Consider the following 72,089-nt stretch of genomic DNA (forward strand, 5'->3'; position numbering starts at 1 on the left):
TGTTATTCACCCATTTTCCATTCATCTTAATATCTTCTTCTGTTTCATCAATTAATTTAATCAAATACTTGCTACAAATGTTGAATGAAATTGGTAACATTACACAACCTTGTCTCACCCCTCTCTTGTTCTCTATTAGATATTCATTTCATTCTCCCATTATAATCACCTTCTGATTCTAGTATAATTGTTTTATTACTCAGAATCTGTGTCCATCAATCCCTACACATGTTAATATGTTGAGCAATTTGTAGTGATAGACTCTGTCAAATGCTTTTTGAAAGTCAATAAAACACAAATGTATTGTTTTCCCCATTTCAGCTGATCTTTCTAATATGAGCTTCAAGTTCATAATGGTGTTTATCATGTCCTTCACACATTTGAATCAACAATTTTTGTAAGAGCATGTAGTTCTTCTGATTTCTGTTGTTAGTGTTCAGTATCACTCCAGTACTTCCCATTATCTCAATTCTCTTTGAAAATATGTCTAATTTAGATTCAGTTTTAATTCTTCTAAAACTTTTTTTGTTCCATGGACCATATCATGATTCAGTGATTGCCTTGTAGACAACTCCTCAATCAAAGATCACACAGGACACTTCCCTTCTTATTCATGTTCATATAATACCTGTGTGACAAACGGTGCCAGTTTCTTACCTGGGAAACATTAATATTTAATGCACATTTAGCTCTTTTAATGTGATTTAGCATCCAGAAACAAGCTAGAGAGCTAACGCCATGTGCCTGGTAAGTGCTCCACAGAACACTGTTTGGGGATTGCTAAAGTATTCAATTCCTTTGCCTCTCAGCCTGTGCCATGTAAATGCTAGATCACAATTTTCTCATCACATGTTGACATTATCAGAAGCCATCTCCCAAGGTTGAACAGCCATACAATGACCAAATAAGAGACCAATTGAAGTAAAAAGGACTACTTGCATGAGTAGACACTTACCAATATGAGTAAGAGCTCATGTGGGCAAATTGTGATTATTAATTATTTATTATTAATTATTATTATTATTATTATGTGATGTAACATAGGGTGAACTAAGCAGAAGATCAGAACTAGGCTATTCTAATTCTTGTTAAGATGCAATACTATCTGAAATATTCACCATATAAGTTGTATTTCAGTATGGATAAAACATGCAAATTCATCACTAATCTTACAGGAACTCCAGGAATATATTACACTACAGAACCAAACAGGATAGCTTTCTTAAACAAAGAACTGGGAAGTAGAAAAGGCAAAGTAAGGAAAGGATAAAGAATGAAAAGCATGTATTTTGATTCTATTTCCCCCCTAGCTATAAAAGAAAATGTTAAATCAATTTTCAAGGTCTTTTACTGTTTCTCCCCAAATCGGCAAGTAAGAAAGTTGGTCTGGGATGATATTCCTTCAGCATTTGATAATTTCTGGGTGCTATACTCTGACTGAGAAAAATGAAATGTCTTTATCTCCAGGAAATGTCCCTATATTAAGTGCTTTGAAGTTCTAGCAACAATTTTTGTTTGTCTCTTATGCTGATTCACAGCTTTCTACTAGTAAAACCAAAGCAAAAAGCAATACTTAATGTTCAATGAGAATACAAAGAAATGCAAATGGCAAACTGTATAGGGTAACTGTAACAATATAATGGATATGGTTTCTGTGCCATTGATCTGTTGTAAAGAGATCTTATTGCATTTCTCGACTGCTAAGGTAAATTACAGTAATCAGTTTACTTCCTTATTTTGTCTCTTTGGATTCAAAATAAAAGGGTCTAAAATGTTCCCTTTCTCTACCTATGAAAGTACAGTTAAATTAAAGTTAGGGGAATCCTAGGAATGGATGAGCCAGAATAGATGAAATATTAGCCTTTCACCTTCACAGCTACCCCAAAACATGTGCATAAACACTCACCACGTTACCCATATATTTAACTAAACATTTATTAAGTTTGAAATACATTATTTTCCATTTTTGGTTGCCTTTGCACTTCCAGTTTCCACTTTATAATTCTCAGAAAATAAATAAATGAATATATAATGCACGGCAGCCCATGCAATTAAAGTTGAGGGTATGTATCAGTAACATACAGGTTAAAAATATATAGGAATGTTGAAATTATCTCCAATCAAGCACTATAAACCCAGGAAATTCAGAGTTTAGGTTAAACTTGAAAGAAATCTTAACATGCAAAAGGACAAAAAAATATAGTTAGGGCACCCAAACAACTGTATCTTTGTTCTGTAATAACATCATACAATAGCCACATGATTGATTATTCCATTTTAATTCATATTTTATCACAGATTAAAGTAAACTAGTTTTTAAAGTCACATTAGCCCTGTCTCCACCCCCGCCTTAGTACAAAGCAGAAATAAAAAAAAAGGAATATAAAGTCGTTGGGGAAGAAATGATTATTATGAGAAGAAATACTGCAGAAAGTGAGCCAGAGAAACATGAAGAGAGGAACTGTCAAAGAGACAACAGAAAGAGAATTAAAGGGTCACACTTAGAAAAAAATAGGTGAGATTTTATATCTGCAAAAAAGCCAAATGTGGTCACAAATATGCAATGGTACATGCAAGATATGTGAGGTTAAATATCTGCACAAACACTTATTTGTAAACGCAGTTACAGCTACATTAACTTGCAACTCCAATTAGCTGTTAATACATATTTTTGAGGGGCCAACTCAGGTGTCTTTTTGTGTTTTTAATTTGGCCTAAAATGGTTGAATAAGCTTCCAACGAACATTCCAGATTTTGGATAGTTATTGAAACTAAGTCTCTAAAAGTGTTAGTGTTTGTCTGTAACTTCCTATATACTAGTTAAATGCTCTTCCTACTGTAGGAGGGATAATTTCCTGTCTTTGAGCATATCCAGAGGTTATTTGTGTGCAAGAGTCAAGGCTTTAGTGAAAATGGGTGGAACTGACTGATAATGATTGAGTAAGGTGCCAGCCTAACGGAGTAAGATTGAATATGACTCCATGGATATGCCTGAATTGGCATTATTATTAATGAACACGACAGCACATATCTTGACATGAGTGAATGTAGAGTGTGGAATGGAATTTTAGCTCACATGACCCAATATGACTCTGTATGGTTGTATGTATGGCACATGAATGATTACTGGAAGTCAGTATTGGTGGGTGGGAATGGCAGTGTGTCAGTCAATATAAATGAGTATGACTGGGTAGGAGAAATTGAGTTTATAGTTCTCCAGTTGGTAGAGAATATCCTACCATCTTCTCATGACGAAATATCCATTCTCTTCAGGCAGTTACCCACTTCTTTCCTTATATAGTGGTATTTCTGACACAGTACATATGTATCACACTGATTAATGTTATCTCAGAAAATTGGGTTGGAGGAAGATGTTATATTTAATCTCAGATGGCACCTTCCATCCCCCTAAAAGCTATTTTCAGTAAAATGAAAAAAATATGACTAGCTGTAATAGGAATATGGCAACATACAAATAAATATTATATATAAATTCCTGGCTAAGAGGAGTATAAAGATTTTCTGACTGTAGTGTGTACATGTACATAGAGTATTTTAATATCATGGGAGAGGATATTAAAGTAAATCTTAAAAACATTAAGAGCAGTTTCTGTTGGCATTTTCTTTATGGATACTCAGAATCTTTTCCCTAAAGTACCCATCTCAAAACAAGAAGTGGGCTTTTGTTGTCTCTGAACAAAGGCCCCTCTTAATGGGTGCTAACTGTTGTTCACTAAGGCCTTGTCTACACTGGCAAGTTTCTGATCAGTAAAGCAGCTTTCTGCGGTGTAATTCCTGAGGTGGACATACTTCCAAGCCACTTAGTGCGCAGAAACTGCACAGTTGCAGCATGTAGAGGGGCGGACTCACCCTTGCGGCAGCTCCTGCTGGTCTCTTCTGTGAATTAGCTCTTCCAGCATCCTGGAGCGCCCCCTGCAGGCCAGTGATCCGCCTGTCCTCTTCTGGCCCCCGTATCCCTCCCGGACCCCGGTGCCCTTGTATCTGGGGTGCTGCCCCCTGGCAGTACACCCCTCAGTACTAGGGTCTCCCCTCCCCAGGGAACCCCCACCCACTATCCCTACCTTGCCTCAGAATAAGGCCACTGCCACTCACCAACTAGCCCCCGCTCCCTGGGGCAGACTGCAGTATAGGCCACTCATCACAGGCAAGGTTGGGTTTGGACCTGCTGCTTTGGCCTACCCATGGGGTGCCCTCTGCAACCCCCAGTACCCCTTGGCCTCCTACTAGGCCACAGCCTGGGGCTATCCAGGCTGGAGCTCCCCAGCTCCTCAGCCTTTCCTCAGCCCTGCTCCACTCAGGTACTCTGTCTCTAGCTCACTGCAGCCAGGCCCTTCTCCCTCTGAAGGCAGAGAGAGACTGTTGAGCTCTGGCTCACAGCCTTTTTATATAGGGCCAGCTGTGGCCTGATTGGGGCGTGGCCCAGCTGTGGCTGCTTCCCCAATCAGCCCAGATTTTAGAGCTGCAGCCCTTCCACAGCCCTCCTCCAGGACAGTTTTAAACCCCTCAGGGCAGGAGCGGGTAACCACCCCACTACACAGCACTGTAAAAAACACCCCGATGAGAGGCGTACAGCTTTCTGCACTGGGGATACAGCACTGCGGTGCCAGTGTAGACATCCTGGTCGATTACAGGACTGTGATTGGTCTTTGGGAGGTGCACAATGCCTGTTCTCACCTGTCTGGTCATCAGTTTGAACTCTACTGCCCTGCCCTCAGGTGACCGAACATGAGCCCCACCCCTTAAAATCCTTGGGAATTTTGAAAGTCTCCTTCCTGTTTGCTCGGTGACGCATGCAGTGGTCTCAGCGTGTCTTTCCAGGTGACCATGCCTAATCCACGCACCAGGCGATCTCCCGCTTGGAGCAATGCCGAGCTGCTGGACCTCATCAGCATTTGGGGAGAGGAGGCTGTCCAGTCCCAGCTGTGCTCCAGCCATAGGAATTATGATACCTATGGGCAGATTTCATGATGCATGACAGAAAGGGGCCATGACCAGGACACACTGCAGTGTGTCAAAGTGAAGGAGCTGCGGAACGCCTACCACAAGGCGTGGGAGGCAAACCGCCATTCCGGTGCTGTGCCGATGAGCTGCTGGTTCTACAAAGAGTTGGATGTGATACTTAGTGGCAACCCCATCTCCACTGCAAAGGCCACTGTGGAGACTTTGTTGGCTCGCGTGCCAGTCGAGAGTGGACCAAACCAGGGGGAGGAAATCTTGGATGAGGATGTGGACAGGGAGGGGACCCAGAGGCAGAGGACGACTTGGAGGTCAAGGTGCATGAAGCCAGGAGCTCTTCTCTACCCCGGAGGAGGCTAGCCAGTCACAGCTGTCAGAGCTTGGTGAAGCACAAACAGGAGAGAAGGTCCCTGGTAAGTAGCTTTGATTTTGGGAATCGCTGAAGCGAGTTGTTGGGGGCAGGAGAGTTGAAGAAAGCAGGCTTGCGCATGCCTAGTCTGAGCAGTGGAAGTGGGTGTTGATTGACTCCCTCACTTCACGGGAATCTGCCTCCGAGATCGCCATGAAACTCTCATGGAAATACTGGGCAATCTGTTGCCGCAGGTTCTTTGTCAGAGCTGTTTTGTTTCTTGCCCCATTAAGGGTAACTTTCCTGCACCACTCTGCCATCACTGGGGTGGGGGATCATTTCTGCACACAGGCGAGCTGCATAAGGGCCAGGACGGAAGCTGCAGTCTTGGAGAAGACCCTGCCTTGATTCCCTGCTCACCTTCAGCAGCGAGATATCTTCCATAATGAACACAGCCTGTGGAAAATGTGGGGACAGTAATGATTATAAGGCCCCGCCGTAGTGCTGGCTCTCCCCAGAAACCACATGCACAGTGTACAGTAGGTGTCCGGGAACACTGATTTCCCCTGCCCCTGCGGTTACTCACCATTTTGTGGGTCTTGTGGCTCATGTGTGCTTGCTTGGGGTCAGCCAGTTAGTGACTGGTATGTGAATAGTGGCTGTGTTTTAAATCACTGAATCAGTGGTCTGTGTGTTGCAAACAATACTGCTTCTGTAAAATGTTGCATTTTAGCTTCACAGATATGACCTTTGGAGCCCAGCCTCCCTCTTTGTTATAGCTGGTTGAATGGCTGTGCAGAATTAGAAAGCAGCCATGAAAAACTAAAGAGGACTTTCTGCATGATGTCATGATGCACTCCGTGGCCGAAAAACAAGAATTGAAGGAGTGGTGAGACAGTGAGAGGAGGGACCGAAAGGAGAATGTGGGGTGTCAGAACAAAGCCATGGAGCGGCTCTTAAACATTATGGAGCGCCAAGCGGACACACTCCAGGCACTACTCGCACTGCAAACTGAGCAGCTCCGCGCCCACCCTCCCCTGCAGCCGCTGTTGCAAAACTCTTTCCCATGTGCCCCGCCCCCGATCAGCACACTCTTATCAACCTCCTGGCTCCAGTCTGTACCCGCTGCATTCCATTCCTGCCCTGTCACAGTCCAATACTGCGGCATCCCAGTACCTACTGCCCTCAACACCTGTCCCTCTGCAGTTTAGACCTGCTGAAGTACAGAACCCGCTGCACTGTACTCCAAAGGACAAGGTTGTATATGATACCTGGACATACGCAAATCTTTAACCATCCCGGGACCCCACCTCCTCCTGAGACCCTCCCTTTCCTATCCCTGATAGTGCTGATGTGTTTTTTTGTTTGTCTCTCTCCTCCTGTTGTTTTTTAATAAAAAATTGTTTTGGTTTGAAAGCCATCTTTATTTCATTAATTGAAAGCAAAAGAGCCCTGCAAAGCAACAGGCAATTTTCTTAAACCTTCACAGTGCATCATCTGCACCAATCATAATCACCTCCTAGCATTACAAGCACTGCACTCTCGAGCATAGCAACAAATATTAGTGGCTTTCAGCTTCAGATTGCTGCCTCAAGGCATCCCTGATCCTTATGGCCCTGCGCTGCGCCTCTCTAATAGCCCTCATCTCTGGCTGTTCAAATTCAGTCTCCAGGTGCTGAGCCTCAGTGGTCCAGCCCTTCTCTTCACAAATATTATAGAGCATACAGCATAGGGCTGTAAGCATAGGAATATTGTCATTGGCAAGTCCAGCATCCCATATAGGCAGCATCACTGGACCTTAAAAATGGCCCAAAACACACTCAACAGTCATTCTGCACATGCTCAGCCTGTTGTTGAACCACTTCTTACTGCTGTCAAGGTTTCCTATGTATGGTTTCATAAGCCATGGCATTAAGGGGTAGGCAGGATCACAATGGGCATTTTGACTTCCCCTATGGTGGTCTTCTGGTCCGGGAAGAAAGTCCATGCTTGCAGCTTCCTGAACCGGCTGGTGTCCAAAAGATGTGTGCTTCATGCACCTTTCCAGACCAGCCTGCGTTAGTGTCTGTGAAACGCTCATGGTGATCCACAAGCACCTAGAGAACCAAACAGAAATACCCCTTCCGATTAATGTACTCGGTGGCCAGGTGGTCTGGTGCCAGAATTGGAACATGCATGCCATCTATCACCCCCGCCCTTCAGTTAGGGAAGCCCATTTGTGCAAAGCCATCCACAATGTCATGCATGTTGCCCAGAGTCATGGTCTTTTGGCCATGCAATTAATGGCCCTGCACACTTCTGTCAACACAAGTCCAGCGGTCGACTTTCCTACTCCAAACAGGTTAGTGACCGATTGGTAGCAGTCTGGAGTAGCCAGCTTCCACAGTGCAATCGCCATGTGCTTCTCCAATGACAGGGCAGCTCTCATTTTTGTGTCCTTGTGCCGCAGGGCTGGGCGAGCTCATCACAAAGTCCCATGAATGTGGCTTTCCTCATCCAAAAATTCTGCAGCCACTGCTCATTATCCCAGATGTGCATGACGATGTGATCTCACCACTCAGTGCTTGTTTCCCGAGCCCAAAAGTGGCATTCCAGTGTGGTCAGCACCTCCATGAATGCCACAAGCAATCTCGTGTTGTAGCTACTACATGTGGCGAGATCAATGTCAAACTCCTCTTGTTTTTGTAGTTTAAGGAATAACTCCACTGCCACTCGTGATGTGTCAGTGAGAGTGAGGAGCATATTGGGGTAAACAGTGCAGGATCCATTCCTGCAGACCAAAGAGGCAGAGCGTGCAGTACACAAACCATTGAAAGATGGTCCCAAATGCGGACGGAAGCACAGGGATTGCTGGGATGCAAAGCAATGCATCATGGGGCATTGGGACAGGACCCAGGATGCCTCATGACCCCCCCTGCCTTCCCACAACTCTTAGCAGCAGCAGAAGAAGAGATGCTCTGTGGGATAGCTGCCCAGAGTGCTCCACTCTGAATACTGATGCAAGTGCTGCAAGTGTGAACACGCTATTGCGCAGGCAGCTGACAGTGTGAACACACAACAGCGGTTTCCCTTCAGTGCTCTCTGAGTGGCGATGTAACTCTGCCAGTGGAGACATACCCTAAGTACAGCTGCAGGGAATTTAGTTCTGAAAGCTCTCTGGTCATCATCAATCAAAGACAGCCGCACCCAAAACTGACTGGTCTGTGGTTGCTTCCTATCATAGGCTACCAATCTCAAAAGCAACCGCCTACAACCCAATTTGCATAAAAGCCCCTCCTGATGCTCAGCTGCATATTATAGACTCTACTGCCAGAAGTTGATGAACGATTTTATTTCTGCAAGGCAGTAAAAGTAACACAGGGAGAAGAAATTGCACTGTGTATACAAAAAGGCGAAAGATACAAATAATGCTTATGTGATTTTTCCCAGTTACAAGACTTACCCATTTACTTAATAGTAATTTTCATGAGACATTTTCACTAGTGACCTTATAAGTAGGACCCCATGTAAATCATGAATACCATCATGTGGGAAGATGACAGATTTTATGGATTGGTCATGGCAAAAATGGAAAATTTCACAGTTTGTCACGGATTAATGGAGAGGGCTAGAAAAACATAAAGTCATTTATATTGATAAAGAATGATTCTGAGATGTTTCAAGTTATCTTTTAAATTAATATAAATCATAAAAATACGTGACAGCCTGTCAATGTAATCTGAAATTACTATTTTTAAAACGACGAAAGCCACAGAAAATAAGGAGTCAAATGGTGAACATCAGGGCGGGCTCTGTCAGAGAAAGCACCAAAAACAACACTTTAGGATGGCACCACTTCAAATGAAATTCAATATGTTCAGAGTAGTGTTACATTTGTGGTGATGTGTTCAGCATGTTCATTTATATGAGCTGTGACACATAAAGCAAACACTAAGGGACAGTGTGGGGAATCTCAGTTAAGTCACTGTAAGTGTAAAGTACCTTCAGTTAACACAATGAAGTCCAATTTGAAGGCAATGGAATTACTCTGGATTTACACCAGTATAGTTAAAATCAGAATCAGGTCCCATGCCTGCTGTGATGTCATCTTAGGCTGTGCTCTTGGAGGACTGAAACAGCTAGATAAAGCCGAGTCTGGTCTATATTTGAATGGGTATGGGCACTGCTTTTTGGGTGCCTGGGCTTTTGGGTGGCCAGTTTCAGAGACTGTATAAATGAACATGTTCCTTGCAAAGGTAACACTGGCTGCTATGAACAGGTCTCTCAAGTTGGGCACCTCAGAGACTGAGGGACCCAGAAATCAGTGACTGTAAAATTGAAATTTGGCTGTATTTAGAAGGAAAAATCCAGGTATGGCAGGAAGTGATGTTGGTAAAATATGTTATAGGAAAAGCATGAGATAAACAGAGTAAGCCAGAATCTCTAAACCTTGTGAGGCAGCATGGCTCAGGGATATATCCCTCATCCTTTTCTCCACTGCATCTCTTCCAAAATGTGGCTTCATTTGGTGCCTGCTTTATTCCCATGCTCTCTAGTTTTGAAAAGTACACGGCCCATGTATTTCTTCTGGGCATGGCCTACCACTGACGTCAAATATCTCTCAACATTCTTGGCGCAACTAAAGTAAATCCAAAAATCCCAAGAAATCTGGAGTAAGCAGCAATCTCAGGCCAGTGGAGAGATTGTTAGACACACTGGACATCACAGATCCTCATAGAGCAGCACTGGAAGGGAGAAAGATCTGGGGGACAGCTCAGGGGACATCCTACTATTGAATCCTGGGGGGATTTGGGGATTTTATCAGGGGGGATTTAGAAGTGATAGAGTGAGTGAAGAAAGATATTAGGGATTACACTGATTTTACTTTGCTCAAATCACTATCCCCTCAAAAAATATACTTAGAATATGTACCTGCAGCTTACTGCCCTGCAAAGCCATTCTTGGACTCTGTGTCTGGAAAAATTAATTCCCATAAGGACACCACATTACCTAATGAACTCTGCTAAGGGCGTAATACAACATGGAAATAGCATCTCCTGCAGTGGAATTTTACAGAACAGTGAAATGACAGAAAGACACATAGCCAACTAAAGGGGCAGTTTTCACTACACCCTGAGGCTGCAGGCAATCCCCTAAAACATGTTTGCAAGAGCGCCTATGGCAGTAGGAACAATTTGCCTCTAACTAAATGTATGGAATGTATCAACTTTACATACTACATGATCATTATAAAACACAGATGGTCATGCCTTCAAACTGTAATCTAGGTCCATGTATTCTGTGGCAAACTGGACATATATTCTATAGCAAGGACATTGGATTCTGTAGCTCTACAACGTAGCAGCCTGAAAATTCTGTTCTTTTCATTTCAGTTAGAAAATACACAATATAAGTAGCACAGTGTTCTTTATGTTGATATTAAATTCAATTTCCTTCATCCCCAATTTTCAGTGTGCCAGAGATTTCAGTATTGACAACTGGTAGAAATGATCAGGGCTGAAGCTGAAAGTTTTGACATCTGGGCATGGGACACCTGTTCAGGCATGTTGGCCCCGAGTCTGTAAATTGATCTGCACAGGTGAAGGAGTAAGTTTCTGCCTGCATGGATCACTTTGCAGGACTGAGATCTTTGGAACTGCTGAATAAACACTTTAGCTGCGTGTTTCTGCTAAACTGGGTAGCAGTGGATAGATGTGTTGAAATTTAAATTCTCATCATTAGGTTTCCTAGCTTTGAGATGAGTGGATCTGTTCACAATATGCAGAGCTATGGTTTCAGGCTGTCTCAAGAAGATGTCACAGCATCAGTTTACATTTGCGATTGGTTTGGAAGGTTTTCTTTGCAACCAGGAGGGATCGAAACATCGTTTAAAATACAAGCTTAGATTCTGAAGCATAATTACACACCAAGAGATGGATTCCACAGCGAATTCCACAACAGGAGTACTGTGCAATACAAAGAGCCCTACCCAGTGTGTTTAACTTAGGCTGTGATGAAAAGAAAAAAAACTGATATTACACCCAAAGGTAGCTACAGATTGAAATCCTCACAGTAATGAACCTAGTTTTAGAGGAGAATGCAGACTGTCATCTCCCATTCAATTTCAAATTATCATGACCAAAATCTATTCACTGTGCCATTTTCAGCTCTCATTATGATTTTTCTCAGTAGAATTAGGTACTAAAATTCCAATTCTTCATATGTTTTATAAATCGTAGTAGTAGACTTGACTATTTTGACCTTTTCAATATTCCTTGGTGTGATTGGCTACCTTGCTCTGTTGATCTGTTCCACATCTCATAGTATTTTACAGAATCTCTAACCTAGCAGGAAGTAGATGGAGTGGATAGTCAATGAGGATAGAAGGTATAATGGTCAAAGTACAGACATTCTTGCAAAATATTTCACTGAATATATTAAGTATTAAACCACTGATAGAAAATCCTTATTATTAACATTATACCAAGAACAGAAAATAGAGTTAAATTTTTGCAATAAATTGGAATAATAGTAAATGGTAAAAATGAAACCCATCCATGATACAGACTTAGGGCTAAATTGTTGTGCACTGTCCTATATTAGCTTAGACATTTGCCTTTCAGTAAATACTCTGAATAGGATAAGATTATTAACCACATTCTTTTAACCTTTACCCAACACTTGAACTGAACCTAATAAAAATGTGCCAGGTTAAAAAAAATATTATTTTTCATTTCTATGTACTTCTCTATTTCTGGATTCCATCTGGGATTGGAGGATGCCTTGAAATGCTATGATAATGTTTGATTGTCTATTCTTGTGCTGATCCTGAAGCAGTAAATGCCACCGTTTTCATAAACAATCCTTTTCTTGTAAAAAGCTTTTAAAAATTCCAGTCCGGTTTTGCAGATCTCAATAGTCTGAATAATGTGAATAAGCATCTGAAATTCTTGAGGTCTACTTGCTAACACAAAACTGCATGCTTGAAAAAGCAAGTAAATAAAGCATTTTGGTACACATATTTTAGACAAATTAGTAACAAGAGACACCATGGGTCTCATACTCCACTTTTTTAAACCTGTTTCATGGCATAGTGACTTCCTCAGCAGTGTGGATTCAGTCACACTAACATAAAGTTAGTTCAACAGAGTGGAGAACCAGGCCTTTGTGCCTCTTTTAAAATCTTACAGATGCCTTTTACATGGCTGCATTTTTTTGGGCTATGGTAGTGTGATCTGACTACAGTCCAAATGTGTTTTTTGACGAAGTAGTGTGATCTGACTGCAGTCCAAATGTATACATCATATCCCATATCATTAGGGCCCCATCTGTGATAGCAATACACAACTGAAACTGAGATATTTGTGCTCCAAATAGTTTGGGTGAGGCCCCCCAGTATTTAAGTTGGGTCTTTACCTTTAAATAAGGAATTGCCTTCCATTGCTCCTGATTATAAAGTATTATAAAATAGGGTTTTTAGAATTAAAAGTCAAATTTTGATCTGTATCTATTTGAATGTCAGGGATATTTTAAAAAGCATTTGCAATTAGTGTACATTTATTAGAAACATTGAATTTTCCTAAAATTAGGCCTATCAGTCTGCATATTAAATATACTTACATTTTAGAGATGAAGTCTGACCCTATTGAAGTCAATGGAAGTTTTGCCATTCCTTTCAATGGGGTCATGATTTCATCTTTGATACCTAAATATAGATCCAGTTGCCTAACTTCAGGCATGTTATGGGGTATTTTAAAAATACACCTCTACCCTGATATAAAGTGACCCGATCTAACACAAATTCAGATATAATGCGGTAAAGCAGTGCTCCGGGGAGTGGGGCGGGGCTGCACACTCCAGCGGATCAAAGTAAGTTCGATATAACGCGGTTTCACCTATAAAACGGTAAGATTTTTTGGCTCCCGAGGACAGCGTTATATCGAGGTAGAGGTGTAGCTTTTTAATTGTATTTCTTTTTCAGTGGGCCAAATTCATTTAAGTATCTCAGTATCCAAGAACATATATGGGTCCAGTGTAATTTACAGCAAGCATTTGGAAACTTGAAACTAAAATCTTTTGCTTCCTCTTGCATGCTCACCATACACAAGGGTGTTTGCTTGTATTTTCCATGGGTGATGATGTGTTGTCACTGAAACAGTTTTGTTTTTTTTTTACTTTAAACAAAAACCAAGACAAAAGAAACACACATCTAAAGAACTGCATACATTTTGTGAACAGCTATAACAGAGGGATTGAATGACAAAGATGATCAGTTGTGTGATCTGGATCCACCAATAGGTGACAATTTAAAGTTTGGGCCAGAGTTTCCAAACACAAATTTAGGAATGCATTCGTTTTCTGGACGGATGCATATGCACATGCTTAAAGTTAAGCATGTGCTTAAGTCCCATTGAAGTCATGTGCTTAATTGTTTTACTGACTAATAGGGATTGATTAAAATGTGTTTGTGCTTTTCTGAATTGGGCCTAAAATACACTAAAATTATATGTATATATCTAATTATACACATATGGGGAAAAAACACCTCATTTTCAGCCTACCAGCCTTGACAGCATCTCTGAATGCAGCACCTTTGGTATTTCACTTTCATGCTTTTAATAGATGCTAGCTATATGTGAATAAGCATAACTTTATAATTAAGTAAATTGTGATGCATGCAATCTATATAATAGACCTCAATTTCCAGGTCGCATGCCCTTTTAATTCCCTGCATGACATTCCAGCCTAAAAGGCACTAATAGAGAGATTCCAGTGTTGAAAAGAAAAGCAAGGGAAATCAGCATCTAAAACTTGGTAAGACTAGGTAGTAAAAGGTCTTTGTTCTGAAGATTGTTCTCCCACAGAGAAACAGAGTTCTCTTAGCCTTTGCAGTTGATTCTCATGCTGCCAAAATATCATAATCAAAGCTCTTTGCCACCTTGTGTTGAATCCACTGTATCTGAAATCTTTTTTATTTAGTGAGAAACACTGTTTCTACCCTAAATAATGTAATAAAAGCATTTAAAATGTCAAATGAATATTCTCCAGTTAAAAATATCTTTTTTTAAATTATTATTACAATGATACAGGGAACTGCTCAGAGGTCTGGAATGATTAAAAAGGAATGGCGAATATCTAATGGTTTTGTAAGGGGGATTTTGAGAATGCATCATACTGTCAGGCATCACTGATACTTTTATCCCCCGTTTCCTAAGCAGGGTGGTCCAAGAGTTTTGGCAGGCAGTGGAAATGTCAGTCTGTGGGGTAAATGGAAAGGTGCTATGTGAAAATAATGCACCTGAAAATTCATTGCCTGAAAGTCCAGTGCATCATCCTGTGATATACCCTGATTTTTTCTGCTATGTTGCTTAAGGAATAGATCCAATTCCTAAATCAGGCTGCGAGGTAGTAGCACAACATCACAATAAAAACAACTATAATCATAAATATAATAACAACATATGCATATTTTGCACTTCCATGGCCATCCAAGAAGTTAAAGGATTTTAAAAATATTGATTCATTGTACCTCAACACACCTATGAGGTAGATATCATTATAGCTAGACAAAATATTCTTCATGCATGGTGTTTTTGATTCAATTGATCTGTTTTTTAAGTCTGCAAAATTTCCCCAAAGTGGAAGTTAACCCCATACTAGCAACTTAATGCTTTACCTATTCTTACAAACATAGGCACTAACAATGCAGGATTCCCTACACTGCCCAACCAAAGTGCCAGATCCCAGGGTCAATTACTGAAGTGGGTTTTGTGATATATATATCCAATACAAATGGGACAGCATCACTTCTGTTTCAAAATAACTAATTCTTCTGAACGCCCTACCCTTTACAAAAGCAGAAACAGATTAACTGAAAGGAAGGCCTGGATTAACTGATATGAACTGTGTCATGCAGCAATCAGATCATGTGACAATGTCTGTGATGTCATCACATGATCCTGGAAGACACAAGACATGAGACAGCCTGCCATAGAAAGGGGGTTTGGGGAGGGAGGAGACTATCCAGTTGTTCCCATTTCACAGCACTGGACCAGGCCTCTAAAAAGGTGCATGGTGAGGAGATCTGGCTGGCCAAACACCTATGATTGAGGACTGGGGGAGGGACTCAGCTGCCATTGCTCCAGATCTGCGGCTCTCCCTTCCTCTTGTATGTCCCTATCTTTATCTCTGTCTCTCACCATGCCTCTTACACTTTGTCTGTCTCTCCCTCCTCCACACGTTTCCGTTTCCCTCTCTATTGAGATGATAGAGAATGTAGAGTCTGGAATGAATGAGGTGGGGAAAGAGAGGAAATCATTTCATGATGAGGAATACAGAATGAGGGAAAGGCTAGTGTAAAAGTCTAAGGATTGGAGAGGCTGCAGTCACAGGTTCTAAACCTGAGCTCTGCTACTTATTCATTTTATGTACAGGGAAGAAAAGAAAAGGGTTACAGGGAACATTGGACATCTGTTAGAGAAGGAGCTCCTGAATAAGGGGAGGGTGCCCTCCCAGTCCATGTAACACCCTGTCAGCCCAGTAGAGGACTGTGTCTGGGTGACAGGGGTTCTTACTGGGGATTGGGATGCGCAGCATGGCTGTACTTACAAAAGGTCTTGTGCGTGCATTATGGGATGGAAGTAGTGAGAGAACCATTTGCTGGGGTCATAAGGACCCCCTCTGCATACAGTATCTTCTGCACAGGTGGATGTGGGCTGAGTCCTCCCTCCTAGATAGACCCTAGCCCATCTAGTGACTCCAGAAAGAGAGAGGCCCTAGTCTAGCTAAAGAGAACAAGCAGCAACCTACACGAGTCCAGCAGATGTCTCTTGTGTGGGTGGTACCTATCTTGACCATTACCATAAATACGGTGTACGAGGGCATGTAGGGGTGTCCTTAGGGTCCCAGACTGCTATAATAGAGACCTGTACAGAGCAGCCCTTGCTCATGTGAATAGCCCCATTGACTTTAAGGGAAAATGAGTAAAAGATTGTAGGTTCATGCCTTTATTACCAACCTGATCTGGCTTCAGACTGACAGTGGAGGGCTCTGCTATCACTAAACCCCTACATCATCTAGTACCCTGAGCATTCTTAGAGGATAGGCTTCCATCTCTAAACTATGCAATGTATTGTTAAAGATAAATAATCATTCAGCTACGTTTATTGGTGCAGGCAAGTGCTAAAATGTCACTGTTTTATGGGGAAAAGATTATGGCTGAAAAAACAACCTTCCGTTCCAACTACACTGCCTGCAGTACTAGAATACCTAGCATATTGCCATTACTTCTAAATGGCTGAAATCAATCAGGGAAATGAAATGTAAAATATGACATTTAACTAAGTTATGCTATTTACAATAATGCAGGTGACATAATGTAGAGTAAATTAAAGATATAAGAAGACTGTTCTGTAGGAATGTTAAATTTTAGCCAGCATTAAAAGTTTTCTTTTTAAATTTCACTCAGCCTTTAATACTTGCAGAATAATGAAAGGAAGATTCATGGTATAAAATACCCTGTCACTCATTTCAGCTAATGAATAATGATACCATTTTATGAATTCAAATATTCCCATGGTAGCAACAAAGGGTACACTGAGTATGTACTCTTTGATGAATAGTATTAACACTTGTCAAAATAATTATGATGGCGGATAGAAACCACTGAAAACAATTATCATATTCTTAAATGCAGGGAATCATAGGTATTATGTGATACAAGTTCCTCTGAGTTTATGTTATCCTGAAATTTCAAACTGATGAAATGTAGCTATTTTAGGCAAGTTCATTTTAGTTACAGAGTGGGATGAAATACATTATAGAGGACTAGATTTAGAGTACAAGCCGCTTTGTCTTAACTTCAGTATATAATTAACAGATATTCTGAAGCCCACACAGCTATTGGATGTTGAGGAACAAGTCAAATAGCATTTCCACTGGGTAAACTAAATTATATAATTACATTTGCAATGAAATAAAATATTTTTTAAAAGTTTGACATTTTTTTCTCTTGGAGTGTTTACCTTTCAACAACTTGCAAAGGAGATGAATACCTGTACATTTATTGGTCTTTGGGATGTAACTTGACTATAACTTTAACATAGATCTTTTTAAACAATTAAGTGTTATGATCCAGAAAAATGTCTGTAGAATGTTTGAGCCACTATTTATATGGAAAGCATTATTCTGTGATTGTCTTATTCCTCCCACCTTTAGTATAAACCATATATTTAGTGGGTGGCATTTTAAAGAAAGAGAATTTATCTGGGTCAGATTCTGCCACTCTTCCTCACAGTGAGGAGTATCTTAATCTGAGTAATGGCCATAGATTTCATTGAGGGTATTGCTGAAGTAACGTATTGTTCCACATAAATAAGGATGATAGAATCTGGCCCATTGTGTTTTTTTAAAAAACAATCTTAATGTCTAAAACTTTTATTTCCTAAAACAAAGCTAGAAAATATACAGTTATCTTCCCTTACTCCAAGAAAATGAGTGCATGAAGAATTAAATGAAGGCTTTATATATATAGCTTACCTTCCTCTGGATGCATTTTTTAAAAAAATGATCCACTTACAGTATTTTAAATAGCCAATCCTTTCAGGCATTCTTCTAGTGATACTGTAGGTCACTTATCATTACCTAGATTTACATTGTGGAACTGATTAACCATGAAAATAATTTAAACCTAATTAGGCAACTATCAAAAATGAGCATGAGGATTATAGTAGAAGGCACTCTATGAAATAAAGGGTCAGGAAGGAGGGCAAATGGATGGCAACAGTGACCTATTTCTATCTGTTTATCTTAAACATGTATCAGATACCTATCACCTTGGTATATAATCTCCAAACAAAATTATAAAGAAACAAAGACATTTGGAACTAATGATGTTTTCTCTCCCCATGTATCTGGGTTACGGGGTGGATGAACTTCTCTGTCTTCAAATTTTGTTTTTTTAATATTGACAGGTGGTTCTTGTGGTAAAATTTTATTAAAACAGTGTTTCACACAGCAGTCTGAATGCAGTCAGACTTGTCTTATTGTGATCTGTTCTTATGAAGAGTTCTAAAGCAAGAGTCCCACTGCTGAGAACACTGACCCAGTGCCTGATAGGCTAAATTTGGATCTCTAGAGCTGCATTATCCCCATGGAACATCTTGGAGAGTTGTAGGAGACAAAATGGTCTCTGAGGCAACAGGTCCCTATTCAGTAAGGACTTTGCAGATTAGGACCAGGTTTTTGAATTCTGTTCAGGAGTAAAGGGTGGCCAGTGGCATTTACAAACCATATGCAATGTGTTCATGGTGGTATTTGGTACATCTGGCATCAACTTCATTTAGCCCCGGGTAGAGTGAGCTGCAGCTAACCTGGGCATATATGAGAAGATAGCATGGATCAACACAGCTAGGTACTTGTCCTGACCAGTTGAAGCTAGAAGATGTTATTTTTGACACTGTGGCCACCTGTGATCCAAAAATAATGATAAACTCAGCAAGACACCTAGGCTTTGCACCATTTTGGTAATCTGTGGTCAGATTTCCTTGATTGCTGGTGGAGTGAAAGTATTATGCTAGTTCCTCAAAGCATTCCTACTTCCAATATAATTTCTGTCTTTCTGGGTAGACCTTAATGGATTGGGACCTGGCTCTTCTGTAAAATCACCTAATATTTTGCACCTCTATAGCAACTTCCACCAGTGGATTTTAAAATGCTTAACAAACATTAATGAATTTAGCCTGACAATACCCCTGTGAGGTAGATAGTTATAATTATGCTAATGTTATAGACAAAGAAATTGAATCACAATGAGATTATATGAGTCACTCAAGATTACTGCAGCAGGTCTGTTTACTCCGTCCTCATCTGGTGTGTGTGCTCCCTCAGTTGGTTGCTGAGTTAATTCGTGGTTTGGTGCTTTTGGCCCTTTGGGCAATAGCAAAAATCCTCCCCTTCTGGGTAACTCAAGGGAAAAACAACAAGGAGTCTGGTGGCACTTTAAAGACTAACAGATTTATTTGGGCATAAGCTTTTGTGGGTAAAAACCTCACTTCTTCGGATGCATAGAGTGAAAATTACAGATGCAGGCATTATATACTGACACATGGAGAGCAGGGAGTTACTTAGCAAGTGGAGAACCAGTGTTGACAGGGCCAATTCAATCAGGGTGGATGTAGTCCACTCCCAATAATAGATGAGGAGGTGTCAATCCCAGGAGAGGAAAAGCTGCTTCTGTAATGAGCCAGCCACTCGCAGTCCCTATTCAAGCCCAGATTAATGGTGTTAAATTTGCAAATGAATTTTAGTTCTGCTGTTTCTCTTTGAAGTCTGTTTAAAGCACCATAGGGGCTTAAGCCAGTTCCTTTGCCTCTTGGCTGCAGGGTTTTCTGCTCACCACTTTCTACTGGAGCTGAGGCACTGAGGAGCCCAGACCTGGGCTCTTCTCTCCATAAAGAAGCTCCAGCCTCAATAATAGGCTTTCGCCTTCCCCTAGTGTTGCTTCCTACCTTGGTTTGCTTGCTTTCTTGTTCTTTTTGATTAGGAAACTCCCAGGGCAGGTCTTCACCTTCTTCCTGAAACAGGCTCCAAACAGAAAAAGTGGCTTGTTTTTTATTCCCACTTTCTGTAGTTTCATGATTTGGGAGGAAGCCAAACTCAAGTCAGAGCTGGGACTTGAAAGGGCAATGACACGTTATGTCCATGGCATATCCAAATCCCCTCTCCCCCCCCAAAGCAAACCAAACAAATAAACAAACAATATACCTCCCATACACAATTCCTGCTTTTCTGTTCTTTCGCTTTCCTCCTTACCCTGTGGCTCTTTCAGTTTCTGCAAAAAGTACACACATAAATAGCCTCTAATAGCAAAAGAGAAAACCATCTAGAGTGTATAAACTAAATTAGCAGTCCATACAGATTGTTATACATGTGTAACTCTTTAATACCTTGGAACAGATTCTACTGTGTAGGGGAACTCTCCGAAGATGGAAAGTTAATGGAAGTGGTGTAGCCACCGCCTGTATCAGCCACCTTCTCACACTCATACCTACTGTAGAAGGTTGAGGGAATGTTCTGGGTGGGCATGATGGAAGGGGGAGGGACCAAACCTAAGAAGTGCTCCATTCCACCTGTAAGGTCTCTGAGACAGCTTCTAACCTATGTCAGGAGCCTAAATAATGAACAGTGTTACAGAATGACTGTGCAAACTGAATTCCTATTAAATAACAGTACTGAAGCAACATAATGGTGCTGATAGAGGGGTATTAATTTGTTTAATAGGTAGTGTTCTCTTGACTTTAAAGTCAACTTCAAGTGAAGTGAAGTAAATTGGGAGGAAATTGGTCAAGTCTCCCAAATGTCAATTTAAAAAAAAAAAACAAAACACCCGGAAAAATCAATTATTGTCCATATTCAGACTGTTGAACTATTCAGTGCTATAATTAACGCTTGCATGTAATAAATGAAGAATGGTTTACTTGAGGCCCTCTAACTGTAACTAACAGCAATCAATCTTTTATTCAACTTTGGAGAATCACAAGCTTAATTCAGAATTTTACTGCAACAAATTCCCTGCTATCCAGCATGTGGCTAGTTCTGTAAATTACTTTAGCTTTTGTACTATCCCAGGATTCACTAAGACTCAGACACTGCAATCTAGAAAGAAAGCAAAACAAAATGCGTACTAATTAAAATGATAACTTTTCTCCCACAATTTTGCCAAGTGGCAAAACAGGATTTTTTTTTTCTTTTTTAATTTGGAAGTGATGAAAATGTAGAAAGGTTCTCTTCCTTCTTGGTATTTCTTTAAATAAGAAAAATGGATAAATGCAAATACCAAATGCTGCAACTGTTGGTATTACAGCTGGTCTATAATAGGCATGAAGATGCAAGTATATGGATCGGAGCCAAAACCCACAAGGCCCTATGTGCACATGGGTATACTTAAGGACAGCTTATTTGAGATAATTTATCACACATGTAATTTGCTGTTTCTCACCAAGGGAAAGTATCTACTAGGACCATCAAGCTGACCTCTCTAAATCCTTACCTTACATCATTGTGAGAGTAATACATTTTCCTTTCTGTGACTAATATATAGGCAGAAAAAACACAGCTATTAATTATTGTGCATAGTGTTTAATACTTTAATGATTTGGCTTACATTCGGCTTCATATGATTAACCAGTGTCCTCAGGTTATACATATCCATAATATTGCAGAGCTGACAGAACCAGCCCCTGCTTTGAATGTAGTATCTTGTCTTGTACCCTCAAATGGCACCAGCATTACTACAATACAGAGGCTAATAAACTATTTATAAAACATTGAAATCTATCAGGATGTGGAAAAAGTTGCCATTCCCCATCCTCAAAAGCACAAAACTGTGACACTTGCAATGGCAAGGATGTTTTGTAACAGAGTCTGGGTGCATGAATTCAGATAACTTGACAAATGATAGAAACCTTCATTTAGCAGTTACACTAAATATTTTGAGTGGTTTGAAATAAAAATCAGTTAACATTATTATTTTTTATTTTGCCAGCCAGATCTGGAAGAAGTTCCATGCAAATACTATAGTAATTCCAAACGACTGGAGCCAGGAAATGCCAGATAATTGGAAAGAGAATTCATTTTGGTAAGGTTTCTAGATCAAAACAAATCCCTGACTTACCTGATGATCTGTTTATCTGTCTATTTCTCGTATGTTGGCAACATATACATAATGAACATTCCTAAAAATGCAAATTTGAGCAGTTTTGCACTTAAATTTGATTGAAAAATTGGCCCCATTTTCACACTAACCTAAGACCTTTTTCAGAGTGGTGTGCAGTCCTAGCTGGGTGACAGTCTAAAACAAATCCCATCTCTTTTTCTCACTGTTCTCTCAGTCCCCCATCACATTTTGTATCAATAAGTGACTAAGCAATATGTATTCCACATCCTGCTAAATCTGTTTGTCCTAGGGTGACCAGATGTCCCGATTTTATAGGGACAGTCCTGATTTTTGGGTCTTTTTCTTATATAGGCTCCTATTACTCCCCACCCCCTCTCCCAGTTTTTCACACTTGCTGTCTGGTCACCCTAGTTTGTCCCTTCACTTCCTACGTACTTTCATGGTCACCTCTACAAAGGTGGAGTGCTCAGCACTGCGTGTTAGTTGCCAGGTAAGATTAAAGGTATCCCTGGGAGATGCCTTTGAAGTGGCAGAGAGTAAATGGTTCTAATCAGGCATAAGTTCCCCCTGTATCATAGGCTTTCATGGCTTTGGCATGTAATTTCCAAGGATCCCTTACTTCTACATGCCGTTTTTGTTTAGCAGAGAGTAATTTGTCAGCTTTTTGACAGAATAGCAACTCATGGTCACTGGCAGTCTTTGGTGGATTATGGTGTCTGATTATTAGAGAATTAGGTAGCATGCAATTTCCTGTAGAATCTGTCAAAGTCAAAATTCCCCTGAGCCAATGACTCATTGGGCTGTTACAACCAATGCACATCAGTTCCATAGCCAACAGTATACACAGGAATGATGTGGCCAGCATCACGCCTGACTGCCTTCGATTGCTGTAACCTGATGGATCAGGCACCCATTTTGCAGCTGCGTGAACTGGAGGTGGCCTTTCAGTATGAGAAACCATGCACCTATTTAAATGTGTGTGGGGGTGTTAGTCTATTGTATTGGTGATTATACTTTATTGTTACCTATGTGCTCTATCATGTTCCTGTTGTTTTCTCTGACGTGTTATAGTCTGATTTAATTCAAGAAGGGTTGCCCTCCATCTGTGTCATTTCTGGGAATGGCATTACCACACTAGTAAATCATGGTTTCAGACAGTGTAATATCTTACAGAGAGAATCTTTTCTAAAGGTGGTATTCATCCAGGAATTTTGTCATAAATGTAAACATTTCCCCTATTAGTCAGTATACATTTGGCTTTCAAAATATATGCCAATATACTGCCCTCTTTTTGTTGGGACCATGTTCCCTATACATATAGTCCTGGGTTAAAAGGTTACAAATAGAGGTGAGTGAATTTTGAAGTGTGAATTGAAGTTTCATAATTCATGTTGATTTAGTTAGTTATGAGTCTCATGATATTATTTAATTTTCCTCTTTAGATTGTTCAGTTACATAAGTAATCAGAACAGCATGAGTTTCAGTTTGTATATTCCAGTATAATAATCGTAGTGCACATATTGCACTGTTAATGATCAGATATGGAATTTCAACACCCATTTTTAGCGAATATTTGAATGTTCCAGCTAAAAATATAATTTTGCAGGAGTGCGTTATTAAGGTCTGTACACTAGCCAGGTAGATGTTTTAAACAATGTGGAAATATAAGACCTATCCTTCCCAACTTTCACCATCATCCATCTAAAAGTCCAACCTTCATATAACTTTGGATTCCTATAATGTGTCTTCTACAGTCTTCTCCATTAGTGGCAGTTCTGGATGACCTATGTTTTATAGTCTCTTAACTTTTCTAATTGGGCTGACGTAATTTTTCAACAGTGACAAACTTGTAATGCATCTCTCTCCCTCTATATATTTTGAAAATTTAGTGCCAACAAACCAGTAAAATATCTCTAGAGAAGAGCTTGGTGAACATCACACAGCAGCAACACATCAATCAGTTGCTTAATATTCTCTCTTTCTAGACTTAAGCCTGAGATGCTCAGTATTTCCAGTAAAAAAATCTAGCTTTAGATTACTCTTTTAGATATAGCTTTACATTGGTAAAGTAGTTTTGGTCTTTTACTATAATAATCCTTTTATTGGTATAGATACACCCTCTATTCTTTGTATACAGAGGGCATTTTCTTCCTTTTTTTGAAAATCAGGATTTTATTTTAATTTTTTCCCTAAAATCAAAATGGTTCCTTGCACTAGACCCTATAAGAAGAAGAAAATGTTACTCCTAGGACAGGTTTTAAAGGATAGAGTAAAACAAATAATTATGCTCTGTATCTCTATACTATATTGAACAAAAGTCCCAGAGTTGAATACTTTCAAAATGTGAAGTGTTCCAAATACGTATCAAGATCTACCATGGAAAGCTTGGACCCACCTCAGTACATAATATGTGTATGGTGATTAGAACCCCCAGCAGCTGGGCTCAAATAGTCAGCCAAACCAAACTTTGTTTCTGTCCCTTCCTTCAGGGGTCAGTTATATTGTGTTCACAAAGAAAGAAAGAAAAATGTGCCAAAGTAACACAACCAACCATTTGATAAAGGGTTCAGACAGGAACCTTCTGGCCTCGTAGCTACCAGGCAAGGCCTTCCCCTATCCTGGCAAAGGATCCACAGGGCCCACCTGCCTATGGCCTCCTGCTCTGTTTACAGCAAAGTATATTCCCTACTCTCTCCTAGTTTTTCCCCATCCTCCCATGAAGCTGGGTCCTCTTTCATATTGTCCAGCTGAGAGTATGGGCCAATCATGAGGTTTGTGTCAGCTAATTCCCAACACATGCCTATTGGGCTTCTCTCTGGAGCAGGAGCATCTGCTCTCTGCCCCCTACCCCAAGGCCATTAAAGGGGCAGATCACCTTTCTACACTGTGGTTTTGTGGTTGCAAAGCCTCCACATACACATGAACCATTATTTAAAAGGTATTTTAAATTCTTGCTCAGATATATTTTTATTTCCTGAGGCATTTGTCTAATCTAGACTTCCATCTATCATAACTGTCTCCTAGTATCACTGGAGTTTATATGACCAGATAGATTATAAATAAATACATACACAAGAAAAAATATATGTTGTTCTTGTTGAGGCAAATTTATACATGTATACATCGCTTCAAGCCTTTCCTTAGGTATGTATTTGCTATTCATTTTAACAGACACATTTTTACTAAACAGTAAAACAGTATTGTGTTATTAGCATTCTATCCACACGTACATTGTGATAAGTATGGTATAAAAACCTAGACTGATAGTTAGATGATATCTACCATTTTCTCTTGGAACTATACCAAGACTTTTCTCTTCCATTTGACAGCCCATAAGTCATGACCAGTGTTACAAACCTCTCCTGAAGTATTAATTTACTTGAGTTTTACATACCAACCAAGGAAAATCATTAGCAATAACCATTTTTATCTGTCAATATAGTTGTATAGGCATACTTATATCCTAACTTCTTCCTTTTGTGCTGATTGTGTTTAGACACTGCAGTCCAATAAGTGATTTTTTTTTTTAGTAAAAGGTGCCAATATCACAGAGTCAATCCAAATTAAATTTATTTCCAACATTTATTTTCAAAATACTGCTGAAATCCATGAAGCACTGTATCTGTGCTATTGTAATAATAGTAGTAAAAAATAAAAAAATCGTAACCCAAGCTGTGTCCCTGTCCAAAGCAATGTTAAGTTAATAGAAAATTAAAACCAAACAAACAATAACTTAAACACAATTGTGGCATTAGCAAGATGCATACTGCTCTGTCATTTACTTGATTTGCATCCCATCCCCATCCATTTGTTGTTTAGCAAGGGCTAATCCAATGTCGATCAAAGTCAATGGGAGTCTTTCCATTGTCTTAATGGAAGCTGTATTGCCCCCCTTAGAATGTAAAAAGAACAGGAGTACTTGTGGCACCTTAGAAACTAACAAATTTATTAGAGCATAAGCTTTCGTGGGCTTCAGCCCACTTCTTCGGATGCATATAGAATGGAACATATATTGAGGAGACACACACACACACACACACACACACACACACAGAGAGAGAGAGAGAGAGAGCGCTTGAACAGGTGAGAGTTGTCTTATCAACTCTGAGAGGCCAATTAAGTGAAAAAAAAAAAAAAAACTTTTGAAGTGATAATCAAGATAGCCCAGTACAGACAGTTTGATAAGAAGTGTGAGAATACTTACAAGGGGAGATAGATTCAATGTTTGTAATGGCTCAGCCATTCCCAGTCCTTATTCAATCCTAAATTGATTGTATCTAGTTTGCATATCAATTCCAGCTCAGCAGTCTCTCATTGGAGTCTGTTTTTGAAGTTTTTCTGTTGTAAGATAGCCACTTGCAAGTCTGTCATTGAATGGCCAGACAGGTTAAAGTGTTCTCCCACTGGTTTTTGAGTATTATGATTCCTGATGTCAGATTTGTGTCCATTAATTCTTTTGCATAGAGACTGTCCGGTTTGGCCAATGTACATGGCAGAGGGGCATTGCTGGCACATGATGGCATATATCACATTGGTAGATGTGCAGGTGAACGAGCCCCTGATGGTATGGCTGATGTGATTAGGTCCTATGATGATGTCACTTGAATAGATATGTGGACAGAGTTGGCACTCCTGTTCCTTTTATGGATACAGACTAACACAGCTGCTACTTTGAAACTTAGAATGTAAGTTCTTTGGGGTGGAATCTTTATTGACATATTTGCCTGTAAAACATCTAGCATGCCTACAGTGCTGAATGAATAATTAAGAAATAAAATGATTAAATACAAATAATATTTGTATACAGTAGTGCCTGTCATCTCAAAAAACCTTAAACAGCTTCAAAACTTGATAAAGGGTGGAATCACTTCACACATTCCTGACATAAGTGAAATGAGGGGGCTGTTTGATAGCACTTAGCAACATTTCACAGCTATTAGGGCAGGAAGGAGCAGGAAGACCACTGTACACAATGGAAACTACAGGCAAAATGTAGTTACTTAAATTGGAAATTTGAATAAGATATCAGGTTAAGGCCCCGTTTCTTGCAAAAAGTGCAGTGGCATCTCTCTGATCCCAAATTATTATATCCTCAGGCCAAAAGCATGGTATCCCTAAAAATGGGGTATTGATAGCTTACTGACTCAGAAGTAAGATTTCGCTGTGGAGCTATCACTGCAGAATGTAGTGTCAATGAAAGGCCACTACCACTGTAAACAACCAAATTATTTATTCTATTATGATCACTCTTATGATTCAGCAAACACTGTACTCACTGTTGAATTCTGAGCAATTTTTATAATTATATATATATATTTATATTTATATATCTACACACACACACAAAACAAAGCTTTTTATATGCTGCTAAATATTTGGAGTTGTGGGTTTGACTGTTAGATGAAATATACAATACTACATCATTATGTTATATTTTATTTTTTGATAAATTAAATTTACCTTCTTGATTCTAGCTCCCTTCCTCACACCCACTCATACTTAGGACTAGTCTCCTGTCTTGTCGCTTGTTGTTTTCTTGCTATTATTCATTCGAGAGCCTTCTGCTCCACTATTCCTGACTGAGTATTGGCGAAATCCTAGCCCCACTAAAGTCAATGGAAACATTTCAGTGGCAGTCACCCACCTTTTCTACCTAATATTTATGTTCTATATCCCTCAGAGATCATTTGTTTTTAAACTCTGTAACTGTACTACTTAGTTCTGTAAAACATAATAGGCCAGATGGAAACCTCACTGAAGTCAATAGGCATCTTTCAAATTCTTTCAGTGGGGTCTGGATCCAGCCTTATGAATGTGCAGTTAATATGAAATATAATATATAAACGTAAGTGTCCTGTGGCACCTTATAGACTAACAGATGTATTGGAGCATAAGCTTTTGTGGGTGAAGTGGGTATTCACTTTGCTGCTTTTACAGATCCAGATTAACACGGCTACCCCTCTGATACTTGATACAAACTTAAGTTTTTATTGCTGTGTTTTTACCATCAATACTGAAAATTGAAGAATATTTTATACGCTAAAGAAGCCGCTGCCAAGATATGTAAAGAATTCTGTATGCAAATAGGTTTTCTACTGAGTTTTGCACATAGGACTGAGTTATACATCAAGGCAGTACTACAGTCAACTGTTTGAAAGTGAAAATTAACTCTTGAAATTTGACTAACAAAATCTGCTGCACTTGCATAATTGGTTTCTCATTCCACACAAGCAAAGCAAGTGTTTACAAATGTGACACAGAAGGATGCAAATATTTGCTCCATAAACAATAGGTGGGCTTTTAAAGATACCGGGTTGTTAAAGCTCTTGAAGTTAGCTGATTAGGACTTGTGTGCCCATAAAAGTGGAGAGATTAAAAGCAAGGCTTGCAAATGTATTCATAATGAGAGAGGGGACCAGGGTTGTGTTTGGGACATGATTAGCTGGTAATCAGTAAAGAACAAACTGATTATTAGCTGTTCAATTCTTGTGATTCTTAGGGGATTCCACTCAGTGGCCTAATTAAACTGAGCTTGAAGTCCTCACATCTCCATTCAGTGGCAATTTCATTAAAATATTCAGTTCTTTGCATGAGATTTGCCTCCCCCCTCTTTAATCATATGTTTTGCATTTGTGTAACACCTTCCTTGATTAGTTTCTCTACAGGATTAGCTTCTGATAACTGCATGGCTTATGAAAGCAAATGTCACATATAAGACAATCCAGATATTTGAATTTATTATCAACTTTGCAATGGAAAATAATCAACATGGGCATTTTTAATTAAAAGGACTTTCCTCAGATTCAGAACTATTAACTTTTTAAGAGCTATCATACTGTGTGATGTAAAGTTTTTTAAATACAACAATTGGCAACAGGATGTTGAAGAATGCAAGAATCCATAGCCACAAAAACAAGGTCCTCTGTTAACTAAACACGTGGAGCAACAGGATTAGAACTCAGGACTGCAACATTACAACCCAGCTGAAGGCACATTTCCAGCATGTCACATAGGAGATAAGTCTATATACATGAGTAAGACTGTTACATTTCCAGCAGAGGGCCTGTGGCACACAGAATAGGTTGCAAAGAAAGTAACTTACTAGAGGACTGGTTTAGATCAACTAGAGGGATCCAAATGTCCCCCCCCCATAAATCAAGTTGCTTGACCTTTATTAATATTTAGGCTGTTTTTTTCTTAAATTATTTTTTATTTCTGCATCCCTCTGAATTTCTTAGATGTGCCTGTGTCCTGAAATTAGGTGGCAAAATAGCCTATGAAATGATGTTTTTGTGGTATATTCAAGTCATAAGAGAGGCAAGAAGTCCTGGATATCTTGCAAGAAAGCCTCTACTCTAGTTTTTGCAGACTCTAAACCTTTTTAGATCCACCTATTTTTAGGTTACAAGAGACCTGACTTTTACTTCACATACGCTGGTGACATTTCACTGATTTAAGTGCAGTTACTCCTGATTTACACTGGTATAAATGAAAGCAGAATAAGGCCCAATACATTCAAACATCTAGGGGAGCAGAAAAATTAACCTTCATATTGCACTCCAGAAGTTGCTGTGTATGGGCTAGATCCAACGCTCATTGCAGTCATGACTTTAGTAGTCCCTAGATTAGGCTCAATAATTTACACCCATTGAAGAGCCGACCCCTGGGAAGTGCCAAGCTCTCAGAACTGCAGTTGTGTTCAGTGAGAACTATGGATGCTTATCACATCTGCAAAAACAGGCCTAAATAGCAGAACAGAGCAGTTTTCCAATATTTGGTTTTAGCAATTTCCTATACAAAAATACTGAATGCATAAGCCAGATTCAGTTATCAAACAGTTCAAGGGGTTTTCACTGTGTGACTTCCACTGATGTTAATAATAGCTATTGTGACAAAGTTCCTCCTCTATCTTGGTGGGTCCTGCGCTTATTGGCAGATTTTCTTGCCTCAGAGATTCACCATGTGGGTTGGGGAACAGCCCAGAGATCTTCACCTCTGGAAGAACCCACTGTCCAGGTCAATTGGGAGGTTTGGGGGGGAACCCAGGCCTGCCTTCTACTCCAGGTTCCAGCCCAGGGCCCTGTGGTCTGCAGCTGTCCATAGTGCCTCCTGTAACAGCTGCATGACAGCTACAACTCCCTGGGCTATTTCCCCATGGCCTCCTCCAAACACCTTCCTTATTCTCACCACAGGACCTTCCTCCTGGTGTCTGATAACGCTTGTGCTCCTCAGTCCTCCAGCAGCACACCCTCTCACTCTCAGCTCCTTGCACCTCTTGCTCCCAGATCCTCACACTACAAACTGAAGTAAACTCCTTTTAAAACCCAGGTGCCCTGATTAGCCTGTTTTAATTGATTCTAGCAGCTGCTTCTTAATTGGCTCCAGGTGTCCTAATTAGCTTGCCTGCCTTAACTGGTTCTAGCATGTTCCTGATTACTCTAGTGCAGCCCCTGCTCTGGTCACTCAGGGAACAGAAAACTACTCATCCAGTGACCAGTATATTTGCCCTCTACCAGACTCCTGTACCCCACTGGTCTGGGTCGGTCACACTATGTATATGTAGCTAAATCTCAGGGACCCTTTACACATTTTCCATACCATGATTTAATTTGATTATTTTTGAGATCTGTTAAATATATTGGCTACTCTAAACAATTCCTAGCTTCTATGGTTTTGTTCATAGGCCAAAGAGAGAAGGAAACACCTGATAATTTGGTGAGGGTTTTTGAACAGTAGCAGATATTACTGTAGTAGGTCGTTATCAGCTCACATTGAAAGGCCTGGCAACTAGACTAATAAGAAAGGGGGAAAATGTCAGCTCTCCTCAGAATTTTGAAAAATGCTATAAAGAATTTCTTGGGATATTTCTAGTTTTCTTTCTTTTTCCCCCCTCCCAAAATGCTGCATTTGTTGGCGCACTAGTTTAAATGATAAGACTAATTACTAATAGATAGTACTTAGATAATGCCTGTCTCCAGAGGATCTTAAACTAATTAATAATTAATTAAGGCTCACTTTACTCTTACTTGATAATTATTATTATTGTTAGCTTCATTCCAAAGCAACGGAATCGAGGCAGAGAAAAGGTCAAATAAATTGCTAAAGGTCACATGGTATTATCAGTGGCACAGCAGGGGTGAGACTCCAGAAATCCTGCTTTACTGTACCCTGTTTCACATGCACTCACAGAATTTTAAATGTTATTTTCAGTGGAAACTAGATTGGCTGAATAAGAGTGCTCCAAGGGAGAGAACCATTTTGTCAGTATAAAATTGTATGTAAGCATGAAGACATCTTTTCCATTGTCACTAAGGCTGAGGACTTTCACAGTGTTGCTTTAGCATAACTGCAGAAGCACGACTTCCAGCAACAGTAGGCCCACAAGTGTAGACCAGCCACTTGTTTTTAGCGCTGTGTTGTATAGCTCTGTTATACATTTTCTGCTGAATACTGTTGCTAGTGTTGATGTAGTTGTATTGGTGCTAAAGCAACAGTAGGAGTTGTTCAGAAAAACCTTAGTGTGGATAAGATATTATTTTAATTGCTTAGTAGTACCAGCTCTAGAAACCAGAGACTATGTGTCGTATTCCTAATATTTAATGGGATGAAAAGGAATTCTATATACAGACACACTGCAGATTGCCTTACATTTATTATTTTCTTCAAGCCAATAGTTAAAATATTCATAATTTAAATTCCTGCCATACCCTATACAGAGCACTGTTTAAGATGGTGTTAAACTCTTTAGCTTGATAATTATTATTAAAAGATTTAAATAATCTTAATTTAATAAACCTCTGCATTATTCCATACATCAAGAACCACTATTATTTAGTGCTCTTTACATCATCTGGCACTGGAAGATCATCCAACCCATTAAAATAAAATAAAAAGAAAAGGGTCAGATCCTTAGCTCGTATAAATCAGTGTAGCTCTGGCCCTTCATTCTTTGCAGGTTTGGCTGAAAAGGGGAACAAATTGTAAACCTAATGTTTCTGGTATTGGAAGGTTTATTGATTTAGTCTACATAAGTAAAAAAAAAAAGAAAAAAGGAAGTGAAAACTATTTGTCAGTAAAAGAAGCCGGTAAGCAGAGAAGACCCTCAGCCGTCATTTGAACTCTCAGCCTAAATAACTGTAGTTACTGGTCAGGAAGCTATTGGTCTTGTAAGAAGAGTAATATTCAATCATCACAAAGGCCCCTGTGAAACCATTTAAACAACTTTATTGATTTTTTCCTGGTTGGCAGTGTTTAATTCAAACAACTCCCAAGGAGTACAAGCATCACTGCAGGCAAATTATCAAGTATTCTGGCCTCTCTCATTCTTTGACCACCACTGATACAATTTCTAGCGACAAAAGTGAACATTTTTTCCCCCTCTGCTCTGGGAATTGTCCTGTGTTAAGCTAACAAAAGACAGATAATGCAAGTGGAGACTGGACCTCCCATCCTTAACTCATGCTGTTGTGGAAAGAAAACAACAAACTCATGCATCTTCTCATCAGTAGTTGGAATGGTGCTAAATAATTTTGTAAAAGATTTTGAGATTTTTCTTTTTCCATTCAATGTAAATCCCCATTAAAAGCTTGAAAAGGCACCTTTATTTCCCTCCATCTGCAAATATGTCACATTCAGACTCAGTGCTGAGAAAACAGTAAATTTGCTCCCAAAGCACTTGTCTCTACCCAGTAATGTAAAGGGTCTAGCCAAGTAAATAGAAAGCCCTAGGAAACAAGCAGATCTAATCTAAGCTTCTTTGAAAGTATTATGTATCTGCTATCAGGGCTGGATTCAGGGGCAGGCAACCCAGGCGCTGTTTTTGTTATTAGTGACAAAAGGGAAAATAGAATGTTTGAAGTAACATGTTTCGGGTATTCTGTATATGGATTAATTTTTCACTAACTTCCTAGAAAGTTTTGGACATTTGTAGAATCTCATGGAACCTTCCAGGTTTTCTGAAAACTATATTTTCCTCAAACCTCCTACGATGTTGTCAGCCATGCCATCGTGGGCATATAAGGGGTGTAGCATTGCCAGTCAGTGAGATATAAGAACAAAGTGAGAGCCCTGCTGTGATATTGTGAATCTTGTTATATTGTGTAATTGTGAATATGTACGCAGTTTTAAGATTTGAAGAGTGTAAGTACTGACTAATAAAGGACATATTTAATGAGACTCCAGAGATATCTATCAAACCCCGATCTATGCAATGATATAAAAGAAATACTGTTACTTCTTTTGCCATGCTTAACATGTAATGTATGACGACTTTCGAACACTGCAGAACATAGACTTTTGCTTTCCCTAATACTGTCTGTTTTCCCCTGTAGAAAATATAAGGTGCCCCAAAAGAAGCCTTCAGGAGTTCAGTATAGGAAGTGAAAAGCTCAATTGCAATCTAGTTTGCAGCAAGGGACAAATCTGATGGGAAAATATCTGAAACAGAACAACTTGGACCAGGCTTTACGCAGCACCGATCATCCCAGTACAGAAAAATTGAGGAGTGAAGCGTAAATGATGGAAGTCCTATTACTAAGAAATTAGCAGATTTATCTGAAGATAAAGAATGGAAATGTGAGGAAAGTGATGGAGAATTGTCCAGTTTTCCTGGTGGCATCAAGGAGACTGATGATAAAGAAGAATGTCGCTCACATGAAAAGGAGAGTAATGACAAAGAAAAATCTGGTTTACATGAAAAGGAGAGAAATGATAAAGAAGAATCAGTCTCGCATGATGACAGACACAGCAATGAGAAAAATTGCACACCACAAATCGATACATCAGATCCTGCTTTATGGCCAGTGAGCCTATACGCTGCCAATATTGACTGTACAATTTTGAATGGGCTGGGCAAAATCAAGGCTATGACATTTCCCGTAAATGAGCAGAAGCGACATATCTCAAAATCATACTGTGAAAGAGTGCTCAAGAATGGTGAGAAACTGAATCAATGTTGGCTAGTTTGCTTGAAATCAAAGTGTTCTGTTTTTCTTGCAAAATATTTGACAAGAATGCCAAATTGTTGCTTGCGCTTTCTGCGTACAGTTAATGAGATAACTTAGTTGATGTTCTGAAGCAACATGAAAAGTCATCCGGCCGTTTTATAGCCTACACCAAATGGATGGAGGTTGAGTCAAGACTCAAGCTGAATAAATGCACAGTCACAGAAAACCAGTGTATTATTAATGTAGAAACCCAGAATTGGAGGGATGTGCTCAAGCATCTGATCTCAATTATCATCTTCCTTGCAAAGACTAAATTGGCATTCTGGTCTCATTGGATAAGTTCTTCACTGAACTTAATGGTAATTTCCTCACTTTAGTAGAGCTTTTTGGGAAATAAGATGATGTCATGCATGAGCCCATACATTGAATCGTTTGTAATTATGGACCATTACTACAGCAAAACAATTCAAAATGTGTTGATTGACCTTATGGCAAGGAAGGTGCTTGATAACATAGTGCTAACAAAGCAAAGTATAACACAGTAATAATGGACTGCTCTCCTGACACTAGTCACAGTGAAAAGATGTCATTTATAGTAAGATTTGTTGACGACAAGGATGGCTGTATCCAAGTAAAGGAACATTTTATCTGTTTCTGGTCTGTGAATGACTCTACTGGAAAAGGCCTAAAAGAACTGTTTATGAACATTTAGAATGAGAATAAAATAAAGCTTCAGGATTGCTGCGGCCAAGGCTAAAACAATGGCGTGAACATGAAGGGAAGAAACAGTTGCATCCAGGCAAGGATCCTTGTGCAGAATCCAAGAGCTTCCTTCATGCCTTGTGGATGCCATTCCCTCAACCTGGTTGTGTCAGATGTAGCATCATCTTTAGATTCAGTATGTCTCTTTGGAGTACTGCAAAGGATATATGTCCTGTTTTCAGCATCAGCTATCAGGTGGAAGATCCTCATGGACAATGTTACAAATCAAGGGAACTGGAGCCTTCCCAAAAGTGGTGTGGGGGTGAAAAGGGGTAGGTTCAACTGGACAACATCCAGTTGCCACACAGGAAGCATTCTCCACTCCAAGTTCTCCAATTCATGATGCAGAGGTGAAGGACACTTTTCCTAACGTGTGGATAGCTTTGAGGATTCTGCTCATGCTTCTGGTCACAGTTGTGAGTGGTGAATGCAGCTTTTTGAAATTCTGACTCATCAAAACATATCCTCGATTCACAATGGTTGATCAGAAACTGACATCGCTTGCTATTTTATCACTTGAAAATGACATTGGCCAGTCTTTGTTTCTCTCTGACACTGTGCTTCAGTTTACAAGGGCAATGGTGAGAAAAGCGACCTTTTAAACAAAATTATTAGGTTTAACATTCTAAGGCTGTCACCTACTGCAACACTATTTAATAATGGTCCACCCAATATTGGTGCACAGTTCAATTTCTTGATGTTAGTACATTTCAGTTATTCTTAAAATTAAAAAGTTTCTATAAGCTTAGAGGAAATGGCATAAATAAATACAGATGTACAGATCCTAGCATGCAAAAAAGAAAAAAGAATGATTTTGATGACATTTACCATCCAGTATAAATTTTAAGAGGAAAAAAACTCACTAAACATCTAGAAGATAATGGAGCACAAGCAATAGCACAATATAAAGAAAAAATCTTAAATCCGATTATTGTAATTGATAGAATTACAAAATTAATAGATGAAGGGGATTTGGAATTTAATACAGTATTTGATTCTATCTCATGAAAACCTACTTGCAAAAGAATTTCAACCTATCTTGGATATTAACATGGTCAAAGGGTCTCAAAATTGACGAAAGTAATGTAAACAAAGGGCATGTTAAACAATAATGCCTTGAATTGGGGAAAGATGTCTAATACGGTACTACAGGGATGGAATTTGTTTCTGTTTTCATATAATTTGAAGTTTCATGAATGTTTCCATTCTCACTTTCTGTTTTACGTACCAAAACATACAAGCAATGTGGAATCTAATGTAGTTTGTACTTTTTATCCTTCTCTACTTATTTGTAATTTTTAATAAAGAGATCACAGTAGAGCCTCACTAATTTGCACTAATGACTGGGAGACCCATTGCTAATTATTGAATTTTATGAATGAGCAAGCATGTGAAGAAAAACAATAAAAAGCAAGGACAATGCAACACAAATATATTCTATTCATTTATTACAATTAGTTTAGGTTTAATTATTTATGTCAAAACTTCAAAATTTACTTGTAAATGTACTGTAGTACTGTATATTATGCAAAAATAATGAAGCCTTATGAGACCTCTCCAGTGCTCTTTTTCTGATATTAAATCTTGGCTGAGTGGTAGGAAGAACTCATCAGAGTTTCTGAAGTCCATAAAGTGTGAAAACAAGTGAAACATTAAAGTCAAACATAAGAAAATCCTGGAGGGCCTTAGAGACAGGTTTTTGGGTTGTCCCAATGTCCTGGCCACATTACATCTCACCTTTTATGTTCCCATTGATGTGGAAGGAATTATTGATGCTTCATTTATATTTTAATAAAATTATCAGGGCCCAGTATAAATATGTGCTGGTACTAAGCATTATGCACATGTGTAAGTGTTTTCAATTATAGTTATTAAGGCTGGTCAGCACACAACAATTCCATTTCATGAACAATTTCAAAATCCTGGCATTTGGCGTCTTTCTGCATCAGGCCAAAACTGAGACCTTTTGAAAAAATTAGAGACAGACTCAACCCAGAAATGCCAATAGTTGAGTGGTTAGGGCATTCTGCCTCCTTCAGACCAGGGACTTCAATTTAGGTCTCCCCCATCAGTGCTGTAGCCACTGGGCTATTGGCAATTCTGGTTGTGACCAGGAATTCCATCCTGGACCTGAGAAAGCTTTCTGATAAAGGTCTTGTAAAAATGGATACACTTCTGTGAAAAGTTTTAGTTTTGACAAATCTACATTTTCCACCAAAAAGGGTGTAATTGAAAAATTCCTGAGCAGTTCTATAAGTTATGCTCTAAAACAAGCCAGAACTTTTAAAGCTTCCAACCTAGCTGTGGGATCTAATGAAACTTCCATTCTTTGGAGCAGGTGATCCCAAAATGGCATCTGTAAACATGTGCCTGAGGTAGTTCCAAAAGTGTAAACCCCACCCCCCCCCAATATTTACTGGCAATTCTCCAGAAAGCCTTTAAACAAACGAAAAAATAAACAAAACGTATAAAGTTTCAAATATAGCTGAAATAACCTCTGCCTCAACGGAGTGAGTCCTACAAAGGAGGCAAAAGGATTGTGTGAAGGACTTCCAGAGTCCCAGGAAGAAAGTGCTAATGGGAAACATGAGTCCATTACCCATTTAAAGTTGGTGGTACTTTAGTATTTGTGGCATATATGCATGCCTTATTCGTGATGTATGCTGTGCACAAGCTTTTCAAAAGGATTTTCAAATTCTACATTCAGATGTTCTGATTAGCACACTAAACAGACTTTTACATGTATAAGTCCTGATCTGAACATCCGAATTCAAGATTGGGTTATCCTTTGAAGAAGCAAATGTTTGAAAATTGCATTCTTCATGTTCCTCTGTGAATACAGCTGCATGGGAAGCAAGGGATTCCATCAAATAACTTGCCCTGACACTAACAGATGCCAGTTAATAATTGTATTTCCATATTTATTATATGTATCTTTGATAGACAAAGGTAAAGACAGAAAACCATATTTCAGTCAACGTGCAAAGAGGCCTGACCTACAGGATTATGAATACTGTAATGCATAATATATACACAATTTTGTTTCCCTCTCTTGGGCTATATCATGTGATTCAAAGAACGGGTCGGGCTGAGGAGGAACAGTAAGAAAGAATTTATTTAAAAAAAGATCTGTTTAATTGCCCAGTAGACTGAATCTATGTATTCTTGACCTCAACCTTGATTTCAGCCAGAGAAAGCCACTAATTCTTCCATAACTTGTACACCAAGTTATGGAATTTGTTATGTTTTTTCCATATAATGCACTTTCAGTTTGACTGATTTGATTTTGAAATTAAGAAAGGCAAGAAAGAAGAAATAAAGGATCCATGTGAGAACACAGTGTGTGTCCCCTGAACCTGACTTGAAAATGGTTGCGGCCTCCCCAGGCAGGCAGAGTACTCAGAAATGTAAAGGTGCGTATGTAGAAAAGAAGGGCATCAACCTTTCGTAGTTACATACTCCACAGAATGAGCTGTATTTGTGTGTTGCTTCCCAGACTGGATGAGACTGGTCCAAGAAATATGGTCTGAATGACAGTTTTGGTTAAGCAATAAGTAGTCATGGTTACTAAAGCTAAGGACCAGCCTTCAGGGAGCTTGACAGGCCAACACAAGAGAGCATTGTGGCCAGCACTCGGGACTAAGGGCTGGGATAATGTTAAAGTGGCTTCGCTGTTTTCATTAATGTGATTGCACTATTTTCTATTACCTCATTATGGAAAGTAGTTAGGCAGACAGCTCAAGAAGCAGCTGGTCATTTGTTAGGGAAGAGTATTTATATGTTCCCATCTCTCCGCTTTGATCTTTGCCTCTAGGCTGAATTACCGTAATGCACTTTCTTTGGCGTTACCCTTGAAAACCACTTACAGATTGCAGCTAATGTAGAATGCAGCAACATGACTGCTCAAGGGCCTTTTCCCACAACAGTCATGCAGACTGCACTAGCTGCCTATTATTCAGTGTGTTCACTTCAAGGTCTTATTAGTATTTAAAGTCTTAAAGTGTCTCTGACCTCCACTTTCAAACAAGCAAGGGTCAGAATTTGCAACTGCCCACTACAAGCACTGTTTTAAATCAATAAGTAAGGTGTGGAGGGTAGTTTGGAGAGGAGAGGAGAAGCTTTAGAGGACCCCAAAAGTTCCTAGTCCCCCTGCTGTGCACATGAAGAGCCTTCAGAGGGGCTGTGGAAGAAATTTTCCCATTTTGAGAGGTCATCAGACATGCCTATAAAGATAGAGCCAAGCACACTTTTGCACTATATAATTGATATATTGTAATAACCAGGAAAAGCAAAGGGCCAGCAGGGAGCAAGGAATATCTCCAAACCTTTTCTCAACTGAGAAGTTTTCATCTTATACTGTTGATGAAAGAGAGCAGGGAATCATCACAGGCTTTTTTGTAGTTCCTACTTATCTGTCTGCCTTCCTCACCAACACTTAAAATGGTATCCAGAGCATCATGTGGCAGCTGTGAATGTGAGGAGGGAACCACTCACCCATCGTTTGGAGTAGCAGACAGAGGTATCAGACTCTGATGGCATCCAACTCTGATGTAGTAAGCAGAGAATGATCAATCTATCTTTATAGCTATTGTCCAGATCCACTACATAAGTAGCAATTTGGGAATCCATCAGAGATTTTAAAAAGGGTGCAGCATCCCCATAATAAAACAAAAAATGGTACAGCATTCCAATTACACTTTTTATTTTTTAATTACCTCCACCCAGCCACTTCTACAGCTCCTAGTCGTCTTCCTTCTAATCTTCAAAGCTACCCTCCCCAGTTTGCCTGTTCACTCTCCCCTTACCTAACTGGAACATTCCTTCTCTGCTGTGTGGTCTAGGTTAACAGCACAGCTGCGGCTTCTCATTGTATGTCCAGCCATTCCTCATGTTCCCCCAAACATCACCTGCTCCTGGCTACCTCTCCAAAGCAAGATCCCCAGAACTGACATGCTTTACTCCAAGTGTCATGTGGACATCGGTTATATGGCCTCCTGATAAGTGAGGCAGAGGAGCAGAGTCACTACAGAGGGATGGTAAGAAGGGTAGATGCATTGAAGGGGTTAAGAAGAGAGACAGTCATCAGCAAAGAGATCAGGGAAGGGTATATATTTTTGGTGGGAGGGCCATTATAAGTTTTAAAGGAGGAGGATCTACTTTGAACTTGTGTGTAGGGGTCTATTTAAATATTACAGTTCAGCATACAGAAAGTAAATTCCCCAAGCCCTGTACTACTTAGCCTAACACGCCAGTTATGTAGCACTTGCAAATTGGACTAGTATAACATAAGGTTTGGTTGCAGGGAGGTGGTGGTGGTGGTGGGGGGGATTGTGTTGTTTTTTGGTGCCTGTGGCACTTTCCAGTCCATTGCAAAAATGAGATATTGGTTGAGTTTCACTTTAAAAGTTAAATACCCGTGCCACTGTAATGATGATGACTTGACGGCTAGTTAAGGAGCCATTGCTAGTAGGCATCCTGACAATTTCAGTTATGAGTGAGAGTTTCTGAAATCCCTTGGTAATGAGCTCTGCAAGTGTTTCTGACCATGAGCAGCCCAGTGCTGAGCTGTTTTCTCCTGTCATGAGATATTAAATAAATGTGGGAAAGAGTAAAGATGGGGAGAAAGAATATTCTTCGGCTTTTCATTTGGGGCACATTCTTCTCTCAGTTACACATACAAATCTCAATGAAGTCAGTGAGACAAAGCATTGGAACACCAAGGGTCACAGAAGTGACCTGATTTTCAGAGATGCTGCTGAACAGCAACTCCCATTGAAATTCACCCTTGTGCACAGGGCCTGCACAACACCTGTGCACTACCCAAACCTAAGCATTATCTGCGGTACATATGCTGGCCCTCTATGCAGGCGTAAATTTCACCCTCAGTGAGACCGTAGGCTGTTTGGGGGCAGGGACTGCTTTTTCTTCTGTGTTTATACAGCACCTAGCATAAAAGGAGTCTTGGCCCATGACTGGGGCTTCCAGACACCACTGCAATACAAATAAATCATCACCATCATCATCAGGGTAACAAACAGAATCAACAGCCAAAACCTTCCTGGTCATCCTTATAGTTTCATACAATTTAAGCCAGAAGGGACCATTAGAGAACCCCTGTATGTCATAGGCCGTTACACTTCACCCAGAGACCCCTATACTTAACCCAAAGGATTTAGTTAAACCAAAATATTTCAAATTAACTAGACCCACAAATAAGAAAAATCTACATTAGTTTATGTATTTCTGCTTATTTCCCCCTCCTTTTTACCAGGGAACCCATATTCCATCTAAAAGTATTTTTATTTAAAATACTTTAACCGCTTTCTGACTATAACCACAATTTTGCAAATACACAAATAATTTAGACCAGATGCACTGATGAGCTGTTTCAGGCAAATTACAGGTAACATAAAAATAGTTGTCCTTTTAAAATGTAAGTGATGTTGCTTTCCATTCTGTTTTTCTTGATAGAATTGTGTGACTGACAGCTGGTATTAAAGGATATTCTTGATGATGGGTGGGTGTTGTATTAAGTGTTAAAAAGATTGCTTGTTTTCATGAAAATGACCCAGAACCTGCACTCCTTATTCAGGCAAAACTACAGTATTTGAGCAAAATGGGAGCTTTGCCTCTGTAAAGACAACTGGTTTCAGCCTAAATTGAAGAATTTGGTATCATTTTGCTTGCAATAATAACATTTTATTGCAGATTCTATAACCCATGAAATTGGGCTGAGTACTCAATATTTTAATTACTGACTTGGAATGGAGATTATGCTTATAAAATTTGTAGATGACACCAAGGTGGGATAGATTACCAGTACATTGGAGGAGAGGATTAGAATTCAAAAGGACCTTGACAAACTGGAGAATTGGTCTGAAATCAACAAGATGAAAGTCAATAAAGACAGGTGCAAAGTACTACACTTAGGAAGGAAAAATCAAATGCGTAACTACAAAATATGGAATAACTGGCCAGGCGGTAGTACTGCTGAAAACTATCTGGAGGTTATAATGGATCACAAACTGAATATGAGTGATGCAGTTTGGGTGTATTAACAGAAGGATTAACATGGGAGGTAATTATCCCACTCTACTTGGCATTGGTGAGGCCGCAGCTGGAGCACTGTGTCCAGTTCTGGGTGCCACACTGTACGAAAGATGTGGATAGATTAGAGAGAGGTTTTGGAGGAGAGAAACAAAAATGATAAAACATTTAGAAAACCTGACCTGTGAGGAAGGTTAAAAAAAACTTAAGCTTAATCTACTACACCAAGGAAGATTTAGGTTAGATCTTAGTGAAAACTTTCTAACTATAAGGATATACTGGAATAAGCTTCTTGGGGAGGTTGTGGAATCCCCATCATTGGAGGTTTTTAAGAACAGATTAGACCAACACCTGTCAGAGATGATCCAGTTATACTTGGTCCTGCCTCAGCACAGGGGGATAGTCCAAATCAGTGTTTCTCAATGACTGACCCATGGACCAGCACCGGTCCCAGAGATTTCCCTGGCACAGTTTAGGAAAGCAGCAAACTGGCCCTTGGTTGAGAAACACTGGACTAGATGACCTCTCAAGGTCCCTTCATTTCTATGATTCTATGTGCTAGAATGGAAACCTCTTGTCCCAGCTGCAGTGCTTGGTGTGATGTGCATCTGCTTTACAATTGCTGCTCCAAGATGCAGTCAAGAGCACTGCATGCATAGTATGGTTGAAGGCCCAGAAATCTGGACATTTTGTGCTACTGAAGCAGCAACTTAATTTGTATGTGTGATGGTTATGCATTGTCTTATTTGCATAGTTTGTCTTTTTAATATTAAAAAGCTGTTTTAAAATGTTTCTTTTATTCCTAGCTCTTACCAGTTGCTATACTCACAGGCATGCTATAAAAGACAATAAGATCTAAAAAGAAAAAAAAAAAAGAATCTGGACATTTAAGTGCCTTCAAGTCCTAGTGAAACTGAAGTCTAAATACAAGCTGAGGATAAATGCTTGGTTTTATTATTTTGAAAGTATTTCTATTCACTCACAATTTGATGTGCTGTCCCACATAAAAAAATTCAGTTGCCAATAAAGAATGGGTGAAGTGAGAAGTCCAGACTCCATGTGGGGATGAGAGAGAGGAAGGAATGAGGGAAATCAGTATTACCAACCCCAGCATTAAATAAATAAATCAACTTTAAAAAAATCATACCTCAGGTCCCCTAAAATCATGAGATTGAAAAAAAATAACACATTTCAGATTGTTATTTTTATTTGCCTTCTCCCTCTTTGAGTCTTTAGGGTTCATGTTTTCAACCTTTTGTCCTCAACCAGGAGGATGAGATACTTCTTTTAAAAATGAAAGCCGAGATTTTCATATAACCATATGACTCTAGGAGTTGGGGTTTGAAGAAAAAAATCCTCAAATACTTTGAAGCTTGCAAATAAAATCATGACAGCTGGTAACACTAGTCATGCACCAAAAAGAGCCATGTTAATTTATTGAATGCTAGACATTCCCCTGGGCAGGAGGAGCCCTGAAACTCTTGGCTCCTTTGGAGGAATCTCTCTTTCTGAGAGTCTGTTTTAGACCTACCAGCAAAGCTCCTTGAAAGCTGGGGCTATATCCCTACCCTGCTGGGCTATTGTGGCTGGCTGGCCCAGCTGCTTCCAGTTAATATATGTTACCTACCCCCAACCTAATCATGAGCTTTTCTTTAGTGCAGGTGCAGTTAAGTACCTTTTGCTCTGATTTAGCTAGTAAAGGTAGATCTTATGTTCTTCCCAAGGATTGACCTTGACCCGCTAAATCAAGGTAAAAGATGTTGTAGGCTGGTAGCTGTCTCATCAACCCAAAAAGAACCAGTGCCAGCCGCCAAGTCCATTTCAGGCCTTGCACAAAAATTGTTCAAACACAAAACTCATAAGGAATAGCAAGGCAATTTTCCTGACCAGCACAGGCAGCAATCCCCAGAGGCATTTTCCTAACAGGGCTCTCATTCTTGAGAGAACACTGACTCCCAGGTCTGCTCTCCCTGCAATCTTCCCCCAGATCTGCTTCCATCTGAGCACAGGCTGCTCTTACCAAGTTTTAGTCACATTCCCCCCATCATCTGACTCTGGCAGTCATTTCTGTGACAAGTGCAGCTCAGTTCTAACCACGTTAAAGAGCCAGCTCACCTGGTGACAGATGTTAACCTATATCTATACAATGGGAAATGTTTTTGTTAACCCTGAAATAACACAGAGCACACAGCTTTCCAAACTCCAGCAAACTTCTTTGTCTATCTTAGGGTTGCCCGGTGTCTGGTTTTTGACTGGAAAGACAAGTTGGTTGAATGGGGTTCTGTGCAGTGTCCAGTTAATACTGCTGACCAGAAACCAAAAGTCCCTTTACCGCATTAACCACAATCAGCCTTTGCTGCCAGGAGGTGGGAAGAGCAGCTACTGCTGGAGGAGCTCAGTGGATCGAGAGAAGATCAGCTGTTGACTTTCATTCTTGTCAAGAAAGGCTGGTAGGCTCCTTGCTGTGAACCCGGTGCTTGGTTCACAGCTCTGGCTGTCACCCCAGGGCTCCCATTGCAGACGGGGGAGTTGAGAGCCCAAGGGGGCAGCCAGGTTCTCGGCAGGGCATGCCGTGTGGAGGTGAGAGCCCTGGGTAACCAGACTCCCAGCAGGGAGCGGAGCTGAGAGCCTGGGCTGGGCTCCCAGTGGGGTGCGGAGCTGGCAGCCCGTGTGACAGTAGGGCTCCCAGCAAGGAGCCCCATGCGGAGCTGAGACCCTGTGTTCTTAGTCCCCCACACTGCCCCTCTTGAGTCGGTGGAAGCGCTCCTGGTGAGGAGAAAAAGGTAGTGTGCATATGAAAAACTGCAGTAATTGCTGCAGTGGCTGTAAGTCAGCCTAACATAGGTCAACTTAAGTTTGTAGTGTAGACATGCCCTGAGGAACTGGCTCCAGCGGAGCGGAAGGTACCAGCTCCACCTGGGGGAGGGATCCTGACAACGTGCTGTGTTTGAGGAGCAGGGCTGGCAGTCGGACTCGCTGCTTGTGATGGCCCGTCCTGCCTTCTCAGCCTCCCAGGGCTCTGGCTTTCTCCAGCTCCTCTCTCTGGGGACCAACCCCCCTTCTTCCCACTGTGCCCTGATTGCCCCCAGCCTCTTGATCTGGGGACCACCGCCCTGTCTTGCTGTGCTTCAACTGGGCAGAAAGGCAGGCTTGACATCAGCTCCTCCCAGCCCAGCTCTGCAAGTGGCAGGTGAGTCCCGGAGGAGGGGGGAGCGAGTGACTGGGGGAGGGGCCTGTAGTGTCTGATTTTGAAAAGCAACCCTAGCCTATGTCTTTCTGTGCTTCCCCCCAAACCTATCCCATCTGCACTGGGCTGGGAGGAGCCACACACATTCCCTCCACATAACATTGGTAGTTTTGCAACATAAAACATAGCTACCCCAATTCACGTATTATTAACTCTCCATTTTAAATTTGTGAGCATTAGTGTATACTGTTAAGAGTCTATTAAAGGTACCTACTATCCTCATCAACTAACTTAGTTCAGAATACTGCAGGGCCATAAAGGGGGCGGGGGGCAAAGGGAGCAGTTGGAGAGCGCCCTCAAACCCATGGAATTTGAATGAGTGGCAGCGTGACTTGGCTTACAGGGTTACAGCACCACTCAGGTTTGACCCAGCCACCCTTCTGTCATAACAGGTCGAACCTGAATGGCACTGTGACCCTGTGCACCAGGTCACAATCATAGGACTGGAAGGGACCTTGAGAGGTTATCTAGTCCAGTCCCCTGCAATGTCCAGAGTGGGGAGCTGGGCCCAGCAGGAGAGGAGCCACTGCTGCAGTGTGAGTACGGGGCAGTGTCTCTCTCCAAATCCATCCCTTGTAGGGCCTCCTTCATCTCCATGGTCATTTTTTGATTGGGGGCAAGGGGGCGCTCTCAGTTTTAGATTCTGCCTCATGGCCCCAAAAGCCTCTGTGCAGCCCTGGAATACTGAGCTGTGTGTATACTTGGTAGTTGTACTTTAGTCCCTGGATGCAGGCTTGTTACCACCCTGTACACAAAACAATGTTCTTTTTCTCCTTGGAGCCTGGAGCACTTGCTGAAAGATTGCAGAGAGAGGGCAGGTTACATAGCATTAGTTTCAGCTTCCAGTTGCTTCTACAGATGCGCAGGCTTGTCATTGCAATGAGCAATCTGGATACCTGTAAAAGCAGCTGGACAAATAAGGAACTTGTCTAGTTGCCTCCACCAGTCCCCATAGTTACATAAGTTGCATAACAGGAGAGGAAACTGGAGTTACCCTGAAGGATCAGAGCCATGAGCAGAACAGTTGAAAAAGACTATCTACATTCCTAATACAGAGTTACCAACACCTCAGGAATGGAGGTTGTTCGTAACTCTGAAATGTTCATAAAATAACATAACAATGTTCATAGCAAAACATTATGGTTGGTCTTTCAAAAGTTTACAACTGAACATCGACTTAATACAGCTTTGAAACTTTACTATGCAGAAGAAAAATGCTTCTTTTAACCATCTTAATTTAAATGAACCAAGCACAGAAACTATTTCCTTCCCTTGTCAAATCTTTTTTTTGAACTTTTCTTTTATATTTTTAGTAGTTTACGTTTAACACAGTTCTGTACTATATTTGCTTTTATCTATTTTTGGTCTCTGCTGCTGCCTGATTGCAGGTTCTTCTGGTTCCAAATGAGGTGTGTGGTTGACCGGTCAGTTCGTAACTCTGTGGTTCTATTGTAATTATTTTTCAGTTGCTGTAGTTGGTCACAGTGACGTCACATGATCATAACTAAGAAGGGAGTAACATATTATGTAAACATAATGGGCCACAAGATTCTCTCTGTATTAGGATGTTGCCCACACTATAAAAATATTTCAGGACCACTGCTCTATCCTGGTTAAAAGAAAAAATTATCATGTTCATATTTTTGCATCCTGATATCAGCTCTACAGGTGCCAGACCACCACTTTCTTGTGTAATTACTACCATAGTAAAGAAGTTGCTCTTATCTTCCACTCCCCAAAGGCTCTTAAAGAATCCCTTCAAGAAGGAAGGTAATGCAAGACCGAGCTGAAGAGCACTGTTGATAGCCATTTTGGTATCAATGGCTTTGTGGATTTTGCTCCTGCTGCTGACTAGTAGATCACAGCTTTCCTGCAGGGCTTCTTACAGCAGAGACCTGCAGCAGGGTCAGATTTTTTTGAGCTGTGGGAGTTAAAGGCAGAGGGAGAATTCAGGATCAATAATGCCTGCTCACTCAAAACCTCCTTCTTCTGCATTTTCATTCCCCTGGAGCAGTATTAGTTTTTCTGTGTGTGTGTGTTTTGTTGGTTTTTCTTAAGCAGAAACCCCTTTGTTGTCTCTTTATTCAGAAGTTTCCAGCCACTAGTTTTAAAAGCTGGCAGATAAATCACTGCCTCATAAGCACAGCAGGTTGTTAGAGGTTAGAGGTCATAGGATACACACAGCGATGCATATAATGAGAATTCCTCCTCATGTACAGTAGATGAACCACCAAGATATCAAAGAGTAGATTTCTGTTTTCTAAATACTCTGTGCTATAATGTGTGCTGGGCTGGGTAGAATAATGAAGGGTCAAGCAGGATCACAGCAACCTTTCAAGTTCTTACTAAATTCAAACTGCAGTCAGTACAATCTCAGATTCAATCTTATTAGTAGAAATATGGATGTATCAGAAATGACATTTTAGCACTAGAAATACAGCCAAAAACTATCGCATAAGGCTTTACTTTAAATCTTACTTTGTGACTGGCTATTTTATCACTACACTGGGCCTGCCAAGTAGCTCTCCCAATCTTATTAGCTGCTAAGCAGCCAACCTAAGCAGTCATGTTACAAATATTTTTGGTGTGTTTTTATTTGTTTTTTTTTGTTTTGAGTGCTGAAGCATTTCAGTTAGCATCAGAGGTGGGGACTAAATCTAAAATGTCACATGAAAAGCACTATCTCATTAGAAGAAGCTCCTTGTCAAGACAAAAACCTTTCTCAAAGATCGTTCCAATATTGATCTGGAGTCTGAATGGGTATGGGCTGATCTGCCCTTGACCCTAGGTGTGTCCAAATAGTGTTATTAATCTCTTATTACAGTTGAAGAAGTGCATTTTATGATGTCATCAATATGTGTTTCAGAGCTCATCCATCTTATCAGCATGTTATTATATGCCTGGTAACATGATGTGGAAATAAATGTCAGGCAACAGACGGCTTTAAAACATAAGCACTATATTTTCCTAGGAGACACAGTGAATTTTCATTAAGCTATATATTTTCTTCTTTTGTCTTTGCCAGAGAAAAGGAAGTATTTAGGTTGGCGTGCTGCCTGCTTGGCAGTCAGAAATGTCAGCAAATCTTTTGTTAATCATACTAGATCATGTGTTACGATTAAACAACAACTAGGAGTATTAATTCAACATCTTTTTTCTTTATAAAGCACCCTGCAGATCAATTGCATTTTGTGTTAATGTTTGCATCAAATCAGAATAAATATACAGAAGGTGCAAACTAATTCATGGACACGTTATAGAGAGAGAATGTGAAGGTACAGGCCGAGAGAACACATTACATAATGGATACATTATTTCTGGAAGTATGCCAGAATGATAAGTTCCACACACACAAAAAATCATCATTATTTTGATAAATTCTTGAAAGAACACGGAGAAGCTTTAGTTAGTAATATACAGCAATACAGTGTATATGAAATGTCTTCAATACTAATTGGAATGAATTCATACCTTCCCCATCATAAGTCAAAACTGCACAAGCTCTTTCTCTCTGATAATGTGGCAAAAGTAGCTTCACTTCCATCTATTAATGTCATCTCTTGTGTGCCTGCGAAATTTGCCAGAACTGATTAGAGCAGATATTAAATGATAATTGGACATTTAGTGCTCGTCAAATAGAAAGTGACAGATGGGCTACTAATTAAATTATAGTTCTGACATTATTCACAATGGTTTATGAATCTTCACTGGTGACCTTCATGCATCTCTTCTCTCTTTTTTGGGGATGAGAGGTTGGCCAGAAAAAAGGGAACTATTAAAAAAAAATTTAACAAATAAGTGAAAAAAAATAAAACATAATTAAAAGGTAGATTTAAAAAAAAATAAAAGTTCATAAAATTAGAAAATTGATCATAAAATGGTGCAACAAATAATCACTTGTAAAAATTTTTAACTTAAGTTTAAAGTAGGTTTAAGTAGGGAAGAGAAATCAAGTGTACACTGAATTATCGACAGAGACAATAAGAGATATTTCCCATAGTCTTTTATCACAGTAAAAGGAAAGGGCCAGTGTTCTAACCTGTACCAAAAAGTATATTCTGATTCTAAGAATGGAAATCTAGTGCTTTTTGTTGTACACTTTTCTGCTTATTAACTCAAGCTTGCATTACCCACTATCTCCACCAGCTAAACGAGGAAGCTTTACCGGGGGAAAAAAAAAAATGAACCCAGAATACTGAGTCACGGTTGCTGAACCAGAACTACATTTTCTTTTTTCAGTTAAAAGGGAAAACACAATGTTAATTACCTTCAAACTTTGGTTTCAACAGTTTTGTCTCTGTGTTTGAGTCACTGTCCCTAAGAATAACAATCTGGAAGGGTCTTAGACACATCTCCAGACATAGGTAACAATCTCAATTTTTGCAGGCTCTACCGTCTTTAATCTTCAGATTTTTGCAAACATCCCTGAATCTCAGTTGACATGTGAACAGAGATTACGGTAGAAAATTGAAACTCAACATCTGATTGAATATAAATGATATAAGTAAGGTAAGTGATCCAATTCAGATGATAGAGAAGAGAAATAAATTTCTATAGAAAAACAAACTGTAAAATGTAGAGTTGTCCTGGAATTCAATTTATCATGAATAAAAAAATCTTACCGTCAATCACTGGTAATGTAAATAACTCAAGAAATCCTGGGTGAATTGTAAAACATCCCACCCAAATAGTAAAGCTTAAATGCTGAAAAAAAAGCTAAAGTGTTATTGTTTTGAAAGCATGGCTGTCCTTAGTGTTCTCAGGAGTTTCCTGCTGTGAAAGTCATTTGAACATAATAGAAAACTCCTTGATTCAATTATACTCAATGGGCCTTTTTCTACTCTCAGTTAAACTGGCATAAACCTAGAGTAACTCCGCTGTCTTCAGTAGTTACACCCGGTTTATATCTCAGCTCCCCTCTAGATGATCTATGTTTTCTGTTCTGTAATAGGCGTTTGTGGGGGTGAGGCAGGGTGCGGGTAGTGGCCTTCTCTCTGCCTTTATGTTCAGGTTGCTTCTCCAAGGTGAGGCCCAAGAATGTTGTACCGACACAATGAAACTGCTTCACTCCTTCTCATTGTGCTGGTTCACTTCACTGCATTATAATTTGGGGTGCCTTCAAATTCACCACAAATTCTGCCCAAATTATCCCCTTCTATATTTATTTCCCACAAGCAGAAACACTTTGCATTTCTGTGTCTTCCACTTGAGGATCTTAAAGTGCTTAATCAACATTAGAATGACCCCTCACTTCCTCCTGCACGGAGGGGCCTCAAAATAGGGCTTAAGTGTCACTTACAAATAGACCTTGTGCTGTTTGCCTGCATGGGGTGCATTTCACCCTTAATGAATATGCTAGCTTGAATGTGCATGAATAAGGGTTGCAGGATCAGTCCCTACATTCATAAAGAAGAAAACACATTTCCTCCCTCTCAACTCCTTTGATATCTCCAGTTCTGCCTGGATCAATCTGTGAGCTTTCAAGTCTCTCGTGGAACCTTTTGCCACTTGCACTACTTTAAACAAACTTTGGTTGCTGTGTATAAGCTGAAAAAATAGGATTGCATACAGTGCATTCAGTATCCTTACTAAATTAAGTCACACTTCTTGAAGTTGAGGGGGAGGGGATGGAGGGAAGAGAACTGGGATGAGTTAAAGGGCAGAGATGGATCCAGACCTTAGTGGAGATAGAGTGGGGCCCCTATAAGAAGCATTGACCTACTGGCATCCCCATACAGAAGATGGATAAACACCTGGTAAAGTAGACATGCCTATAGTCTGTCCTGTTGTTTTAAGACCTTTTCCGTCTATGAGTCTTTTGTTCTACATAAATAATACCTTGCTTTAAGAAGGCTATTTTGGCTATTGTCCACTCTCATTGCTCCCAGAGAGAACAGAACTGCAGATACCAAAGACAATTGGGGTTGATCATAGGGGACTGCAGCCCAGGACTCAACCTGAGAATGGGAGAATTGCATGATTCCACATCCAAGATAGAGGTGAAGCCAGAGACCTAAGGGGGTGCACTTGAAGGAAGGGTCAGAGGTGCAGTTAGCCTGGTAATTGTGACAAAATATGCATAACATATTTGTGTGATCTTATTATTGTACCCGCGTACAATAATGACTGTGTCATTTTACATACTTTTTACATACTTTTGCAAATCACATAGCACACTTTTGGCACTGTGAATCAAATAACAATAATAAAAATAATATAAACCTTTAATCATGGAAAATGAATTTCCTATTTTTTCATTCAATATGAAAAGCTTACTAGTTCCACTGGTTTTTAGATCTTTAATAATTTCTGATGTCTAGATCAGGCCACTTGTTAAATGCTATGCATGATTTTTTGAGAGTGCCTTCAATCACAAGAGTGGTGGTGATTATGCAAAATAATGACTCAAAATTAAGGAAGATACATTTTTAATCTTTGTTCCTATATTCACTGCATTTCTTAATTAATTTTTGTAGTCATGACTGATAATATTTTTAATTTGTTCAGCAAGAGGGATTCATTTGATCAGTTTCTTGGAAAATTAGAAGGAATTCGGGAGTGAAGTGGTCCTGCATGTCTGAATGAACAATGGCAATTCATTATTTTCCACAGGACCATAGACATAAAAAAGTATTTAACAATTGATCTAATGAGATTAGTTTCAAGGATAAGAAGTTCATCTTTTCCTTTTGTTTTTTGTAAATGGCACTTCTGCAGTGAAAATATAATTAAAAAAAAAGAATAAATGTCATTCTTTAAACTGAGATGTTTTAAAAAATGTTATAATTATATTTGGTGAGGATACAGTTGCAAACTGTACTCATGTTAGACCATGCTGAGTTCTACCTTCACTACTTACAACCCATCTAATCTCAGTGGGTTTGCACAGTGTATAAATTGCTATAGATGTCCACCACTGCTTTTCTAAGACCAAAGGGGAGCTCTCCCTCTTCTCTTTTGGTTTTGGTAAGCAGTATTCTCCTACAGCTCCTACTTCTGCTTGCTTCAGGTGCTGTAATATTCTCTTCCTGGGTAGCCTACTTCAACCACTGGTTCTCTTATGCTTTATGATATATTCTTTTTCCTCCTGGGACTGAGACACAATCCACTGAAATTGATGGGAGTTGACTTTAATGGGTTTTGGTTCAGGGTCTTTGTCTGCCAAACCTATTAACGTCAAATAAACTGGCTCCATTCATTCCTACTTTATCTAAACCAGTTTAAGTTATGCCATTTGTGAGGGTCCTTTAACAACATAAGTTCTTTAAAATCTCTATAGAATATAACAGAAACACTGATATATCCAGAACAATACCTCCATAAACATGGTGAGAGCAGACAGTTTCTAGAATTAATTATTAATTAGTATTGTTATGTATACCTTTCTAAATTGGGTACCATGGTTAGGTTCATTTTCATAGGTGAATGCTGTGGATTGAAATACACAACAGATTCCTTCAAAAACCCAAACAAATTCCTACAATCCTTTCTGCTATATATTTAATCCACTTTTTAATTAAGAATAATGTTCCCAAGATACTTTTCACCTGCAACAGTCACAGGTGAACCTGAGGCAGGAGTTTTTATATCACTTGAGAGGAGTTCTAACAATCTCTCTGGTGCCTGTAATGGTTTGGAATCCACATGACACTACAGCTGAAACACTAAATAACAGTCGTATTTTAACTGCTCAGTAGATGGTAATATTGGTTTAATGGAGATTATGAATACTGTTGTCATACAGCAGGTCACACAAACTTTTGTCATGTAATAGATACAAGTGATTTCTAGATTATATATTAGAGGAGAGTGGAAATTTGATATACGCATTTATGTGCTAACAGGGTAATAATAGTCATTTTGGTAACTCTAAAGTACAAGTAGAATGAGTAGAGCATAAGAGGATTTCAACAGCAGATTGATCTCACACTAGTTCAGTGATTGTCATCCTTTCCAGACTACTGTACCCCTTTCAGGAGTCTGATTTGTCTTACCTACCCCCAAGTTTCACCACACTTAAAAATGACTTGCTTACAAAAATCAGACATAAAAATACAAAAGTGTCACAGCACACTATTACTGAAATTGCTTACTTTCTCCATTTTACCATATAATTCTAAAATAAATCAATTGGAATATAAATATTGTACTTCCATTTCAGGGTGTAATATATAGAGCAGTATAAACAAGTCATTCTATGACATTTTAGTTTGTTCTGACTTCACCAGTGCTTTTGTAACCTGTTGTGAAACTAGGCAAATATCTAGAAGAGTTGATGTACCTCCTGGAAGACCTCTGCGTACCTCCAGGGATACATATTGAGGACCCCTGCACTAGTTTAACCAGCATGATCCAGTCAGCTTTATTGTTTTTAACATTGGAACATTTGAGTCTGCGTTATCTAAAAACCTCGAAAGACAAGAGTCTGATATCAATACAGCTTTGCACAATTGTTCAGGTGCATTCTGGCGGTTGGGGTGAAGGAAGCATTGGTTTTCTCTGAAGCATCAGTCATTGGCCACTGGTTCTTGAGCTATATACATTGCCTTATACCATCAGTGTTTATGAAGCTATTTTTCAGGTTATTTCAGTTTTTCTTTTAAAACCAAAAGTCATTTCCTTATAATTAAGTGTATGATTGTAGGTGCCTTGCTGAATTTGGCCTAATTTATTAATCCTGATTTTATAGTCCTGATTCCCATCTCACATCAGTTTCACGCCAGTATGACATAATGCAATTGACTTCCATGGAGATATTCCCAAATCATGTAAGTGTAAGTAAGATGAGAATCAGGCCCTACATGCACAAAGTAGACATTCCCATATGGAAATGTAGCCTTTAATATTCCTAATGGAATCAATATCAGTTGTAATAGTTGGATAGTAATTTCATGCTCTAATAAGAATATAACATTAGGAATCTATTATCGACCACCTGACCAGGACAGTGATAGTGACGATGAAATGCTAAGGGAAATTAGAGAGGCTATCAAAATTAAGAACTCAATAATAGTGGGGGATTTCAATTATCCCCATATTGACTGGGAACATGTCACCTCAGGATGAAATGCAGGGAAAAAATTTCTCAATACTTTAAATGACTGCTTCTTGGAGCAACTGGTACGGGAACCCACAGGGGGAGAGGCAACTCTAGATTTAGTCCTGAGTGGAGCACAGGAGCTGGTCCCAGAGGTAACTATAACAGGACCACTTGGAAACAGTGATCATAATATAATAACATTTAACATCCCTGTGGTGGGAGGAACACCTCAACAGTCCAACACTGTGGCATTTAATTTCAGAAAGGGGAACTATGCAAAAATGAGGGGGTTAGTTAAACAGAAATTAAAAGGTACAGTGACTAAAGTGAAATCCTTGCAAACTGCATGAATGCTTTTCAAAGACACCATAATAGAGGCCCAACTTAAATGTATACCCCAAATTAAAAAAACACAGTAAAAGAACAAAAGAAGAGCCACCGTGGCTTATCAACCATGTAAAAGGAGCAGTGAGAGATAAAAAGGCATCTTTTAAAAAGCCAAATCCTAGTGAGGTAAATAGAAAGGAACATAAGCACTGCCTAATTACGTGTAAAAATGTTATAAGAAAAGCCAAAGAGGAGTTTGAAGAATGGCTAGCCAAAAACTCAAACGGTAATAACAAAATGTTTTTTAAGTACATTAGAAGCAGGAAGCCTGCTAAACAACCAGTGGAGCCCCTGGACGGTCGAGATACAAAAGGAGCACTTAAAGATGATAAAGTCATTGCGGAGAAACTAAATGGATTCTTTGCTTCAGTCTTCATGGCTGAGGATGTTTAGGAGATTCCCAAACCTGAGCCGGCTTTTGTAGGTGACAAATCGGAGGAATTGTCACAGATTGAGGTGTCACTAGAGGAGATTTTGGAATTAATTGATAAACTTAACAGTAACAAGTCACCAGGACCAGATGGCATTCACCCAAGAGTTCTGAAAGAACTCAAATGTGAAATTGCAGAACTATTAACTACGGTTTGTAACCTGTCCTTTAAATCGGCTTCTGTACCCAATGACTGGGAGATAGCTAATGTAATGCCAACATTTAAAAAAGGCTCTAGAGGAGATCCCAGCAATTGCAGACCGGTAAGTTTAATGTCAGTACTGGGCAAGTTAGCTGAAACAATGGTAAAGAATAAAATTGTCAGACACATAGAAGAACATAAATTGTTGGGCAAAAGTCAACATTAGCCAGGATGAGTAAGGAAGGGTGTCCCTAGCCTCCGTTTGCCAGAGGGTGGAGATGGATAGCAGGAGAGAGATCACTTGATCATTGCCTGTTGGGTTCACTCCCTCTGGGGCACTTGGCATTGGCCACTGTCAGTAGACAGGATACTGGACTAGATGGACCTTTGGTCTGACCATTCTTATGGATAAATCTACTATTTTGTGCAGACATGTCACTTTGTCCCACATTTTGCAGTTATAGAAAATAAGTAGTTAAATATACAGGGCTACATTTTGTGAAAAAAGGTGTGTAATTTGTATCCACAAAATATAAATATACAGGCACAAATAGGCTGTTATTTCAAAATTTGGCTTCTCTTTTGTAACAATAAAAATACCAATTCAATTTTTATGTTGAGTTTTCAATGTTTTCACAAAAACTGGTGCTCAAGCTTCTAGAATGAATCAAGCTGTTCAGAGTTCTCTGTACAGTTGAACGTCCTTTTTTCTTTCTTTTTTTTAATACTTAGTTCTTTGGAAAAAATAAAGGAGTCTGTTGAATATTAGGTAGCACCTGGGTTAGCATTCAGGACTCTAGAGCTTTTTTATCTGCTGACAGGAAACACTGACACTTATCTCTCTCAGAGGTCAGCAGAAGAGATCTTACTGTGGTGCTGGTCATTATAATACCTGAATATCTCACATACATCAATAGACCTGGCATTAAAATGACCCTATGGGTGTGCTAGGAGCAAGATTCCCTGCCCAGGTAGACAGACTCGCACTAGCACACTAAAAATTGCAGATTGGATGTTGTGGCTTGGGTGGCAAACCAGGTTCTGAAGCCCACCTGACCTGACCTGACCTGAGACTGAGCTTAGGCAGCTAGGCTGAGCTTCCACCCATGTGCAACATCTACACTGGATTTTTAGTGCACTAGGCTTTAGCAGAGCTAGTGTGAGTCTACCTTACCCATTTGGGAGGCTCACTCCCTGCTGCAATGTAGACATACTCTAAATGGTAGGCAAGAATAATTATCCCCATTCTATGGTGAAAAAGACACAATGAAATTAAGTGACTTGTCAAAGTTGTTGTAATGAGTCATTTTTCTGAGTCTGTTGAGTCATCCCTGAGCTTGATTATCTGAAGGTTCCATGTCAATCAACTAGAGCTCAGCCAATCCACAGGCAAAGGTCTAACCAGCTGATCCAAGGGCCAGGGATGGGTTCCCAATGAGAGCAGCCACTCTGGTGTGCTCAGCATTGCTTTTTCACCAGAGTATCCCCCACTGCTTGGTGGTTCTCACAGACTGTTCCTGTCCCTGTTCCAGCCTGCTCCTGCTCCTGCTCCAGCCTTGTTCCAACTCTGCTCTTGGATCCTGATTCCTGCTCTAATCCCTGGCTTCAGTTCCCAGACCGACCATTAGGCCTGACCACTTCTATTTCAACCACTAGGCCTGACAAATCGACTTCTCAGTTTCTGACAGTTGCGCATGCTGTGCGCGGTAGCACTGGAGTTAGAACCCAAGTCTATTGGTTTCTTGTCCAGTGTTTTAGGCTATGTCTACACTAGCAGTTTTGTTGGTAAAACTTTTGTTGTCAGTGATGTGAAAAAAACACACCATCTCCCATCGACGTAGCTACCGACGCTCCTTGTGGGTGATTTAATTATGCTGATGGGAGAACTCTCTTTCCCCTGGGCATAGAGCAGCTATGTGGGATACCTTACAGCGGCACAGCTGAAGTGGTACATCTGTACTTCTGTAAGGTCTCTAGTGTAGATATAGACTTCTGTGTCTCAACATCATCCTTCTATCTTCTTCTATCCCCAATTTAGGTAATCTACAGCCAGTTACATCTTAATTTGTCAGCATCCTTATTGCATTGCTTGAGTTCTGATTGCTTTGCAGAGAGATGTTGAGACAAAAACTCCTTCTCTGAAAATTGAATTCATCATGTTCATTACAGAAGATCATTACTAAAGATTTTTTTGAGAGGAATATGCATTATAAATTGCAGTTTCATAATAATATACGATTTTGTTCCCAGGGATGACCTTTGGCATAGATGTATGGATTCATCTGAACAGTTATCTTGGACATAATGATTTACTGTCATTTTAACAAATGAAAAAATAATCCCACAAAATTCTAATTACTTATGCTTTTTCTTAATCTAGATAGGTTTGTAATGATAATGATTGTAAATTGTATTCTTCCAAAGCCAGTGTACAGGTTTGAGATTACTTCCTCTAACAGCAAATGAACAAAAAAATTGAAAGAGAATGGGAGAGATATATGGAAAATCTAAGTAAACGAAGCATTTTAATGAAAACTATTAAACTGACGCACAGGGCTAAAATGTCACTGTCATTAAGCTGTTTTCAGTAAATGTCAAATAAATAGTTTATAGTGCTCTGGAGCCTTCTTGACAGCCATCTCACCTCAGCTAGGAGTGGTACTGGAGATTATGTTCTATTAATCTATTACGTACATTGTACTGCCTGTGTCCTCCTAGGATTAATAGAACATATTTATGTAAACCATTAATATGTAGGGTACCATTGCTGATATTTTCCTTCCTCTCCTGGTTAGTGAGATATCTGGAATACTCACAATTATGGTCATAAAGTCAGTGGGAATACTGATCTTGCAGCAAATCTGTTTTCAGTAGTAATCTGAAATATTTGTAGATTATGTTGTCTGGCTATACCGAAAGACGGACAGGAGACATTTGACATGGGTTTAATCACGCTGCAACTTTATTATTATATGTCTGGGACTACCCAGCAGATAAAAGTGTACAGTGCGGGTAACCCCATGTTTTTTCCATAATTACCTCACGGCTTTTACCAGCTCCCCTTCTTTTTCCATCCAAGTCTCTCCAGCAAATTTATTTCTAGGATCTTATATACCTGGGGGGCTTCCACCAGTTCTTCCTCTTTTCCATTGCCAGGACCTTACCATTGCCCCCCCCCCCCCCCCGCATAGGAGAGTTAAGGTGGTCTTTAAGAATGGGGGGTTGGCTCCCTGCTGTACCAACCATAGGAGTCCCCAACCAGCCCCTGTTTGTTCCTTTAACTAACACCTCTTTTTAAGTCCTTTTCCAAGCCATTTGTTCGGTCATTGTATACCTTTCCTATGGAGTACCTGCACTGGACATCCGCTCTAAACTTAAATAATGAGTTACAACATTGGCCTACCACCCGTCATGTCAGGCATGAACAGAGCCCTTCCTGAACCTGCTGTGGGGAAGGCGAAAAACACCCAACTGCATCCAAGCCAATATGGTGGTAAGGGAAAAATTCCTTCCCAGCCCCCGTAAAAAGGGGTAACTAGTGTAATGCCCACAGCAGGTCTTGACCAAACCTGATATTGTACCACATAAAGGGGAGGGAGGGTAGGTCCTGCTTCAGACTACTCCGTGTAAAAGGGAGGCCTCAGGCCCAGGGCTGCCCCTTTTAAATCCTACATTTTTAGGGGATAAGTCAGATGCTGATCCTTTTGCAGCAGTTTTCATCTTCCCCCTCCCCCAGCCATAAAGCATTGTTCCCTTCATTTGACCAGCCAGCCAACCCCCCCTCCCTGCCACTTAAAGGTGCAAGACGGTCAATGATATGGCGAAACCAGTTATAATCTGCTTTCTAGTGCTACTGCTTACTAAAAGTGTATTTCAGATTCACTTTCCAGGAGGATTTGAGAATGATAGCTAATTTTACTTTACTCACAATATACCTCTACCCCGATATAACGCGACCCGATATAACACAAATTTGGATATAATGCGGTAAAGCAGTGCTCGGGGAGAGAGGGGTGCGGGGCTGCGCACTCCGGTGGATCAAAGCAAGTTTGATATAACACGGTTTCACCTATAATGCGGTAAGATTTTTTGGCTCCCGAGGACAGTGTTATATCGGGGTAGAGGTGTACTTTGAGGTGTGGCATAGATAGAACCTGATATAGAGGCGCAGAACCTGAACTCCTGCAAAATGTGTCAGTATTTAAAAAGTATTTGCACCTATCTCACACCTCTGATACTGTTTCTCTTCCTCTATACACAAGAAACAAGGAAAACAAAGTTAGATAAACAGTAAACACTCTCTGATTCCTAGCACTAAGGGATTGGTACAAAGCCCATTGAAGTCAATAGAAAGACTCCCATTGACTTCAATGCGCTTTGGATCAGCACCTAATTGATAAGCTCCAGAAGACACTAAACTCCTTTCAGATTCGTCAATAAAATTAGAATCAAAAGTTTTTTTTCTCATCAACCTGGACCATCTCAAAAATTGCTTGATTCTCTTCCCTCTGATTCAGCCATCTCCAAGGAATAATCCACCAACCAAGACAGCATTGTATTAAAAAATGTAATATTTCCAATTCTTCCAAGCTCCCATCACCAAACTGAGATAGAAGTTACCACCTCTGGCTCTAATCTATACTCAGATGAACTCTAACACTATAACCCAGCACTAGGCTGTTTTCCATTTTCATGGATAATGCAAGCCAGTTCAATTCTTGTGTATCTTTTCTGTCCTGTTGTGATAATTAGACGGGCAAATTGAACTGCTAATGTTTATGCAAATTTTATTCTTTTGGCATTTTACAGAATCATCTCATCTGCCATGTTATAACAAATAGAGTCTTAATTTTACAATGCTTGGTGAACATGAAAGTTGATCTTTGTCTTTCCTTTAGCTCTGAAGTGGTGGTGTGATGGTTCTTGGAATGGCTATTGGCTAAGTATGGCATCTAAACTCTGCCTGACTTAATTTTGGTAATAGTTCAAAGCTATCTGTTTGTCATGTTTATCTTCTCCATCCTACAAATGTAATGGTCTTCGGCTACACATTTTTAGTACTATTCTTATTATGTGTTATACAAACTCAGATGAAACCAAAAACAATACTGGGTTGTACTACTATAGAGGATTTAACATTGTCTTTTCACTTGGTCTATGCTTCTGTTGTGTCCAGCCTCTTGAAGGCTCCTATCAGATAAAGTGCTATAGCATGTGCTTATCGTCAATACAATTACTCACATGCTTAAAGTTACACTTATAGTTCAGTGATTTGCTAGATATATGCAATAGTCTCTGCAAGGACAATTTATACAAGGGCAATCTTCAGCACATAAGATGGTAACTCCCCAGTAACACACAACAGATTTGCTATTGCCCGTTTTTCTCTATTACTTTCTCCTGGAATTGAAAATGAATACCTAACAATTTGTCTGAGAATGGTCCTGGCATACTCCAAATAATAATTAGAACCTGTTCATGTTTGATTAAAACAAAGTGTTATTGATTTAAAGGTACAGTAGACAGAAGATAGAAAATGAAATATGTTTCAGTGGGACTCATGAGAATATTTCAGTGAGCACAGCTTTACACAAGCAGGTCATCTGACTGTACGTGAATCATTGATCAATTGCTATTTTGTTTCTCATATTAACTGTTGTACTGCTTTTTAAAAAAAAATAATTTGTTAGCTTTTGTAATAGTGCATAATATGAAAACAGGTTTTAAAGTTTTACTGACAAAATAAACGTATCAAAGAATGTTGGACTCCTGTACATTTCAGCTGTATAGTTAATGAAAATGCCACCAGTAAGGCTCTCAGCTTATATAATTGCTAATCAGTTCATCGTGACTTAATGTTTAAAAATAAATATGCTATAATATTTTCACTTACGCCCGATCCTTCCACCCTTACAGTGAATAGTACCTTACTCACGGCCAAATTAAGAGTAAGGTGAATAGCACCTTATTAAGAATATCAGAAATAAGAAATACCATACTAGGTGAGATCAATGATCCATCTAGCTCAGTAACCTGTCTTTGACAGGGCAGTTGGAGTGATCCAACCCTGTCTTCCCTTCCTGGCTTCTGGCTGTCAGCAGTTTAGGATTGTCTCAAGCCTGGAATTGCATCCCTGACTATCTTGACTAGTAGCCATTGAGGGACCTATCCTGCATGAACTTATCTAGCTCTTTTTTGAACCCAATTGTACTTTTGGCCATCACAACATCCCATGGTAATGAGTTTCACAATTGTGAGCTGTGTGGAAAAGTACTTCCTCTTGTTTTTATTAAATCTGCTGCCTATTAATTTCATTGGGTGACCCCTGATTTTTGTATCATGGGAAAGGGTACATAACACTTTTCTATTCACTTTTCCACACAATTCATGATTTGATAAACCTCTATCATGGTCTCCTTTAGTCATCTCTTTTTTAAGCTGAACTTCTCTAATTTTTTTAATCTTTCCTCATATGCAAGCTATTTCATACCCTGGAGCATCTTTGTTGCCCTTTTCTGAACCTTTTCCAGTTCCACTATATCCTTTTTGAGATGGGTAAACCAAAAGTGGGCACAGTATTCAAAGTGTAGACACACCATAAATTTATATGGCATTCTGATATTTTTTGCCTTTTTTGCTATCCCTTTCTTAACAGCTCCTAACATTCTGTTAGCCTTTGTGACTGCTGCTGAACATTGAGCTGATGAAGAAATATCCACAGTGACTTCCAGATCTCTTTTTTGAGTGGTAACAGCTAATTTAAAAGCATTACTTTACACTTATCAATGTTGGTCACCACCTTCTGAAAACTAGGTATCTTTCAGGAGTCTCCAGCAGGGCCGCCCAGAGGATTCAGGGAGCTTGGGGCAAAGCGGGGGAGCTTGTACTCACCGGGCGGCACTCCTAGTCTGCGGCAGCATTTCAGTGGCAGGGGGCCCTTCAGTCGCGCCGCATCTTCGGCAGCACTGAAGGGCCCCCTGCCGCCAAAATGCCGCCGAAGACCTGGAGCGACTGAAGGGCCTCCCGCTGCCGAAATGCCGCTGAAGACCCGGTCCGGCGCCGGGTGAGGAAAGGGATTGAGGAAAGGGATTCTCGACCACAGCGGGGCCCAGGGCCTGGAGCTAATTGCCCCACTTGCTCCCCCACCCCCCTGGGCGGTCCTGGTCTCCAGTTGGGCATCTGAAAAATGAGGCACTCAAAATTGCTAGTCACTTTGAAAAATTTGGCAAACTCGTCCTTTCATAGCACACAACCTTTTACCTCTCAGACCACTTGGCACCAAATGAATATACATATTACTATTTTATACAGAGTATTTTGCTTGGTGGTTAGATGTTGTGGAGTTTTACCACTGTTACAATGGTAACCTTGCTATTCAATTCTACTGATTATGTGAATTACTTTCACAAGGTTGCTACGAATTATTCACAAAACATAAACCATGTGTTCACCCACCTGTAAGATCCTCAGCCACATAAACTGCTTTTGAGTACCATTACTAAAAATATAAAGCTTTTAGTGCTTTGCTGAAAAACACAAAGGTTGGATTTCAGGCTGTGAAATACAGAGAACATTAGAAGGTCAAAGTGAATCCAAAATGAATATCAACCTTTTGAGATTTGCCTACTTCCAGATTCAATACCTTTTGCATGGCCTTCCATTAGATTTTTTGTGTCATATGTTCCCAGCGCCTTAGATAGCCTTCTGTTTTATCTTTATCAGTGAAAAAATGAGTCTTTCTTTCCCTGAGGGATATTTCTTAAAACTTATATGAATACATTCCAAGTAACACACTGCTTCCTTGAAAGACATTCCAATTTGACATTTGTGTTTGAATTTTAAGAGAGCTTAAAAAGAGCCATTACCACCTTAGGCAGATATTGCCGTCTATTTCTGTGATAATGAGGTACGCTGTGTTTTCCACACTTGCAGCACAGAGCTTGCTGAGAGGTGTCTTATTTGTATTCATTTCCATTGAGTCTTCCCAAGTTCATGGCATAAATAACATTTACAAATCTTAATTTCTTTTATCATTTATGCACAGAAAAACAGCAGAGCAGAAAATGAGGAATTTTCTTTATCAGAATCTGAAATGAGCCACAGAACCAGCGGTAGACTACGGGATTTCAATCAATGTTCTTGATCTATTGGAAATCTTGGATAAGATGAAATGCACAAGTGCTAGGTCAAAGGAGGCAAGAAGGCTTGTGATGCTTTGAATTTACAAGGAAAGGCAAAATGGTTCAGTGCTCCTTAAAAATAGTATCCCTTAGAACTCCTTAAAAGGTTTCCGCAGCATAATTCATGACACTGTCATCACCAGCTTTGGTCTTTTAGATCGTCAATTGTTCTTTAAAGTTCCAGTTGTCTTTGAAAAAAGAAAAAGAAAATCATTCTACATAACACCTCCTTGAACTGAGAAAAAGAGAGAGAGAGAGAGAGAGAGAGAGATCTTGACAATAAGGACTATCCAGAGGTTTGTAAAGTAGTAAGATTGAATATAATTTCTGGCACAGACCGTTAGGAAGTCTTTGATTTATGGTATGGATGTGGCAGAGCTCGGAAGGGTCATAAGAAAGAATTGATGTTAGAAGATAGAGGAAAGGATCACTGTTGCCACTATAGAAGAAATACAGTCTATTTCCTTTTTTTTTCTTCGTACAGGTATTCCCCATTATCATTAATAGCAGTTACCTACCTATGTCGAAAGGAAAATATACCCATGTAACCAGAGAACATGTAGATTTGCATTAACAATTTCTCTATAGTATATATAATATGGAATGAAACAGCATAACTTAAATTAAATTGTAACATCAGCAAAAGAAAAGTCCCATTTTATTTAAACAGTTTAAAAATATATGAAAATTTACCCTAAGGGACTCATCATGAAAGGTGTTAAATGTCTCTTGCAAAGGGCTGAGTTCCTATAACTCCCATTGATATAGGCCTCAATTCATGAAGCTACATAAGTGTGTGCCTAACAGAAAGCCCATGGGTAGATCCATTGAGGTTAGTGGCACATAGTTCAGCTCCTTGCTGTATTAGGGCCTTAAATAGCAGCTGTGGGTGCTCAGACCATTGAAGGGTTGGACCCTAAAGTTTGAGACTGAGAAGGTAAATCCAGTCAGCCATTGGCTGGAATGTTTTTTGAGAAATGTAAATCTTCTAACTTCTCATCAGTTTTTGGGGCACAAGCATCCAACTATACTGCAGTCACCTATTTCCTTATGGATAGTCAGAAATATTTCGGTTTTTAATTTGACGGTTACTTGTATTATTCCGTAAACGTACTATGCCATTTACCATTCATCACCCTGACTCAGAACCCAATCTTGTATTCCCTGCATGACAAGACATTGCCTTACAAATGGACCACTGGGCTATGCCAGCTGTATTTAAATTTTTAATTTCCCTTCTTAACAAAAGCTTTAAAAATACATAAAAATATTAAAATAATCCCATGAAATTAACTGACTCCTTTCATTATGTCACAATAGGTTTGATGCTTTGGTCTAATAATCATTTCAGGCTTATGATTTCAACAGAGTTGCCTTTCCTGAAAAGACTCTATTAAAAATTGTTACTTTGCAATCAGTGATGGTTCTAGAGTTTTTGGTGCCCTCAGCAATCTGGGAAATGTTCTTTTTTCCTCAGCCCCGCAGACATTCATACAGTAGCCTTTTTGCTGCCCCTAATGTTTTGCCACTTCAGGCAGCCACCTGCTGTGCCTTTATGCTAGAACTGGCTTTGTATATAGCAGTCTCTTTTTAATCATTCATATTGCATTTCAGAAGTCTGGACTTTTGTTTTGTTATGCAAAAATATTTCACCAGATCATATTAAAGGCATAGGGCCCAATTGGTCCTTTTATTATTTGCCCTTTACACCTATTGACCCTGGTATGTAAGGGATGTGTAAGTGGAATGGTTAGAAAGAAGAATGTGTGGCTTGAGAATGGCTGCACTCGCTATTCTCAGCTGCCAGAACAATCCCTTGGGGCTGTAGGCAGTCAAGCGTAAATTAGAGCAGCCCATAGACCTCTTATACATAACTGCATCTTCTACTAAAACCAATGAGCATTGTGTTAAAAAATCAGAGGGTCCTAGTAAATGTGTACAATATTTTGTTTTCAAAAAGCCCAGATGCTTTCTCCTAAGAAGTTAGAAAAGGTTCTCAAAGCAGGAAAATATTTTGCTTTGTCTTAGGTCCAAATCTCTGTCGAAACTTAAATAAATCCTCACAAAATGCCTGAGAATTAAGCATGAAAGGTAAGCACCATCTTACTTACTTTACAAAAGGGGAAATAGTAAGCTCATATTCTTTCAATTTTCCCAGTTTCAGCATTGAATTTTATCATCTTTTATAATCTCCTAAAAAAATTAGTAGGTCTGATCAACCACTGGTTATGCCAAAGTAGCTCCACAGATTACATAGTTATCTACTTTGAATTGTATGCATATTAATTTTAGTGGAGATACATTGGCATAAATTTGGATTGATACAGAGGTACATTAGACCCGGTGACATAAAGTGGGATGAATAATATTTTTTTTAGTTCAGTAGGCAACCCAAAATATATAGATAAAAATAGTTTTGGGTTGACCTGAAATGACAATCTTTCCGTTTTGTCTAGCTGAAATGAACCCTCCCCCAAAATGTGTCAAACAAAAATGTTTTGTTCTACTTGAAATGAAATGTTTGTTTTCATTTCATATGGTTTTTACAATCTTTTTAGTTAAATCTAGCCATTTTAAAATGAAAATTCAAAATATTTCATTCAGAAACATTCAAAATGAAATGTTCCAACTTTTTCTGAAATTTTTTCCCATTTTTTTCAGACAAAATTAATTGCCATGTTTGACCCAAATACTTTGATCTCTATTGATCTCTAGGCCTAACTGGCATAACAGAAAGGCAGTCCTACTGACTCTGAACGCTAGGTCACGTGCCCTTGCACCAAAGGGCATCCCTCTTCATTCCAGCCACTGGGCAACCATGACCTGCATAGAAAGGCAGCCCAATTGATTCTGGCCACTGGGCCATATCGCCCTGCGCTGAGGGGCGGTACTAGTGACTCTGGCCAGTAGGCCATACTGTCCTAAATCCAAAGACTGCTCCCCCAGACTCTGGGCATTAGGAAATACTGTCCTGACTTACAAGGCCACCTCATTGACATGGACCACTAGGCTGTGCTGCCCGGAATCTAAGGAGAGCCATATTGTCTCTGACCATTGGGCTTCCCTGCCCTGAGAAGAAGAGCAATTATTTGGACTTGGCCATAGCATCCAAAGGATGATGGGGGATACCTGCCCTGTGACAGGCCCACTGAGCTCTTTTATACCATAGTTCTATCAATGTACTGCTTGTGTCATTTGTGTTCTCATACAAAGCTCTACTTCTCCCCTCTGCACGTTCCTTCCCAATGGCACTATCTTGCAGGGCCTAAGTTCCCCAGGGCTGGGTTCTTCCAGCCCTAGAATCAGATGAACACGCACACACGCATTAACAGAGCACATCTGAGAGGACTGGGTTAATCAGCACTTCCAAGCTGACCCCTTATATGCCCCCTTATATGCCCTTGGACTCAGTAGGCTGGGTCAAACAGCACCTCCAAGCCCTTCATATGCCATGGGCACCGCACCAGAATAGAGTACGCCTGAGCAGGCTGGGTCGAGCAGCACTTCCAAGTGCCACCCTTATATGCCCCAGGTTCAGCACGTCCCTATCCCCACTTTCATGTTAAAATTGTTCTGGTAGTAACCCACTTGATGAGCAAACCCCACAGGATTTTTGGGCGCTGCAGGGATCTTTAGCTTAGGTATGAGGAGCATTGCTGCAGAGCGAATGGGGAAGTCAAAAAACACCCATGAGGGAGGAGAGAGAGAGAGAGAGAGAGAGAGAAGCAACCAACTTAACCATGAAAGTTATTTATTGCCAGGTAATAACCATACAAGGGGAGCCAAACAAACAAAACAATTATTATATTAAATCTAACTTAAATTTGATTACAAAAGTCAGGTTTAGAAAACTATAACTGATCACACAAGTCAGGGTCGGAAGGTTATACGTGGAGAGAGAGAGAGTTTTCACCACTCCGTGAAGCTTGAATCAATCGGGGGTCCCAGGTAGTGGTGGTAGCTGAGGGCCCAGAGTGCTGGAGACAGGCAGAGCCCCCAACATGATCATGACGATCATGAGGAGAAGATGAAGTCATCATAGAATCATAGAATATCAGAGTTGGAAAGGACCTCAGGAGGTCATCTAGTCCAACCCCCTGTTCAAAGCAGTCCCAATGGAACTGATGCAGATTTTGGATCCAGGCATCAGAGCACTTACTTGAACGTGTAGGGAAAGAACAATGGTTTGAGGAAGAACACTAGATTTGTTTATGGGTAAACTGATGACTCAAGGGAGTATACCAAAGTTTTTTTGTTCAGGCTAGACAATAGGAACTGATCATTCATGGCTATGGGCCGTGTTCCTTCGAGGGAGCTCACAATGCAATTAGGCAGCTTCAGTATTTTGGGTACTGATAAAGAATTTATTACTGGAATTGGTCTGATAACTACTGAGCTTTGGGTGTGTACGTGTGGGTTCAATAACATCTGGAGCAGAGATCCCTCATCATGCAGTGCTTCCCTGCTTTTCTGGTCCAAGAGTCCAGTGCAGTTCTTGCCTTGGAATCTCTGTACTCCATTCTGTATGCTAATGGAGATGCCTCCCTGTCCCATCGTTGATGCAGATGCGGCTAGGGGAATTTCCTTAGTCCTGTCACCCTTGTCTGGAGAGGTTAAGATATATCTCCCACTGCCTTTTCATTGGTTTTTGTAAGTCTTCTGATCAGTTTTGGTTCAAGCAGAGGCCGGCGGGGGGAGGTCAGACAGGCTGAATACTGTGCCCTGGTTCCCCAAGAACACAGAGCTGATAGGTATAGTTACTTGGCCTTATGCTATCAATTTGGCTCTCCCAGTAAGTGTCACTTAGTGGCTTCACGGTTTGTAACATTGTCTGTGAAGATCCTTGTGTGTCCTTTGCAGTTCTTTGAAGAGAGATGCAGAATCTAAAGAAGATGTTCCTGCATCTGACACAACCAAGTTGAAGGAATGGCAGCCACAAGGCATGAAGAAAGCTCTTGGATTCAGCACAAGGATCCTTGCCTGGACGCCACTGTTTCTTCCCTTCATGTTCGTGCCATTGTTGTAGCCTTGGCCCTGGAAGTCCTAAAGCTTTATTTTATTCTCATTCAAAACTTTCATAAACAGTTCTGTTAGGCCTTTTCCAGCAGAGTCATTCACAGATCAGAAATAGATAAAGTGTTCCTTTACTTGCATACAGCTATCCTTGTCATCAACAAATCCTACTATAAATGACATTTTTTTCACTGTGACTGATGTTGGGAGTGCAGTCCATTATTACGGAGTAGTACTTCACTTTGCTGAGCCGCATTACTCTGTTATAAAACACCTTCCTTGCCATAAGGTCAATCGACTTGTTTGAATTGTTTTGCTGCAGTAATGGTCCATAGTTTCTTTACAAACTACTCAACGTAGGTGCTCACGCATGACATCGTCATATTTCCCAAGGAGCTCTACCAAACCGAGGAAATTACCATTATGTTCAGTGAACAACTTATCCAATGAGACCTAGAAAGCCAAATTATTCTTTGCAAGGAAGAACATAAGAACGGCCATACTGGGCCAGGCCAAAGGTCCATCTAGCCCAGTATCCTGTCTTTCGACAGTGGTCAATTCCAGGTGCCCCAGAGGGAATGAAAGATCAGGTAATCATCAAGTGATCCATCCCCTATCGCCCATTCTCAGCTTCTGGCAAACAGAGACTAGGGACACCATCCCTGCCCATCCTGGCTAAGAGGGTAATTGAGATCAGATGCTTGCGCACATTCCTCAAATGCTGGGTTTCTACATTAATAATGTACTGGTTTTCTGTGTCTATTCATTTATTCAGGTTGAGCCTGGACTCAACCTCCATCCATTTGTTGTAGGCCAGAAAATGGTCAGTTGACTTTTCATGTTGCTTCAGAGCATCAGCTAAGTTATGCCAGTAATTGTATCCGGAAAGCACAAGCAATGATTTGCCATTCTTGTCAAATATTTTGCAACAAAAACAGAACACTCTGATTTCAAATAAACTAGACAACGCTGATTCAGTTTCTCACCATTCTTGAGCACTCTTTTGCAGTGTGGCTTTGAGAAGTATCACTTCTGCTTATTTACTAGAAACGTCATATTCTCGATTTTGCCTGGCCCGTTCAAAATTGTACAATCAATATTGGCAGAGTTTAGGCTCAATGGCCGTAAAGCAGAATTTGATGTATCAATTTGTGTTGTGCAATTTTTCTCACTGCTGTTTCTGTCATCATGTGAGGCTGATTCTTCTTTATCGTTTCTCTCCTTTTCATGTAAACCAGATTTTTCTTTGTCATTACTCTCCTTTTCATATGAGCCACAATCTTCTTTAGCATCACCGTCCTTTATGCTGCAGGAAAAAAGGACAATTTTCCATCACTTTCCCATTCTTTATCTTCAGATAAATCTTTTAATTCCTTAGTAATAGGACTTCCATCATTTACGCTTCGCTCCTCAATTTCTTCTGCACTGGGATGATCGCTACTGCATAAAGCCCGGTCTATGTTGTTCTGTTTCAGATATTTTTCCCTCAGAGTCTCTTAGTCTCATTGTATGAGCAGAACAGATCCATATTTAGAATCCTTCAGCCAAATTCTGCAGAGCGATTCCTTATCACACAGGTGGGAGTAAGAGACTGTGCATGGGTTGTTCTTCAGGGCAAAATGTGTTCCCTTATTTGCCCGTTAAGGAAGATGCATTTCACAACAAGTTTGTGACTCATTCCTGACATAATGATTGTAATTGACAAGCACAGTCCCTATTCTCCCCCTGCAGAACATGAATAACTCCAGTTGACTTAATGGGATTTACTTGTATCCTACAGAGTGAGATTGCCTTAGTGTTTTCCTGAAAATGCAGGATCTGGAAATGGTTGAACAAAGGGGATGGAGGGAAGATCAAATGTATTTTACATCACAATGTTATTTGTGAGTGCAAGAAATAATTGACTTTCTCTGATTAAGAATGGGAGGGAGAGTACTTATGCAGTAAGTATGCTAATTATTTTCTAGGTATATTATGTATATTGTAAGATATTGCTAGAGGCTGGTAGGAAAATAGAAAAAATACTGTAATTTATATAGCTATTGAAGAACAAAAATCCTATTGTATAGGAAAACCTATAATATTCATGGTCATTACTGCTGATTTGGTATTAACCCTGAAGTAAAGAAACCAATCTCTATATATTCATTCCTTTTTGGTTGCCATAATATTTTTTTCTGTTAGGAGCCCCCCAAATACAATAAGGAGAAGAAGAAATCAAATATCCTTTAAAAAATGGAAATGCCTCTTTTAAAAGGCATAAATTAAGTTAATCTTTTTGTTCAAATTCTATATGATCATTTGTCTTGCAAGATTTCTGTGTTCATTTTCAACTATTTACAATTAAAATCATACATTGCCAAAGAAAACTTTGAAAAGTTTCAGAAAAAAATCTATCTTTGCACTCTACTTATGTCCTGTTGATGGGAAACATTAAGCAGGTAGAATAGAGCCTGTTATATTACTTAAAAATGACTATAGATTCATTTTAAGACTCAGAGATTTTTACACCTGGGGGACTTCTGCGCCACTGCGCAATGTAGAATTTTACAGAAATTAACGTTATGCGTGCAAAATTTCCTTTCACTCACAGAAATGGTCTGCAATGCTGCTAGCTGCCACTAGGGCCCACTGGACTTTGCAGAATCCAGCTTGCACATAGAAGGCAACACTGCTGGAGGGTGGGATAGGGAGCTAGAGGGTTCCTGGCAGGTACAGTTCCCAACATGCTCTGAGGGAAGGAGAGGGAGGTGCACAAGAAACTCTGTGCAAGCCTACTACCGAGCATCAGGATCCCTATGGATCCCTGGACTCTGTGGGGGGGCCGGAGGGGGGGGGAAGGGGCGGTGGTGTTGTGTATGTGTGTGTGTGTGTATTGTTACAGACGTACTTGCTGAGAGGTATTTTGAAATAAAATTACCAGAATAATTGAAAAGTGATTAAGTAGTGTTATTTTGACGAATAAAATTTGCAGAATTTTAAAATAATTTGTTTGCACAGAATGCCCCCCGGAGCAGATTTTGGAGAAAATCTTCTATTGTAATTCATGAATTTTTCTCTAACCCCTTCTAAAGCAATGGTGCTGTGTACTATTCGCAGATAACTAACTACATGAAGGAGAAACACAAAGTCATTTGTTACACTGAATATTTGGGGGAAATTATTAATAACTGCTTCAATGTCTTATGATATGTAGAAAAGCACTTCATTACAGATTCCTATGTATCAATTTTTACTAGATCTTGCGTGCTGGCTTCAAGGAAATTAAATGAGTAAGAAACTATGTGTAATTTTGCTTGCAACTTCTTGGGTGGAGCATTCTAAATGAAACCTTTCACTGTCTGAGAAATACAGTGGGGATTACTGATGAAGAATAACATTGCACATGATTATTTACTGTATGGAGGGCAAGGAGGAGTTGGAATATATATATATGAGCAACAGTCTACTTAGTACTAGGGCCCTGATTCAGGAAAGCATCCCTATTCAGGACAACATTTAAACTCATGTGCAAAAACTTTACTGAATTTGGGGCTGAGAAATGCAAACATTTATGAAGCAGAAAACCACATGAAACTCTGTTTGTTTAAGTTCATGCTTAGAAGCACAGTGGCTATGTTTTGTGCAAAACTCTGCTGGACCTAACAGTTGAAATTGGAGTTGGTATTGAAATTTTTTGATCCACCTGTATAGAGAGAGATATTTAAAAAAACCCAAAGTTTTGTTCTGGGTTTATCAAAGCCCCTCATCATTACAAAAAAATATTGAATTATTTCCAATATTCAACCAGATTTGGTTGGTAAGGGAGAAGACAAGACAGGAATTTGCCTGACTAAAAATGAAGTAAAAAGTGATTAAGGATTTGGCGCATAGAAAACATACCAACCTAAACAAACACCACTTAGCTCATCCAGTC

Source organism: Trachemys scripta, chromosome 2 (assembly GCF_013100865.1).
Source record: "Trachemys scripta elegans isolate TJP31775 chromosome 2, CAS_Tse_1.0, whole genome shotgun sequence".
NCBI classification, from domain to species: Eukaryota; Metazoa; Chordata; order Testudines; family Emydidae; genus Trachemys; species Trachemys scripta.